Below are 68,205 nucleotides of genomic sequence, written 5' to 3'. Positions count from 1 at the left end.
GCATCCAGGTAAAATACCTTAATTCAAGGAAGGTCGGTGGGTCAGAAACACATCTGTCAGCTGGGTCGCCACATGGCTGACATCTGCTGGCCCCTTGCTCCTGGGCTCTGCTGCTTTCAGCCTCTGTTCCTGTGGGGTTCCTCACGTTGCTTCTGCAAGGCTGGCTTTCATCTCTTGGCTTCCCTCGGCTCCTCTGTCACGTGGCAAGGCACATGTTCTGGCTTACTTAGCATCTCATGAAAAGGCACAAGGCACATAGTGACGTCTGCTGGGATCTGCCTGTGTCTAGGCATCTGCTCTCTCTGTCGGCACTCCAAGCGTCTCTAAACATCCGTGTCTCTGTCAGCTCTGAAGAAACTGTTCCCCAAGCATCTGCCTCTGAGATTTCTCCAAAATGTTTTCCCTTTTAAAGGAGTCTAGTAAACGAATCAAGACCCACCTGGAAAGGGTGGAGTCACATCTCCATCTAAGCAAAAGGCCACACCCACAATTGGGCATGTCACACCTCTATGAAAACAATCCAATCAAAGTTTAAACCCTAAACGATAGGTCTGGCCCCTCAAGATTGGATCAGGATTAAAACATGGCTTTTCTGGGGTACATAATAGTTTCAAACCCGGCACACACCTTGACTGAAGTAGTCTCATCAAAAGGTCCTACTTACAAACAGTTCACACCCACTGGAATGGATTAACTTTTACAAACGTGCTTTTCCAGGGTGCCTACAGCTCCAACCCACCACAAATCCACACAAATGGAAAACTAAAGAGGGAGGGAGAAAGAGGAAGAGAGAGGCAAGGGAAGGAGAGGAAGGGAAGGAAGGATGGTTGAATAACCCAGTCTCTGAACTTATTTTGGAGAATCTCCAAATTGAGCAGGACCTACAGAAAAATGCACCCCCAATTTGGGCAAGCTCCTAATTCGTCCATTCCACAACAGACTGGCCATGTGGTCAGGGACAGTGCCCAGAGCAGAAGCTGGGAAGCCTCCCTGGGACTCGTGCTCCAGCAGATGCCGTGAGGCGGCTGCTCCCCAAAGATCCGCCATCGATTTCCTGCTGCTCCCCCATCACAAAGCGGGGTCCATTCCTCCCTCTTGGAGCTGGGGGGCGGAGCTGTGGCCACTCGGTCCCACAGAATGCAGCGGTCGTGAAGTCGTGGGAGTCCCAGGCCCAGCTCCAGCGCTAGCATTTGGAGTCCAACAGCCATGCCATGAGGTTCCCTGGACTGCTCCTGGCAGGCAGCCAAGGGGCTGGGGTGTCCAGTCCACGGAGCAGCCCAGACGCAGAGGCGTGAGGTTGCATGCCTGTGAGCTTGGGCCGGTTAAGGATCTGGCTCCTGGGTGAACAGGGTCTCGCACACGCCTTTCGGGGGTGGGGGCTGGGGGTCCTGCATCCATGTCATGGGCCTCTACAGAGGGGGCTCTACAGAAGGGCGTTGCACTTCTAGCCTCTGAAACCGCGAGACCATAGAGGCTGGGGGTTTGAGCCCCCCGTGTGGCATGTGTCACTGCAGCTGGCAAGCTGAGATGCACAGATGTCAGCTTCACCAGCCATGCTGTCGGGCACAGCGAGTCCAGGCAAGACAGCGGGGTCCACCCCCAGCTCCCAGCCTCTCCTTCATCTGCCAGGGGTGCCTGCTCTGCCCTTCATGCTCCTCCCTAACCATCACCGCCTCCGAGAAGCCCTCCAGACCAGCTACCTAATTTTGGCCTTGCTCGTGTTTCTAACTAAATCTATGGCGTGTTTTGTCTGTGCCATGGCATTTGCATGACCTGCTGTGTATTGGAATTTCTCACTGAGGCCAAATACACATAAAATGAACTGTTTTAAAGTGAACGACTCAGGGCACTTAGGACATTCATGACGCGAATGTAAAAGCCACCGCCTTTATCGAGTTCCAGGACTGTCTCATCCCCGGAGAGCACCCCCATACCTGTTAGCAGCACCCCCTCCCCATCCCCTGGCAACCCCTGACCTAACTTCCCGTCTCTGTGGCTTTGCCCCTTCTGGACACTGTAAGTGAAGGAACTCATCGGGTGTGTGGCCTTTGGGGTCTGGCCACTTTCACAGCGTCCTTCTTCGAGACCCCTGTACCTACTGCCTGTCCGGACCTCAGCCTTTTTTGTGGTTGCATAACATCCCTGTCTGCGGGTGGACCCATTGCTGTCCACGAGGCTCCCGCCTCCCGGCTGCGGTGGGCGAGTGTCTGAGCCGCCGCGTCCACGGGCATCTTCCGAGGGGTGGGTTGCACGTCGCATCATCAATGCACTTGGCGTCTTCCTACCCCATAGGCTTTGGGGCCCGGGCAGGCTCGCGCCCCTTCTGCCCGCGCAGGGCTGTGGTCCCGCGAAGGCGGCGGCGGGAAACCGCGGCGACCACCAGGTGTCGCTGCGCTCAAGGCGTGCAGCGTCCCTTCCTTGGGTCGGCCTGGTCCCCGCGCCAGGCGGAATCTTAGCTGCCCGCTAGGCTTCCCAGGCTGGCTCCAGGGGTGCCAAACCGGCACTCAATCAATGCCTGGCTGCCTCCCGGGATTGTGCCCCACTTGCAAAATCCAGGGGCCTTGGCCAGAAGAAGCAGGCCCTTCCTGAGCCTGAGTTAATCTTGACAGATGTACCCTTCCCTCACTCAGTAACTTGCTGTGGCTCCCACTCTCCCCAGAGGCCCGACACAGAAAGGCATCTTCCAGGCACCTTTCACTGCAATGCAAGGCTCGGAATTCGATGCCAACACATAAGGCAATGAGAAATTTCTCCCCTTTTCCTTTAATTCCTGTCCTAGCCACTTCAAAGCACCACTTGGTGCTAAGAGAAGTTTAACCTTCCCCAGCATTGCTTTGTCCTTTTGTACCAAGAGAGAACAGGCACCAGCCTGGAGCAGGCAATGAAATCTGGAATTTAATAAGCTTTTTCTGTTGTTGTTCTCAATGGAATGTTTTCACACCTTCTTTCTGGTTTGGGTTTGGGTTTGAAATAATTGCAAACTTCTAGAAAAAATGCAAGAATATTACTTAAAACTCCCAGGTACCATTTACCCAGACTTAACCACTAAACTTCTGCCATGCTGCTTTCTCGTTCTTTCTCTCTATTTTTTCCCTGAGCGTTTGAAGATAAGTGACAGGTCTCAATCCTTTCCCCCAAACAAGGGCATTCTCTTTCAAGTCATCATATGGCTCTAAGCGACCAGGTCAGGCAGTACTGACGCTGTACTTTGATTATTCAAAGCCACCCCTTGTTCAGAAATGTCCTTTGCAGCTGTTTTTGTTTCCTGCCATGGGAGCCTGCTCGGGTGCATGTGGGTTTTTTTTTGTTTGTTTAACTTTTTTATTGTATAATATAACATATATACAGAGCAAAGAAGGAAAAAAGCAACAGTTTTCAAAGCACTCTTCAACAAGTAGTTACAGGACAGATCCGAGTTTGTCACAGGCTACCATACCATCTTCTCAGATTTTTCCTTCTAATGCTCCGGAACATCGGAGGCTAGAAGGAATAAACATTTTTTTGTCATAACAATCGACTTTTCTTTTTCTTTTTGCAAAAAATAACATATATACAAGAAAGCAATAAATTTCAAACCACAGTGCAGCCATTAGTTGTAGAACAGATTTCAGAGCTTGGTTTGGGTTACAGTTCCACAATTTTAGGTTTTTCTTTCTAGCTGCTCTAAGATACTGGAGACTAAAAGAAATATCAATATGATAACTAAGCAGTCATACTCATTTTATGTAAAACTGTATAACTTCACCATCACCTCTTCTCTTCTCTGTATAATTCCACCATCACCTCTGATCTTTTTCTCACTCTTTAGGGGTATTTGGTCTATGCCCATTATAACTTTTCATGTTGGAAGGGGCTGTTGATAATATGGGATAGGGGGATGGAACTGGTTGATGTTCTGGAGAGGCTGGGCCCTCTGCATTTCAGGACTTATCTGGTCCAGGGACCCATCTGGAGTTTGCAGGTTTCTGGAAAGTTACCCTAGTGCATGGAACCCTTTTTACCCTGTAAGGTGTTGTACTCCCGAGTTCCAGGATTAGCATGGACATCTCTGGGAACTGTTATTCTGCCTTCCATGGCATCCATCCATGTTTGCAGCTTGCTTTGAGATAGCTTTAAAACGGAGAGCAAACCCCCTGGGTTGATCGCTCCTGCAAAAAGAGTATTTGCTGAGGACCAGCCCTGGTGGGAACAATGCGGAGAGGCCCATCCTCTGTCCAGCTTGGACCCGCTCTCTGCCCTGCTCCCTCGGACACCGAGGCCCCCACGGAAACAAGCTGAGAGGCTGGAGGTGGAGTCTGGGTGGGGAGCTGAGGGTGGGGGGCTGCCGGGTTCCACAGATGGATCCCAGAACCTCTACCGGGGTTTCCCGCACCCAGAATGGCAGAAAACTGCCCTTCAGTGAGGACAAATAACCCGGGAGGGGAGAAGGGGACATGGGGGTGGCAGGGGCTGAGGACAAGGCAAGCCCCGCCCCCAGGTGGGGGCAGGGAACAGACCCCGGAGCCAGGCGCTGCCCTGGCCCTGCCGGCATGGGATTTGGAATCTCCAGGCTCTAGAATGAAAGAACCTTCTTGTGTAGGCCCCAGAAACTCCAGTGCACCCCCACCCAGGCCCCCTGTGGGAGGAAGCCGGAAAATACGGGGTTCCCTGCAGCGCAGGGTGGGGGATCCGAGCTGAGCCCCGAGAGCCCATCAGAGCAGTATTTCCAATCCCAGCTCTGTCCACGCATGGCAAAAATTGTACGTCGTTATAATAATCAAAACTAATCTGCCCATCCATGTCATGCTTTTTGTGATGATGGGAAATTGTGCAATGGCCCCAATTCTTTTCTTTCTTTTTTTTCCTTAACATTTTATTTTGAAATAATTTCAAATTTCCAGGACTGTTGCAAAAATAATACAAAACCCATGCAGAGAACCCCAGGAAACCTCCCACCCAGATACCCAAACCCACCAGCTTTCCACATTTTGCGCCCTTTGCCTTTATCATTCTCTCCCCGCCTCCATCTATATATGTATCCGCCCGTTTTCTGAACACTCGAGTGTGTTTTGTGTACATATGCTCCGTGCACACGTCCCACTTCCCTGGCCCGGATACAGAGTGAAGAACTTGTCCCCTGGTGTCCCTTGGGGGCATTTCCTCTCCATTGCCCAGATTACGGCCTCTGCAGAGAGCCCTGGGGTGGCCCGCCCCCTCTCCTCGGGGCCCCCACCCCTTGTCTTCACCTGGAGCAGAATCTGTTCCCTGCCCCCAGGGTGCGATGCAACCAGGAGAACGGGGTGGGAGAGATGCCTCTGCACATGCTTTCCGGTGCCCCTGCCCAGAAGGCCTCTGCTGACGGGCACGCATGGGCATCGCTGCCCAATAGCTGGCTATGGGTGAGATGCGGGTTTCCTACGTGGACAGTGCCAAACGTCAGAGGGCATCTGGGACTTGGAGTTTCCTGGTGGTAGCAAAGACCAGAAGATTCGTGATGTGTTGAGGAGGCAGAGGAGGGGAAGGGGAGGTTCGTGCCACTCCCATGCGGCAATCTCGAAACTTTTCAGGTTCAAAAAGCGGTAAGGATGGCACAGCATGAGTTTTCACAACAGAGCATGACCATGTAACCAGCACCCAGGAGCCCCGGGACCCCTGCCAGCCCCCTCCCTCTCCAATCCCCACCTCCGCGAGTCCCCCTGCAAAAAGAAATGCCCGCTGTCCTGACTTCTGACAGCATAGATTAATTTTTTCTGCTTTTGAATTTCGTAGAAATGGGATTATCCAGGATATTTTCTCTCTGGCTTCTTGAGCTCAGAGTTAAATTTGTTAAGTCTCATCCACATTTGTCTTTACTTACTGCTGTCGAGAATCCTGCGGCGCGAACACGCCGTGATTCTTTAGTCTATTCTCCTGTTGGTGCAGATATGGGCCGCTCCCCGGCCTTGCCTGTGCCACACGTGTGCGGCACATCTGCTCCCATTCCGTTGGCTGCAGTTCGTCACCTGGCCAAGTGAGCTGCGAGGGAGCCTGGGAAGTGTCATCTTTGTTGGCAGGCATGCACCCACGTGAAAACTGGGGTTCTGTGTACCAGGGCCAGGAGGGGGCCATCAGTGAGACAACCACCACCTCCTCTGCAAATGCTTCCACCTGTGAGCAACCAAAACTCCTGACTCACATGAACTCAGATGATGAGGCATGTGTCCTTTCGTCCAAAAGGAGGCTCATCTCCTCTCTGCTCTGCTGCTCCATGACTCTCTTGGCAATGTACCCTCTTGCATTGGATTTGTCTTCAGATGGGCACCACCGTGGCTGCAGCGGCTCCGGACATTTCATCATAAAGCAGCACCCTCCACAGGCAGAAAGGGCCATCTTTTCTGAGCTTCTTTCTTAGGAGCGAGCGAGACTTCTGTGGTCAGCAGAATAGCAGCCCCCAAAGATGTCCACATTCTGACCCCCAGAACCTGAGAATTCGTTAGCTTACACAGCCAGGAAATGATTCTCCTAGATTATACAGCAGGAGCCAATGTAACCAGGGGGTTCCCTAAAAGTAAAAGTGGGAGCAAAAGAGAGAGCATCAGAGGGAATCAGGACTCAGCCCAGCACCACCCAAGGGGACTGAGACTGAGGCAAGCTGTAGCCTCCGAGCCTGGCAAAGGCAGGGAATCAGATCCTCCCTGGAGCCCCCAAAAGGGCCTGCCTGCTGATACCTTGATGAAGTTATCAAAGGTGTGCTGCTTTAAGCCTCCAGGTTTGTGGTTACCCATACAGCGGCAAATGGAAACCCTCCCACCTTGTAGAGGGGGCTCACCCCAAGGTCTCTCTCCCATCCCATGGGCCAAAACTGGGTCACGTGTCCACGCAGACCACCCCAACCAGGGTGGCTCCCCAAGGGACATGGAGGCACCCAAGAGGGATGGCTCCCCTGCCATTCCAGGTAGTGGGGGCGATGCTTGCCTTGGTAGCAGGGGCCAAGAGCCAAGTGGCATCAAAAAAGCAGACACCAGGGGCTCTGGGACCCCTCTGGTGTAGGCAGGGGAGTCCGGGGACTCCAGGAGGATCCTGCTGCCTCTGTTCGTTTCTGGAGTTCGCTGCCATTCTTGGTGTCCTTGGCTTGTGGACGCATCCACGGTCTCCGTCCCCACCACCCAGGGCCTCTCCTCCTGGGTCTGCCTATGCATCCAAATGTCCTCTTCTTATGGGGACTCTGTCGAGCTGGACAGCGCCCAGCCCCTCCACCTGGCCTCATCTTAAGACTCATATCTGCGAAGCCCTGTTCCCAAATGAGGCCCATTCACGGGGCCGAGTGAGTACTTGGGGGGCCACAACCCACCCCATAGCAGCCCGCAGACCATTATCTGGGGAGATAGAGCTGGAGAGGCCAAGGCCGCCCACCTGCATGGACAAAGGGTCTGTGGGCCGAGGGCCAGCTAGGGGCCACCCCCGGACAGAGCATCTCAGAGGGGGGCCAGGCACCCTCCTGCCTTGGCCGGCATCCAGCCCCACCTGCCCTGCTGGGCCTTGCTGCGTCAAGGGGTGTCCCCCAAAAGATGCTCGGTCCTCAGCCCACGATCATGAGGGCAACCCCACTTGGAAACAGGTCTTTGCAATCAAGTCGGGATGAGGTCATCCCGGATTAAATCCGATGACTGCGGTCCTTATAAGTAGGGGAGAGATGGACAGACAGACAGAGGAGAAGGTCAGGAGATGATGGAGGCAGAGATGGGGTGTCAGTCGCAAGCCCAGGAAGCCTGGAGTACCAGGAGCTGAAGAGGCAGGGAGGACCCCCGCTGGGCCACAGAGAGGGTACAGCCCAGCCCACACCTCAAGTCCAGACCCCAGGAGAGCCGGCGTGCGTTGTGTGTTCCCCGGCTTGTCCCCAGGACACTGACCCACAGCCCCAGGGACAGGCTGCTGGTCCCTGCCCAACGTGTCAAGGCGAGAAAGAGAAACTCGGAGCCTCCCAGTCCAGCTCGCCAACCCGACCACCCCACCCCCCACCCCCCAAGGAGAGGAAGGGTTTCTTACTATCTCCTCATGCAGGGATTTGTCCTCAAAGAGACGGAGAACAAACGGAAGAAGGTCAGAACTGATGTCCCGAGCAGGCCTGGCTTGTGGCCAGGCTGGGCAGTTCCACCCATCACATGGCCTTCCTTGTTTCTTGCAAGTTCTGCGAAAACACTTGGGTGTGACATCCCCCAAACTGCAACACGGGGGGGGGGGGGGGGGTAGGGTCTAAAGAGCCGTCCCTCCACCGAAGCAATGGGTAAGCTGGCAAAACTGTCAGAACCAAGTTTTCTGGAACTCGGGGTCCTCAAAAGGGCTTGTGACACCTGGGGAGCTCCGTGAAGAAAGAAGAGGAAACCTCGCTGGGAACTTCCCGCGGCTCAGCCAGAGGCAAGGGGGCTGCTCCCGGCCCACCCCCACCCCCACCCCAACCGGCTCTGGCACCCACTCTTCAGCCGACACATGCCTGGGTTTCCTGGGGGTATTTTGCAAACGTGGCCACCCCCCACCACGGGCAACTCTAGGGGCTTCCAGGCAGGCGACAGCCTTGAGAGCAAATACGAAGGGTTCCGGAGAAGAAGGAATTCTGCCTCTGGACAGCAGCACCGGCCCCTGCCTCGCCTCCAGCCTGCCCTGCAGATTCCCACCCACACCAGGTGAGCTGATCCCTCGGAATCATCCGCCCAGTATATGTGATATATACACATGTGTGTGCGTCTTCCTGCTTCCGTTTCCTGGAGAACTCTGCCTGGGTACGACAGGTAAAGTCGCCAGACAGCTGCCTGCAAACCACGCAAGCAGCAGCGGCAAGCCCTGGGGAGGGGGGGGGGGTCTGATTCCCAGATTTATTACGTGATAATATTCAAAGTGTCCAGTTTTCAGCAAAAGCTTGAGGCACGCACAGAAGCAGGAAAAGTGAGGCCCGTTCACAGCGGAGACAAAGAAACCACTGGAAACCACCCCCAGGGAGCCCAGGCTTGGATTTACGAGACACAGAATTTAAATGAGCATCTGAAACAATGCCCAAAGTCTCTAAAATCTGGAGAATGGGGCCTCACAGACAGAGACAGAGACGGCGGTGATAAGAGGTCGAGGTACAAGTTGTGGAGCTGGGACAGCGCTGTGGGGGAGGGCTGAGCAGCCAGCCACCCCGGCCCCACCCCAAGTCTGTTCAAGTCTGTTCGTTTCTGTGTTCATTTATTCAGGACCATGTCCTTGGCAGGCTCCGTTTTTCTTTACGATGCTCTTCACACCCCTAATTAAACACTAACGTGTGAACTGCTTGTTTCCTGACTGTTCTCTCCTCATATGCAACCCCCCCCACACACGGGTAGTTTGCAGCACCCAGAAGGATAAACAATGCGGATAAACGAATGAACAGATGACAGATGAATGAATGGCGAGTGAACGAATGAATGCATGGCGGGTGAATGAATGCATGGATGGCGGGTGAATGAAGGAATGAATGGATGGTTGGATGGATGGCGAATGAATGGAACCCCTCATTCTCCCAGAGACGGGGACCTGGCTGTCTCACACCCCCACCTCCAAGGCCTCGCCATGGCAGCCTGCCTCCCAAATTCCCCTGGTGGGAGGAGGGGGACAAGTGGAGGGCCCAGTCCCTCCCCTAAAATCAGAAAGAGGGGAGGGAGGCAGTGCCTGAGCTGGTGATGGGGCTGGGTGAGGGGTGCTTTACTTTCTCAGGCTGCGCAGGCAGATGCCATAGAGTGGGTCTGATGAAACAACAAGAATTATGGGCTCACAGTTCTGAGGCCAGGAGGAGCCCCAGTCACAGCGTCTTCAAGGCAAAGTCCCGCTGCCAGGGACCCACGGGCACCCCAGGGCGGCCTCCCCCCACCTCCTCCCTCAGGTGTCGTGAATTTCAACTTCTGGCTGCTCCCACTGGCGCGTTCTCTCTCACTCTCCCTCTGAATTTTCATTCTCGTGCAAAGGACTCCAGTAAAAGGATGAAGAGCCAGCCTGAACAAGGTAGGACGCTCTATTACTGCACAAAGGCAGTGGCTTCTCTGCCCGATGCACTCAAATTCCTGAGACGCCGGAGTTTCAAAGAGATTAAGAGTTTATTTACGAGGCGTCTTGGCCCAGAATCAGTCTCCCCAAACTACAGTTGTTCTGATGGGTTTATAGCAGCAAAAGATGGGCAGAGTTGAGGATAACGAGCACAGTGGCCCCGATGATGTAATTAGAGGTGCTCTGAGTATTGGGCATGCGCAGGTTGATTCCATGCTTAGTCACAGGACGTATGCAAGAAAACGGTGGAACGAGGGACAGCGGATTTGCAGGTTAAAAAGTCTCATGCCAGGCGGGTCCGCCTTAGTTGGTCCCATCTCAGTTATTAAGATAACATTGGACTTGGGGTGGGTTAGCTCTGGGCTGAAAAGACCCTTCTTTAATCAACATTAGAGGCTATCTTCAGTGATTACAAGACTCTAAAATTGAAAAACTGGATAACTAGGCAAATGAGGAGCCGTCACAAGGTTTTTCCAATCTCAGGCACCCAAGAGAAAGGCTGCGCAACCACTATCAGAGATGAGGGCAGCTGGATTACAGTTCAAAGATTCCAGAAATTTCCCTCTGCCAACTCCAAGACACCAGAAGGCAAAAAGGGATATCTACGTAATGATTCAGTAATCAAAATCATCCCTTAAATCCTGATTTCTCGGTTATAGCTCCTTGACTAAGTAAGCTCATCAGAAGTTCCCAATCCCGGTAGGTTTTCACCAGGAATGGATCAGGTTGAAGAGCCTGTTTTTCTGGGGTACACGTACCTCCAAACCAACACAGGGGGCCAATTTCCAGTGTAAAGGGCAGATCTGTGCGAAACAGGCCTGGGTGTGTGGTCTCTGGCTGGGGTGCCTGGGTTAGAGTCAGAGGAGACAACGGGGGCCCACAAGAATGGGGTCTTAAGTAGGGCCCCGAGAGTCCAGGAGACCTGAGTGGGGGGCTACCGTGGGATGGGGCAGGGACAGGGCTGGGGGCAGGAGTCCATGCCAGGTGTGCAGTTGCGAGTCCAGCAGGCCAGGCTGTCCCTTCCCAGCTCGTGCCTTCTCGCTGCCATGCGCCCACTGCCCGAGGTCCCCGTGCATCTCCCTGGACTCCCCACATCACCCCTCACCACTGTGTCCTGTGCCCTCTTTGCCTGTGGGTCTCTGTGTCTCTGTCTCTCTGTGCCCATCTGTCCATTTGTCTGCCTGACTGTCCAGCCTCTCTCTGCAGGTCTGCCGTAGCCTGGGGCTCCTGTGTCCCGTCTCTGCCCCCTACCCCTCGCTCTCCACAAGCAGGTTTCAGCTGGGGATTGGGGTCGGGGTCCAAGGAGGCTGGCAAGGTGACACCTAAAACTGAGTCCAAAACTGGGACCCCATGGACAAGGGAAGACCAAGGGTAGGGCGGAGGTAGGGCCTTGAGGCTCTGTTGAGGGGCTCGGGCAGTGGACGGAGTCCAGGCATGGTGTCCCCCACCCCGGAGCAGACCCCACGGGTCAATCATCCACCACTTTCCCAGAACCCTCTGGACCCTTGGCCCACAACCCCCCACCCCCAGCCCAGAGGCCCAGAAGGAGCCTCAATCACTGGGGTAACCAGAGGTCATCTGGGCTGACTTCCTTGGGGGCAGTGTTGTCCCCAATCTCCAGGTGACACATGGGCTCCTGGCACCAGCCCCCACATCTCTGGGACTGCCCCCTCCCCACTTCCTTGAACACACCTCTCCCCATCCCCACCCTCGGCCCTAACCCCTGCCGCTCCTCTCCCTCCCCACCCTTACCTCCCTGGGGCCTCCCCTCCCCCACCTCCCCAGGCCCTCCCCCGTCTGCTCACTCGCTCCCCCTCCACCCTGCCATCCCTGGCTCCTGGCAGGCTCCGAGCAGTTGCCTGCTGACCTGGCTGCCAGCATCTGTTGCCATGGCACTTGTTGGGTACCAAGGCCTGAGCCACGAGTCAGGGTTGGGGGGGGTCAAGGGGAGGCCCCCTTTGGCGCAGTCTTGAGATTTGAACCTGGGGTGTGATTAGATGCAGTGTGTGGGTCAATGTGGAATCTCGGAGCCTGACAACTACGCCTGCCATAAAAGAGTTTTTAAGAAAACCCAGGGTGATGTGTTTGAGGCGTCTGGAATGGCTCCTAAATGGCTGGATATGGGTAGTAGATGCAGGCGGAGATGACACGCCTGGAGCATGGCAGAGCAAAGCGGGACATGAACTCCTGGACTGACCTGGGCAGCATCTGCAGAGGTCCCAACTTGCGATGTTCCTGCAAGTTTGAAATTATATCAGAATTGAAAGTCATGAAAATGAACCCAAAATGCAGGGGCCTGGGCCCCCAGGCTCCCTGATGGGCTGATTCTGGGGGGGGGGGGGGGGGGGGGGGGGGGCAGGCATCAGCTTAGCCAGGCCTGGGACGGTGGCTGAGGACAGATGGGGGAGTGGGAGGGATGGAGGGGGTCTCGCTAAGTCCCCAAAAGATATTTTCAAGCCCTGGTCCCTGGGAAGGGGACCCTGTCTGGAAATAGGGTCTTTGCAGATGCAGTCAAGCAAAGGTGAGGTGGGGGGACCCCCAAGTCAGAGGCTGTCTTCATGAGACTTGGCCGTGGGAGTGGAAGGGGTGGAGAAGTGGGGGGCGGGGGGAGAGGCGGGGAGGCATGCGGGGGTCAGAACCTCCCTCAAGCCCTCGAGAAACCAGTGGTGCCCACTCCCATCTCCACTTCCTGGCGAGAGCTGTGCAGGGGACGCCCCTGCAGGGGCGGGTGGGGTGCTGCCCTCCCTCTCGAGGCACAGGTGGACCCACACGCTGCAGAAGGAGCCAGGCACGGGGCCGTTGGTTAAATCACTCAGACCTTAAACATGTATTGAGCACCTCCTGTGTACCCCACCCTGGCACAGCCGCTTGGGTGTGAGGCTGCTGGTGAGCAAGAGGCATGCTCGAGAAGGGGGAGTCCAGGGGGCCTACAGAGGGGCGTGGGGGGACTGCCGTGCAGACAGGGCTGTCAGCAGAACTGGACCAAACACTAGAGGGAGGGTTTGGGGGTGACGGGGGGTGGGGGTGATGGGCAGCTGGCCAAGGCCCAGAGAGGGGATGTGGGCGGAACCTGGAGTACGGTGGTCGGGAAAGGGGACAGCGGTCCCGCCGACCAAGTGGAGGCCCAGGGGGTCTCAGCCGTAGAGTGCCATGCGCCCCGGTAGCCCCATGTGTGCCCGCGCCCAGCCCCTGCTCGGGGAGCTTCCCTGTGGCTGGTGGGACACCTGGACCCGCTGCTCCCTGGGCTGTTGACTTTTAGTTGTGCCCTTGCCATTGTGCAATTAAAATGCCGGGGGCGACAATCACTGGTTAAAATCAGCCCTTCCCACGGGGAAGCAAGCGCGTGGCCATGTCCACGGGGCGATGTGGCCAGTGAATCCTTGTGGAGCCAAGCATGTTAGGAGCTGGGCAGTCCCCAGGAAGGAGAAGCGGGAAAGTAAGGAAAGGGGGGAGGGGCATCGGGGGGTGGCAGAGGCCTGCCTGAGGTCAGAGCGAAGCGCTATGGCTGCCTGACAGGGCCTATGCAAAGGCCCTGGGGCTGGCGGGTACCTGGGTGTGGGTGGAGCAGAGGGTTTGAGGGAGCAGGGGCAGGTGGGAGGGGCCGGGGCAGGTCATGCAGGGTCGTGGGAGCTAGGGAAGGCTGTGGGCAGAGGGGGGGACATGACAGGGACCAGGACACAGGGATGGCACTGGGCCAGGGGGCCCGATGGGGAGGGGCATCAGAGGGTCGGATTCTGGGAAATGATTCTCTGTAGCCTTTCTGTGGAAACGCAGCCTGTATACAGCAGGCCCAAGTCCTCGGGCACGGACTTCCCCAGCCACCACCACCTAGGAAGCAGCCCCAGGGACCCCATTGCTGCACCCCTGGGACTGCAACCCATCACCATCGACTCCTTTTGGCTGCTCTTGAACCTCTAAACGACCCACGCAGCAGATTTTGTACCCCCTGCTTCCTCCGACTACACTGTCTCCAGGTCCACCCGCGCTGGGCTGGGCCAGGGGTTCTGGAGTGTGTGAAAGGCAGAACCTGGGGTTTGCTGGTGGCCGGGATCAGCTCCAGGGTTTCTGGCCTGAGCCCCTGGGAGGAACGAGCTGCCTTAACGAGGTGGGAGGTGGTGGGCAGGGGGAGCCTGAGGAGCAACTCAGGCTGGGCAAGGGGCCAGAACGGGGCCCACCCCTTCTTCCAGTGTGAGCTCCTCACCCACACGCAGTTCCGTGCACCCCAGATGTGTCTTCCTTCTCTCCTCTGCCCATCCCCTGTGCCCCCGGCCTCTCTCCTCTGGATGCCCCAGAGACCTCCCTCCTCGGTTTTTGTGCAGTGCTGGGGGAATCTTTCTGGAATGTTCATCAAAGCCCACTGCCCCCTGACTCCACATTGCCCACATTCCCCACGGGTCCACACAGGCCCAGCACCCACCTGGACACACTGGCCTCTTCGATGTTCCCAAGGTGCCAAGTGCTTCCTGGCCTCCTGGCCTCATGTCTCCTCCTCCAGGAAGCCGCCCTGACTACCCTCTGAGATTTTTCCCACTTTCAGGCTATGGGAGCTCCTTCATTTAATATCTCTCTCCCTCCCCTCTGGCCTGTAAACTCCTGACAGTGTGGGGGTTTAGGTACTCAGACTGGTGACTCCCCCAAACCAGGTGCTGTGAAACCCCCATCTATGCCATTCCTAGATTCCATGGGCCAGAAAATCAGGCAGGCCTCTGATCCATGGGGTTGGGGATAGGAGCCATTTGGAGGCTGCTTACTCCATCTCTGGTGGTTGATGCTTCTGGAACCTTCTGGACTGCCAGCAGGCCCCTTCATGGCCCTTCTATGTGACCTAGGCCTCCTTGCCTCATGGTGGCTGTGTTCCCAGGGCAGGGGCGCAGGGGATCTGCCATCCAGATGCCTCCCTGATTTTGAGAAATAAGGATGGCTTTTCCTGCAGCTTGGCTGGGTGAGTCAAGAGGAGTGGAAGAATTGGTGGGCAGAGAGGGGATGCATATTGCATGGCAATGCATCGCTCCCCAAGGGGAGACCTTGGTGGGGGGTCTGCCTGGGAGTAAAGGGCCCAAACCCACGCTTGGCAGCCACCAGGACTGACTCCAGATCCCACCAGCACGCTGGGGAGGACGTAGGATACACGGAGGGGAAACTGAGTCACAAAGGTACATAACTTACGGGGATTGGAACCCAGCTAGTTCTGCACCACGTGTGGAGCCACAGGCAGCTGCGGGCTGAGGGGTCCCTAACCCCTTCCTGCAGTATTGGGGGAGGGGGCGAGTGAATCTTAGGGGGAGGAGGGGCCTGCATGGGGGAGCCCCGTCCCAGGTGGCGCGAGGTTAAGACTTAGGGTCTGCACCAACCCCATCCTGCCACATACCAGGTTGTGCCTCGGTTTCCCCATCTGCAAATGGGGTTGTCAAAGTCTCTGGGTAGAGTCCACCGGCTGTAATGCCCGGCTCCAAAGAGGGGTGCACTGCCCAGAGTATCTCACCTAATTGGAGGGGAGAACCTCTACCATACACATTGAACAAGGGGGTAAACTGAGGCTCCAAGAGCAGACCACCGGCACGCTGTATGGCACGTGGCCAGAGTTGGGAAGGCGGGGGGGGGGGGGGCCCGCCTGGCTCTGCTCCCTTCGGTCCTTTTTTTTTTCAGTTCCTCTTTATTGAAGTCGTTTTTCTTCCTGTCTGCCAAGCCCAAGCCCAGCAGTGATGCCGAGAAGAAAACAAAAGCTTAATTGAATCCCACACTTGGGGGTGGCGGGAGCTCCAGCTAGGGGGGGCAGGTGCAGGAGGGGAGGCCTCAGGGGGGCCTAAGGGTAGCCTACAATTATCCTCCTAACAGGATTACTCTAATTATCACCGCTATACCACATCCATCTGTCCCCGCAGTCGCAGTCCAGTCGGTGAACTCTTCTGGCCTTCTAGATGGTTCCAGATGGGAAGCCAGAGACACAGAGAGGCCAGCTCCCCTGCAGCATGTCGGGGGCTCCGGCTGGGGTGGGAGGAGAGGGGCTAGAGGTCATGGGTCAGGGCTGACTGCAGGGGGCCCTTCCCTCTACCCCATGGGTTTTCCTGCAGCCCCGAAGCCCCTTCTCATCCTCATTTCACCCAGCCGAGGTCTATCCCTGTTTCAGATTTTGCTTCTTCTGCAAAGCCCTCCTCGATCAGTCCCCTGGTGGGAGGTCCACTCCCACACTCCAGCGTCTCCCTCCCCAGCTCTCCTTCCCATATCAGCCCAGAACACCCCAAAGAGCACTGTCCGTGCACCCCACCTTGACCTGGAAACTCACTGTGCTGGCACTCTTTTAGTTGCAAAAGAAAAAAACAAACTGGCCTAAGGAAAGAAGGGCCTTTACTGGTCCTCTGAAATGGTGTGGTTGTGGACTTCAGGCACAGCTGGATCCAGGAGACCACAATGCCACTGAGCATCTGAGTCCCCATCTCCGGGCCCCGGGATTGGCCCCACCCCAAGAAAGGGGCATGAAGGTGCTGTGCCAATTGGCCGGTGGTGACCTTTAAGGCCACAGCCCTCTGTGGGCAGGAAGTCTGAGGTGGCAGCTGCAAAGCTGGGCACTCTGGGGTGCAGAGGTAATGGCCTCGTTCTGGTCGGATCCTTATTACAAGGTAGCACACAGCGCTGGGAGGAACATATCTGCCCTAGTCTTGGTGGTGGGGGTGGGGTGTGCTGCTCACAGAGGGCTGAGACCTGGAGGTGCAGTGAGCGGAAGCACAGAGGACATGGTGGGCGGAGGGGGCTCCGCGAGGTAGCTGGCGCCTGTTCCAGCTTCTGAGCTGTACCCTGAGGGCCCTGGGCAGCTGCAGAAGGGGCTTCGAGCTGGGAGCCACAGCCCATTTGTACTTGCAAAGGATCCATCACTGCCCGAGGAGGCACCCCTGGCCCGTACACCCGGGCTGCTTGCACACGTATGGGCACACTCTCATACATGCATGCACAAATGTACACTCACAATTACTTACATATATGGGCAGTTACACACGTATGGTTGCACTACACACAGTTACACACTTGTGTGCACACGGCTACATATGCACACACACAGTGTTACACATTTGTGTGCACACGGTTACACACACGTGCACGTGGAGTTGAACACATGCACACAATACACACGCACATTTTCACACACGGCTGCATCTGCACACGCAAGATGGTCCAGCGCCCAGCAGCTGCCGGGGGAAGAGGCGAGAAGGCGCCCGTTGCCCTGGCAACACATCCTGGGCCCCACCGGCCTCCTTAGCGGCTCATCTGCCAGGGCTGTTGGTGGTGAGAGTTACCCTGGACTCAAGTCCACACAAGGGGCCTGGGGGGCTTCAGGACAGCCTGACACTGGGCACGTGGGGATGAGGGAAAGAGAACATCCTTGGCCTGGGGCTTCCTGAGAGGGTAAGGTCTGCCCTGCCCTGGAGGTTGGATGGGGACGACAGGGACCTGCCCGGGGAGACAGGAGGGGTCAGGGCTGCCCTCGGGAGTCTCCGAGGATCCCAGCCCACTTTGGGAGTCTGCGAGGGGCTCCTAGCCCCAGCCTGAACCCTTCGTGGCGTGCCTGTCCTCAGGCAGACAGTTTCACATCCAGCTCCGACAGTCTCCCATGGGCCCCTGGATCTCTCTGCACCCAAAGCACGTAATCCAGGTCATCACAATTTCCCAAACCAGGGAACAACCTCGGATGCGTTGGGGCCACAGCAAGATGCCCCGGCTCTCAGTTTCCTCCTGTGACATGAGGCTTCCTTGATGGGCTTGGCAAACAGCAGGAGCTCAATAAATGCTCACTGGCTCAGACATGCTAACCCTCCCACAGTCCAACCAGCCTGGCAGGGTCTCCTAGCCTTGCCATCTCCACCACAACCAGTGCAGCTTGTGGCTGGGAAAGGTGGCCAAGTTGATGGGGTACCCAACAGGGGCTCTGAGCAGGTGTGAGAGGGGCTCAGCTGGACATACTGGTCAATTCTTGGTGCCAGCCCAGTGACTGGGTTTCGTACCTGGGGGAGCCCCTGTGAGGGTAATGGGGCCTGTAGCCTGAGCACCCCTGACCTGCTCTCCGCCCTAACACCTCCTCCCCTGTTCCGCATTGACAGCGACTCCCCTCCCTCAGGCTCACCCTGCAATCTCACTTCCATGCCTTTGCTCGCTGCCTAGAGCCTGACCAACTTCTACGCATCTGCCAGGCCCCAGCACCGCTGCCCCCTCCTTCCCAACTGTACCTCCAGACTGGATGAAAAGAGTCTGTCCTTGTTCCCCAACCCCCTGCGCCCCCTTCCCAGGGACCAGACTTGGTGGCTATGGCCTGGGAATGTGTCTGCCTGCCAGGCTTTGCCGTGTTCATCTCATCCCCGAGAGCTGCCACTGAGAAATAAGTCAGTGAACACACAACTCGATTCAATTCTCGGCCTCAGTCTCTCCTTCTGCAAGTGGAACTGGCTGCCGTGAACAGACCCCAGGCGGCTCGAGCTCCACCCTCCCCAGGGCTGAGATGTCCTGCGCTGCCACCCCCAGATTCTGCTTCTGTCCTTACAGCACCCCCTGCTCTGACCCTCCCCCATCCCCATGACACCATGCTCATTGCACCTTCAGGGGACCGGGTTTCCACTCCCCGGGGACACAGGAAAGGGAGGGCAGGAAACCTACGCTAAAAATAGCGGCCAAAATAGTGGCAATTTTTCCTAAGAGGGAAGCAAGGGGGTGGGATGGAGGGGTGCTGGGTCCCACCCCCCATGGCAGGCTTCCCTGTTCTTCGGTAACCCCACAAGACCCAGAGGTGGGGGCAGCCGTGGTCTCCATTTACTCGCCCACCCCCAGCCCAGCCCTGCCAACGGGTGCCCAGCACAGCGCTGACCAGAACAAACCGGCCCCTCCCTGGGGGAAGGGGGAGACACGGTGGAAACTGAGACAGGGGAATGGGGTACATAGAAAAGCAGAAGGGTCTGCGGGGGGGCGGGCATCTGGAGAAGGTACCAAAGCCTGAAAGCCGAGGAGAAGGGAGCGGGTGGGGGGGTGGCATTCCAGGCACAGGGAACAGCTTTTGTCGCCCCCCCCACCCCTCTGACCCCAGCCCCAGCCAGGCACACAGGTGGTTCAGATTCCTGTGTAATGGAAGGGGCGGGGCCAAGCAGACGGATACGGTGGGTAGGTCAGGGGTCCAGCTTCGACAACTGAGGGGTCACGTCACCCAGACAGCACTGCCTTGGAGGGGCAGAGCCAGGCAGCTCTTGCAAGGTGGGCGTAGGTTCAAATCCCGGCCCCCATGCTGGGTTGCCTTGGGCTGTTCCCCGTAAAGTGGGTACATTAGCCGGCACCACTCCCGCAGACCTGCTGAGTGAGATTCTAGCAGGGCCCAGGGGTCCCTCAAGGTGACAGCCAATTGGTGTCTCCTGCAGGGACCCTGCCTGCTCCCCACCCCCACCCCCTGCCAGCACAAGGCGGGTGAACGCGGAGTCTCTGAGAGGGGTGGGTAAGGACACCTCTGATTGCAAGGGCCCCCCAATCCTCCCTGGGATTCAAGTGAATTTCCTTTTGTTATTAAACAGCAAAGCAAGCTCATGTCCACCCCCGCATTCCCGAAACACCTTTATTGCACAGAAAAAAAAAACTGCATTTATAAACAAACACACTTGGCAGGGGGATTCTTAAAGATTTATCCACAGTAAACTTCAAACACAAAGATATCAAACGGTGAAGGGGCATATAAAATGGGGAACAGCCCTGCCCCCCAACTCCAGGAGAGAAAACGGGGTTGGGAGAGGTGAAGGTCAGAGAGAACAGGGATGGGGAGGGGGTGGCGAGCTCCATTGCAGGGCCCTTCTATCCGCTTCCCCAGCCCACTGAGACTCGGTCCTGGATGGCCCCCTACCAGATTCCAGAGGGGAGGGGGACACCAAGAGCAGGAAGTCAGAATGGAAACTGGAAGGGGGAGGGGCGTGGAGAGGGCACCCCTCAATCTAAATCTCAAAGGGGCACAAATGAGCCCTCACATCTGATGTACTTGGGAATACATGTGCTCCTCAAATGTTGGGGCATCCCTCCCTGTTCAACTGTCACCTCTGTCCCCCTGAGCCTAGCTTTCCAAATCCCACCAGGGGAGAGGGGGAGGGAGCTGATCTCCCCCAGGGAGAAACCGAGGCAAGAGCTCCCAGCATCCCCAGGGACATGAGCATGGGCCCTGCTCCCCCATGTCCAGTGGGCAGCTCTTGGGAGGCTCAAGGCCAGGTTAGCCCCTGACTCGAGCCGGTATCTTTGTTTTGTTCTGAGCTGGAAAAAACCCACAAAAATCATTCAAGAACCCACATAACTGACCATGCAACTGCCCGGCAGAATTCTCCAGAAGCTACGACCAGGGACCCCAGCCCCGGCCCCGCCCCTGCACGACACCCCCAAACCACCACAACCGAAGCCTATTTACGCGTGCGGAGGAAATGCTGCCACCTGTCACTGGGGGGTCAGCAGCTGAGCACAGCTGCCGCGGCTGTGACAACCCCGGCCAGGGAGAGACAGGAAGGACAGGTTGGGGGCCAGGCAGGAAGCTGTGCTCTGCACTGGGGCATCCTGCATGCAGGCTCCCAAAGGAAGGGTGGCCAGCAGAGAAGGCTCTGCGGGGTTCGCAAGCTGTCCACCCTGTGGGTGTAGCCACGCTCACTTGTCATTTTCGGGCCCTGCTCGGCCTCTCTCTGTCAGCAGCTAGCCCTGTCCTCTACAGGACTCTCACCTCCGGGGCCCAGGGCCCAGGGCACTTGCCCAGAGCCTGCCTGAAGGGAGGGGCGAGCCTCCTGCAGCCCCAGGGTGGGGGGTGGGGTCCAGGCTGGCAGAGTCTGTGCCTGGAGTCCAAAAGTCTGGCCAAACCTGGGGGCAGCACTAGGGCTCTGGGGTTAGGGCCCCAGCCATGAAGCGAGAGATTCAGCTCAGCCAGTTCCTTGCAGAGAGACCTGGCTACCTGCGAACCTTCTAGAACTCCACTGGTGAGGGCAGGGCACTGCCCGGGGTGGGGGCAAAGCTCAACCCTGCAGACCAGCCCCTACCCCTCTGGGTTCACCAGAAGCCACATTCGGCCACCACGGGCCAAGCCGGTGTCCAGGCAGCCCACTTCCCCCAGCCCTCGGGACCCAGCAGGGAAGGGGGCGGGGTGGGGTGGGGGGGTTGTGACGCTTACAGGAGGGGCACCAGGGAGGTCAGGGGCAGCTCCTTCTCCCCCAGCAGCGTGTCCCGCTTGAGGCTGCCCTTGTTAACCACCTTGATCCGGAGGGCGAGTTTGCGGGCGCTGGCGGGGGCCAGGCCGACGAAGAAGAAGTCCTCGTTGAAGACGGGGCGGCGGCTGTGCTTGATGACGGTGCTGCGCTGCTTCTGCAACTTGCCGGGCACCAGGCACAGGCCCACGCAGCAGTTGATGCTGCGGGCGTCCCACAGCCGGTCGTAGAGGCCCTCGGCGGCCAGCAGCCGCACGCGCAGGCGGGCCTGGGCCGCCTCGTACTCAGCCAGCAGCCGCACGCTGCCCCGCGGGCCCACGCCCACCGCGTGCTCTGCACGGGACGGGCCCGACTCTGGGCCCGGCTCTGGGGTGGCCCTGCGGGCCAGGCGGCGCCGGGCGCCGGGGCTGGTGTCCGGCGTGCTGTCGTCGGCAGACAGGGAGCCGTGGCGACCCACCGAGTGCCGGAGCTGGCTCACCTTGGCCTGGCCGTCCTGGGCGAAGCCCTTGAGCAGCGACACGGAGCGGGACAGCAGCGGCGACCCGAACGGGGACGACTCGGCCGACGACCCCGTGTCGCTCTCGCCGCCGCTGAAGCCGCGGCCGGGGCTCATGAGGGTGCCCCCGTCGCCCCCGTTGGCCTTGGCGCGCGCCCGCCGCCGCCCCGCGCCCGGGGAGCCCACCTGCGCCAGCGCGCCGTGCTCGCTGTGGAACAGGGACTCCTTGCGCCGCGTGTGCGGGCTCTCGGCCAGCGTGGCGAAGCCGTAGGACGTCTGGGCCTTGGGCACCGACGGCAGGGCCATGGCGCCTTGGGCCTGGGGGTCGGCGAGGGTGGCCGCCTCGTCGGCCGGCCAGTCCTCGGCGCTCTCAATCTGAATCACGTGGCGCGTGGCCGCCTTCAGCAGGCTCCGGCTCTCGGCCGCCAGCTTGGCTGGCAGCCGGGGGCTGCGGGGCGCGCGGCGCGGGGGCGAGGCCGGGGGCTGCTCCGACGCGGACGCGCCCGGCTCGGCCGGCCCCTCGGCCTCGGGGGCGCCCGCGGGCAGCTTGGGCGGGATGAAGAAGTCGGGGATTTTGTCCGGCGTGAGCACGTTGCTGTACAGGGGCCCCTTGGAGGCCTTGTCCCCGGCCTCGCCCCCCGCACCCCGGGCGCCGCCATTCTCCCCCGAGCCCCGGAGCCGCTCCAGGAACCACATGTTGGTTTTTCTCATGGGGGCGGCGGGCAGCAGGCCAGGAACCGGGAGCCGCGTCTGGGAAGAGAAGGAGAGGTCGGGGGCTTGCAGGGCGCGGAGTGCGGGTCACTCTGGGGGTGGCCGCCGGCCCGAACGCGCCCCTCCCCTCCCCAGGGGGATCTCGCTGAACTTCTGAGCAGCGGAGCCAGGGAGGGGGGCGGGGGCGGCGCTGCGGCTCGGGAAGCTGGAGGCAGCGGGGGGCAGACTCTCTCCCACCCCCACCCCACCACCTTACGGATCTCCAAGCGCTTTCTAAGGGGCTCTGCGCTCCGTCCCGAGGGAAGACACCCCAAGGTGTGGGTGGGCCCCGAGGTGTCCCAGCTCCTCTCCCCGCCCCCAAGCTCCCACCTGTGGCTTCTCCCTGGGTTGGGGGATCCTGGCATTTGGGGCTGGTAGAAAGGGGAGGCGCCGAGTCTGGGGCCGACAGCGCAGCGAACAGACCCGACTCCACCGCCGGGTCCCCCAGGACTGAGCCGGGCTGGGGGGGTGCGGTCCTGGCAGCCCAGCAGATCGTGGGGGGCTTCCTGAGCTCACCTGCGGGGGCCGGGGGGGGCGCAGCTGGAGGCGCTCCCGCAGGCGCGCAAGGGTCTCGGCGCAGGGGTTCGCCGGGCTGGCGCGGGGGCTAGCGGCCGGAGCTTCGGGGCGGGCGGCGGCGGCGGCGCAGTCCGACTCATTCAGCGCCGCGGCGGGAAACCGCCCAGCCAGCCCCGCCGCCGCCGTATTTCTTCTAGTACCGCCGCCCCTCCCGCCCCCCAGCAGGGGGCGGGGCCGTCTCCCTCCGCAGGTCCCCGTTCCCCCGGCCGGGTCGCTGGAAAGAGCCGCACCGGGATTCCTGCGGCTGGTGGGGGCATATAGGAGGAAGGCAGGGGGTCGCGGCTCGCTGCGGATCCCACGAACCCGGGGAGTCCGGACCTTCACCCCATCCCTGCCAGAAACCCCAGGCCCGCACCTAAGTTCATGGGAGAAAGGGGCGCTGGCCCACACTTGCCGCCGCCGCTGCTCGGCTGAGCAGTTTTCCCGGCTAAAGATGCTAAAGAAAATAATAAATAATCATCGCAGCTGAATCTATTGAGCGCTTTTTCTGGGCCAGGCTCCAAACGACCTTCTCTGATTTAGTCTGATCCCCCTATTTGTAGATGGGGTAGGGGGTGGGGTTCCTTCTAGAAATAAGGTGCAGGCAGCTTCCCGGGAAGCCAGTAAGGGATTGCACTTGGTCTCTTGCAAATGTTTGCTTAGCATCTACTTGGGGCCCCAGTGTTGAGGATGGCGGCTCCCTGCCTTCCTGGTCCTGGTGGGAGGGTCAGCTGATCAACAGGTCCACAGGTGGATGAAATAACCGCAGGTGCCAGGCTCCCGTGGGGAAAGTGGGGGGGCTGGGGCGCTGGAGAAGCCCCAGGAGGCTTCTCCAGCCTCTCGGAAGCTCCTGAGGCCACAGGGTCCCCCAGAGTCCCCGCCAGCACCCTGCTTGTAGCTCTGACATCCGCTGCTTCCTCATTCCTCCCCCTCCTCCCAGCCTCAGTTTACCCTCTGGCACCCAAGCTGCACCCTTCTCCAGTCACAGTTTGTGAGGGTCCAGAGAGATACTGAATCATCGGGCCAGCCTGGAGCCTGCTGCGCTGCTGCTTTATTAAATTTGGATTGTCTGGGAGCCTCCCGTGTTCCGGGAACGTCCCGGCGTCTGGACGGAGCTGGCTGGGGGCTGGTCTGGTGTGGGGCTGATTTAACACAGAGGAGAGGGTGCAGGGAGGCCGGTGGGGGCCGGCCAGGCCCCAGCCTTATAACCACCTCATAAAAAGAAATGATAGAGTTACCATGGCTACAGGATTTACAATGAAGCCAGGAGGTCATTCCGGAGATATCACAAACTGCCCAAGTAGGTAAAAACGCCAAGTACTTGTGCCCTCACATCCCTAAGGACATCTGGAAATAAACCAAATCTGGGGATAGAGAACTCAGCTATCTAACTGCAGTGTCAATTAGAGCACCGCAAATATCCACCCAGCACAACTTGTCTAATTTTCTTTTCCTTTAAAAACCCTTGCCTGGAAATGCCAAGACGGATATGATTTGGGTTGCCACCTGAATCTGTGCTAAACAAATTGCAATTCTAAGACCCCACGTAAATGCCTCTGTTGCCTGAGGCTCAGTGTGTGATTTCTCGGTTGATGTCTCTCTCTCTAGCAGACCTCATCTCAGTCCCAACAACAGAGCAAGGCACAGTTTGGAGTGAAGCTCCAAGAAGCCCATCCTTGCTTTGTTCACCCAATAAAAGTTGACGGTCCCCCACTTTGGTCCCGCACCCAGACGGAAGAGGTGGACACAGTGAATGCTTTGCTTGGCCACCACCTCCGGGAAACCAGCCTGGATCTGCAGCATCACTGACTGACAGTGCCCCAGAACCCCAAGTCTGACTGTCATGAAGACTCTCCTAGCGCAATTACTTGGTTGATGTTCTTTGCTTTTAGCTGGCCACAGAGCTACTGGGGAGAAAGGCCAAAATGGGTCTCATTCCTTCTATGTCCCCAAAGCCCAGGCCTGGCTTCTGGAATCTTCCACAAACATCTGCCAGACAGATGGACGCTAAGTGTTCAGTAGGAGTGACCACTCCTAGAGCAGAGCCCTTAACTGCGGCAGGCGTCTAAGGCAAGTCACTTTATTCCATGGCCCCGGCGGAGACAGCAAGGCCGAGGGAGGGACTGTGGCTGGGTCCGTGAGAGGGTGCAGCGTCAGGTTCCCAACCTTGTATTGGGCTGGCAGGAGGAGATTGTGAGGTTTTGCCGTGAATTGGTTTGGCCAGTTTGGACATACATTTGGAACCAGCAGGTCACGGGTTCAAATCCTGATGCCGCCACTTCCCGGCTGTGTGGCTTCGGGCAGGTGTCTGAACCTCTCTGAACCCATCTCCTTGGTGGTCCACAATGATGAAAGCCATCCCTGCATTGCAGGGTCTTGGTGAAGATTCAGCAGCTTCACACTTGCCAAGTGCCCAGAGCAGGGCCTGGGATACCTGCAGTATAAGAGCTGTTTGTTAAGATTTTGTGGACTGCACAGGTGAGGAGAGGAGCACAGAGAGGGGTCGGAGTTGCCTGGCCATGACCGGGGGGGGGGGGGGGGGGGGGGCCAGAGTCCCTCCCCTCCCCCACCCCAGCCTAGCTCAGTGGAAGCCCCACCCCCATCCCGTCCCATCATGCTTGGAGGCTGGGAAACCGAGGCCCAGAGGAGAAAAAGAATACCTGTCCCACAGCTCTCCTGGCCACTGCGGACCCTGCCCTGGCCCAAAGCTGCCCTTCCAGCTGGTTAGCTCTGTGCCATCAGTTGGTAAATATGTGCTGCTCCTGGTCAACAAAGCCTTCTGGCTTCCCTCTTCAGCAGCCCTGGTGACAGGTGGGTGTGGCAACCCACTCACCCCAAGATCGGAGGCCGGAGGCTGTGGCCCAAGCTGGGTATGGGGTCCGGGTGGCATTGTGCTCTGACCCCAAATCCCTGGCATGGGTGCAGCAGGAGCTACAGAGAGGGCAGAGGGGGTGCTTCCCAAACGCCAGGCTCAGCCCTGATTCCCGCCCCCCACCTATGGGAAACTGAGGCTTGCAGGGGGAGGGGCCTGGACTCCCCTATCCTCTCCCCCCACCCAGCCCCCAGTTCTCAGCTGGGAAGTAGGCTTGGGGGAAGGAGGGTGGTTTAAAGAGGAAAATGCCACCAACCGAGCCCCACTTCTGAGCACCTTGTACCAGGGCAGGTCAGCCTCTGTGGCCCCCTAAAACCCGAGGGGGGTGAGGAGAAGGATTTGAGGAAACTTGAAAGCTCCCAGGAGGGACCCAAGCCCAGTTCATGAGGTCACAGGGAACTCGGTGGGTTGGGGGGAGTGTCAGGACCCCCACATTTCAGAGAAGGAAACTGAGGCATGGTGGGGGCACCCAACTCCACGGCAACAGGTGCAGCTTGCTTACCTCCTGCAGGGCAGGTGCTCAGTAATTATCAGCTGACATGAACACCATTGTCACTAACCCTTTTCAGGCCCAAGCTGGGCCACATTCTCTTCCACTTCAGGGAAGGAAGTCATTTGCCCAAGGACACACAGCCACGAGGGGAAGGGAGCTGAACTTGAACAAGGGTCTCTCATGACTGCTCCCCACCCCAGGTATCCCAAGGGCAAGACTGGATCAAGGAGTGTTTGTTGAGTGAATAACTGAGGGTAGAATGGGGCAGGCATCATGTGGGGGGGGGGGACCCATCTGTTTCCAGCCCCCCAGCTCCCATCCCTGCAGGGGCACCACAGACTTCGGCTTCCCTGGCTCAGGGAACAGGATAGAGACCAAGTTGCCATGCAAATTCCCTCCCAGCTGTGTGGCCTCGCCTCTCTGCACCTCCACCTCCTCCTCTGTAAAGTGGAAAAGAATCAAGGACCCTGAGTTCATATAGTTCTCAGCACACACCCCAGTGTTGCAAAAGACAGAGATGCAAGGAGGCCTGGGGTTGGAGGGGAGCACTGAGGGACCCAGAGCTATAAATGATTGAAGTGCATTGAGACCCCCTTTTCCCTGGGCCAGGTCCCACCACCCCCTCCCCACCCTCACCCTCATTCTGCTTCTGCCATAGGAGTTTATTACCCTCTGGGGATCTTCTTAGCCTGAATGCAATCCTCCCATCCCTGTTCTTAAGAGTCCCCCAGCAGCACCCCCGACATGACTCTCAGGGGCCCCATCTTCTGGCCCCTGCTGCCCCCTCTGACCGCACCCCAGCCACGTGACTGCCCTCTGCCCCCGGATGTGCTGCGGGAGCCACCCCTCTGCTCTCCTAGCCTTACTTGGACCCCAGCCCCTGGCTTATTCCCTCAAGGCAACCCTCCTGGATTTCCTGGGGCTCCTCAGCATCAGGACTGTTTTTCCCAATTGTCATCACGTTTAGTGGTGTGACCACTGGCTAATGCCACTTGCCCTTGAGCTCCATGAGGGCAGGGATGGCATGGTCACTGTTGCATGTCCATGCCTGCCAGAGGCCCTGGCAGAGGAGGGGCTTGTTTAAGAGCCTTAGGCTGGGCCGGTGGGTGGGTGGATGGTTGTTGGATGAATGGATGGGGTGGGTGGATGGTGGATGGTGGGTGGACAGAAGGATGGTGGGTGGACAGAAGGACAGGTGAGTGGATGGTAGGTGAATGGACAGAAGGATGGGTGGGTAAACTGGAGGATGGGTGGGGGATAACAGGTAGATGGTGGATGGGTGGCGGCTCTTGGCCTCCACATCTCTGAAACTGGAGACCAGGCCTCCAATCTCCTCTTGCGGTGCCCCAAGATGGTTTTATCCCCAGTTACTGGCAGTGCAAAGCAGCTTTGACTCCCTGGCCTCACCAGTGAGGTGTCCCGAGGACAGGGCGGGGACTGCCAGCTGCAGAGAGGACACAGCCCCTTCTCGGAGATCTAGATGCCCAGACAACCTGTGTCCTCGGCCTTCAAGATGTCACAACTCCAGCAGGGATGTGGTGGGGGCCAGAAGAAGGGGCCCCCGAAGGAATGAGGTGCGTCTGCGAGAGAGTGGGTGATGTCTCCAGAAAATGGAGCTATCTCCCTGAGCTTAGCGGAGCTGGGGTCCTGTGCTGCCCCCTTAACTTTCCACCTGTGAAACTCACCCCCCCCACCCTACCCCACAAAGGCCCCTCAATGTGCAGATGGGCTGATGCTTCTCGTGGTCATTCCCAGGTTTAATTACAAACAGATTTCCAAGGTCCAGTTCAGGTCCACAGAGAGAAGAATGGACAGGCTGGTGGCACAGCCACAATCCCTTCTCCCTGGTTCCCGAGGTGGGGCAGGGGCTGTACAATTGCCCGCATGTCGGTAGCCTTGGAGCAGGTCTGGATGCTCCCCATCATCCCAGGTGAACCCCAAGGCTGCGCCCCCACCCACTTCAACATCAGTCCCCAACCTGAGAACCCCAAAGCACCTTAATTCTCCCGCCCTCAAAGGGACAAATGTGCACCCAATTTTTCAGATGGAGAAACTGAGGCCAGCCAGGAAAGGAATCCATCTCCACGGCAAGGAATTGGGGACCGTCACTCTCTAGGGAGATAAACCAAAGCCCAGCCGGGAGGAAGACAATGGAGCCTCCTTGGTCCCTTCCAGGGAACATCCAGGCTGGTCTGGCATGAAAAGCCCCAGAGAGAGGGCTTTGTAATAGATGTTGTTTTCAAGGCAAGAAAAGTTTCCGTCTTTGGTATGTGCACCCTCCCTCAAAGCCAACGGGGGAGGCAGGCAGGGGGCTCCAGCAGGAGAAAGGGTTGGGTCCCAGTCTCCTGGCCCAACTGACCCTGCCCATGAGGGCCGGCTGGAGGAAGGAAGGTTCCAGAGGCTCATGCGGAAGGAAGGAGTGACGGCAGCAATTCGGGCCTGGCCAAGGTCCAAGAGAGCGCCGAGAGCTCGTAAGGCCACAGTGGGGGTGTCGGGGAGCAGGGAGGTGCCAGGGGAGACTCATCACCTGGGGAGAGAAAGCACAGCACAGGTCAAGGGTCCACTGACCAGCAGCCAGGAGACCTGAGTTCAAGTACCGATTCAGACTATGCTGGTGCTCTGTGCAGGCCACACTCCACACCTCTGCCTCGATGGAGTTCCGGGAGCCCTAAATCCCAGGGACCCAGCAGCAAAGGCTGTGCATGCTACAGTGACCCAGCAAGAGTCCTCTCAGGCTGGTGGCCCGGCTGTGAGTCCAGGCTCCTCAGCTTTCTTGCTATGTAACCCAGAGCAATGCCTTAACCTCTCTGTGCCACTTCCTCTTCTGCAAAACGAGGTGGCTAACCACAGCATCTGTCTCTAGTTGTGAAAGAGAGCGCGGGGAACAGGCCTGGGTGCTGCCCCTGGGGCTCTGCTTGTCAGCTGTGTGTTATTTCTTGGGTCATAATTGCTCTGGAGATGGAGCAGAAGCAGGGACCACTGACACAGCTGGTTTCAGGTATCACCCAGGACTTGCCCCAACCCCACCCCAAAGCCTGCCCCCCAGAACCGGGACCCCTCTCTGCCTGTAGCCTAGAGGCAGGCTAGGGACAGGGGGAGTCCAGCGGCAGTGTGGAAGGGTAATGCCGGCAGGCAGGAGAGGCCGTTGTCATGGGGACTGGCGATGGAGAGAACCTGGCCAGAAGCTCCTCTCCTGGCTCAGTGGTTGGGGAAATTCCACAGCCAACTCCCACCCCACCCCACCCCACATCCCCATCCTTTTCTCCTTCTCCAAGGAGTGCCCCCACCCTGGCTTCCCCTCATCACCGCCCCCCCCCCCCCCCCCCCCCCCCCCCCCGCCAATGTCTGCCCATGCAGCCTCCTCTCCCCAGAGAGGCCCTGGCAACCCCCAGACCGGCCTGACCCTCCCCTGCTGTGGCTCCCTAGCATCAGAAACAGAAGATTCCTCTGCCATGCAATCCCACCTGGCCTCACTCACTCACCTGGCCTCGCTTGCCCACCCGGCTGCACTCCCCACCTAGCCTCCCTCACCTGCCTGGACTTGTAGCCCCCCACCTGGCCTCTGCCACCTCTGCCGAGCTCCATCCCTCTTCTCCCCTCCATTTCCCAGCTAACCCCAGTTCTTCAAAGGGTTAAACACAGTGACCCACGACCCAGCCACTCCACTGCTGCCCCCAAAACGTGTACACGCACGGTTCACCACTGCCAAAGAGCGGAAGCCATCCAAACGTCCGTCCCTGACAGTCAGAGACAGATGCGAGTGCATCTCTGATGGGCGAGCATTCGGTCATAAAGGGGAAGGGGGCTGCCACATGCTGCAGCACGGCCGGACCTTGAGGACACAGCGCTCAGGGAAAGAAGCCAGACACAAAGGACAGATGATGTCTGGTCCCATTTGTAGGAAAGGTCCGGAAAAGGCAGACCCTCGGGGGATCAGGCAGGAGATTCAGGGCGCGGGGCAGGGGGTGATGGCTTCACGGGTGTACGAATGTTCTGGAACTGGGGTAATGGCCGCACACCCCTGGGAAGCACGGAAACCTGCGAATGCACGTCAAATGCGGACCGCACGCGGGCGGTACCTCGACCTGGGGGGAAGCGGGAGGCGGCGGGCAAGGGTTCCCACCTGCTCACGGCTCCCGCTTGACAGCGCCGCGCAGGTGCAGCTCGCTCTCGGCCGCCACGATGGGCTGCCCGTTGCGCAGGTGGTGCTCGATGAGGTGGCTGATGCTCTCGAACAATACATCCTTGGTCCGCACCTGTGGGCGGCAGCGTCAACGGCAGCCAGGGCGCGGTGCGGGGGTGTCCGCCGCACCTGCGCGGGTGTCCGCCGCACCTGCGCTTAGCAGCCCCGGATGTGCCCCGCCCCTGCACCTGCGCTGCGCGCGGGAGCCCGGGGCAGGACCGGCGAAACTTGCCTACAGCACCCCCCACCCCCGCCCCACGCCCCCCAAGTCCGAGAACTCTGGAATCTCAACCACAGAACCAGCCTTGGGATTCCAGGCCCGGGGGACGCGGCTCCTGAACCCCGGTAGGATTCCAGGGTGCATCCCTAGTAGGGAGCTGAGTCCCAGAACCCGTGAGTGGAACCTTACTTGGAAAGGGGGCACGAGCAGGTGGCACGATATAGAGGCCTCGAGGTGAGGAGACGCTCCTGGATCTCCAGGCCTTGGGGCCACCAGGGACTGGAACAGGAGGGAAAGCTCCCCTTCCTGGCTTCAGAGGAAAGGTGACCTGCCCCGCCCAGCGGACACCTCCAGTTCAGGCTTCCCGCTCCAGACCAGGAGAGTATAAATCTGTCGTTTTAAAGCATCCAGTCGATGGCACTTTAGTACAGCAGGCCTAGGACGTGAATGCACTCCTGGAATCTTGGCGACTCCCACCGGATAATTAGAATCCGGACTCTGAAAACCGTTTGCCTCTTAGAATGAGGAAATCTGAGCATCGGGGAGCGTTGGAACCAGAGCTGTGGCTTCCAAGCCTTTCCTGGATGAAGTTGGGCACCGAGACGGTAGCCCTGGGAACAGCCAAAATGCATATTCCTGGGCCCCGGAACAGATCAGCTATTTCCATAATGCTGCGGGCCAGGCCTGGGAATCTGCATTTTAGCAAACTACCTGAGCAAATTCTGAACCTTCCCAGGTTTAGGGGCACCGACCTAATCCTAGGAATCTACAAGAGAAGGGAAGGATAACCACACCAGGCCAGAGGTTTTGGTGTGAGCTGGGAGGGGGAAACACCGGGCAGCCAGGGCAGAGAATGAGCTGGGACCCCAACTGTCCCCAGGTGGATCACCTGAGCCAAGGTGCAACCTTCCTTCTGCCCAGGTATTCTCTTCCACGGAAAAAAGACAGGAAACATCTATGATGCTCATAAAATCACTGTGGGAACTGAAGCCCCTAACCCCCAAGCACCTTCTCATCTGGGGAAAAAACCTATCAGCCTAAGGCCCTCAGATTCTGGAAAGGGCTCTGTAAGCCCTAAAACTCCTTGTAAGTTGGAAAATACTCTGTAAATAGAAAGCATCTCTTAGGTTGGAAAATGCTCTGTGAGCCCTAAAATGCTTCAGAAGCTGGAGAATACTAAAAGTCATTGGCTCAAAGACATTAGTAACTGTAAGAGACACCATTATTTTATGTACCATGAGGAAAGCAGGAACAAAATACTTCTAATTAAATGATGCAATTCTAAGATGCAATGGATGGTTTAAAAGGAAAAAATATATATCCAGATTTCAAAGATGCCAAAATGAAGAGAAAAAATTCTCTGGCTTCGAAATGAGCAATTCAGTAACTTGTAACCCTGATAACTCCTTATAAGTTGCAACATGTTTTTAAATCCTAAAATACACTAAAAACTGAAAATGCCATACTTGTCACTCAAAGACAGCACTGATTGTGAGAGGCGTTAGTGATGGTAAAATGTGAAAAAAAAATATGCCTCCGAGAATTGATGAAATACAGTGCTTTGTGAACCCCGAACTGCCTTGAAATTGGAAATGGTTCTGCAAACCCCCAAATGCGTCACAGACAAGGAGATCCTTTGTAAAGCCTGGGCAGAGAACAAGCTGGGGCCCCAGCTGTCCCCAGGTGGGTCACCTGAGCCAAGCTGCAAACTTCCTTCCACCCAGGTATTCTCTTCCGTGGAAAAGAGACAAGAAAACATCCATGATGCTCATAAAATCACTGTGGGAACTGAAGCCCCTAACCCCCAAGCACCTTCTTACCTGGGGAAAAAAACCTATAAGCCTAAGGCCCTCAGATTCTGGAAAGGACTCTGTTTTTTAAGTTGGAAAATACCCTGTGATTCTAAAGTGTCTGATGAGGACAAATAGAATCTGCAAACACAAAGGGCTTTGAGGTGGAAGATCCTTTGTGCAATCCAAGATGCTGAGAAGAGCATGCACCCTACATCCCCGAGGTCCCCCATGCCGCCCCGCCCCTCATCTGCTCAGCAGCCCCCTCCCCAGGTGCCGCAGCCTGAACTCTGCCCAGGGCCCCCTCGGCCTGCCTTACCACACCCTCGGGGTCTACAAGCAGGAGGTGCTTGGGCTGGCCGGCGTGCATGCCGGTCAGCACGTACTGCCCAGGGTTGGTGCTGCTGTCCCGCACGAGGAAGTCCCCATCGGCCCGCAGCAGCCTCTCCGCTGCGCGGCGGCTCATCCGGCCGTGGTACCAGGGCTCCTGCAGCAACTGTTCCTCCGTGGGGGCAATGGGAGCCCGGCGGGTGGGGGGACTGGGCCAGCGGTCCTCCAGGGGAAGCGTCTCAGGGCCCACCGCCACGGGGCACTCGTGCAGCTTCAGGGCATCCTCGAACGGTCCTGCAGGCAGAGAGGGACAGGCGTTGGGGGCAACTGCGGCCCTGAGGCTGGGGAAAGAGGGCTATGCAAAGTGTAGAGCCCTGGGCTGGGAGGAACGAGCCCCCTGGGGGAGCCTTGATATCTGCTCAGCCAGCACTGATTGAGCACCTACTGTGGTCACCTAACTGAATTCAGCTGTGGTGCCTGCTGTATGCACAACGTGTGCCCGCTGACCCGGCACCCGGTCACCTCACTTCACTGTCTTGGTTCGATTATTCAGTACATTCTATTGGGTGTTACAAATAGATGATCACATCACCTGCAAATAATGACAGCCTTCCTTTCCCTCCCACGTTTCTACGTATTTCTTTTTCGTGTCTTATTGCACTGGCTACCTTTCTGATGTTCACGTCTCTTGTTTTGTTTTCTTGTCTTAGTGTATTGGCAGAACCTCCAATACAAAATGCTGCATTCTTGTGTTGGCAGCAGCCATCCCTTTCTTGCTCCTGACTTTTTAACAGAAATGCATTTACTATTTTTCCATTAATATTATGTTTTGGGGGGGTTGCAAACACTAACAAGCCATGTTCCCTCTGAGCCACAGGCCCCTTGTTTGTGAAGTGGGGACAGGGGCAGCAGATTTGCTGGAAGCAGACACCCTGGGGAGATACAGAAATACAGCCCCAGCCTGTGCTGCCAGTATATGTAAATTAGGTGGCCCCAGCATTCCTTCAAGCTTGGGATTCCTTCCTCCCTGAATCTGGGTCCCCAGGCCTGGCCAATCAGCATATCCATCTCATCTTCCCGGCCAACAGCTGGCCTCAGGATGAGCACGGGACCCAGACTGGACAGATCAGAGGCGACCCCCCAGTTTTTAATGACCCCACCGGCAAGAAGCCATTTTCCCTCCACTGGGTTTGCTCAACTGGGGCTGTGAGGTCATCCTGTCACCCAGTCTCCCAGAGGGAGGAAGATTGCCCCAAAGAAAGTGTGCCCCTGAGCCTCTCCACCCCCATCTGAGGCATGGGGGGCTCCTCCTTCTTTACAGGACTGGGGTGAGGAAGAGCTGGGCTGGCCCAGCCGTTCCAATGCCCAACGTATGCCTCATGTCACTGTGCTAGCCACGTGCCATTGGTGACCACACATGGAATGCCACGGCGGTGTTGGCTCATAACATTATTGCAACAAAAAGAGGACATCCTCCTGAATTATGTGAAGGAGGAATCCCCAGCTTCCTTGGGGAGGGGTCCTGGGGAGGAGCAGGAGCCAATTTCCCCGCAATGTTTGTGGAAGAGGAAGGGATTGCTGTAGTGGGAAATAAGGAGGGTATTATGGGCTCTTCAGGAGAGAAGGGGCAAGCCTTCTCCATTAGACTGAGCCTTCCCTCAGCCCTGGGCAGCCCATGGGGAAGGAAGGAATGGGGTCCGTCCTCAGATGAATCACTGTCAAAATGTGGACCAAGCCTCCCCCATCAGACTGGGGGGGGGGGGGCCTCAGGGAGCAGAGTCTGCCTCCCCCATCAAACTGCCCAGTCCTTCCAGGTAGGTTTCAAGGCTCCCCCATCAGAGGAAGGGGTCTCGAGGTTTCAAGGCTCCCCCATCAGAGGAAGGGGTCTCAAAGTTTCAAGGCTCCCCCATCAGACTGAAGGGTCCCACGTGGATGAGACAAAGCCTCCCCTCTCAGACTATGAAATCTCACAGGGAGTGGATTTGTCTCCCCCATTGCCTGGAGAGCTGTAGATAGAAAAGGGAGCCTCCCCCATCAGAGTGGGGAGGGAAGGCTGAGCCTCTTCCCTCAGACTTGCTACCCTTCCAAGGAAGAGTCCAGTGCATCCCCATCAACCTGAAATCCCCAAGGGGAGAAGGTTGAGCCTCCCCATCAGACCACAGAGTTGGGAAGGTGCCTCCCACCCCCAGCACGGGCCTCCCCCTTCAGGCTGGCCTGTCCCCACATACGCATGTCAAACAGGTCCTTCTTGGGGCTGTCCTCAGGCTCGGGGGCATCCAGCCCCTGGGTGTTGACGTACAGGTGCTCCTCGTAGTCGTGGGGACCCCGGGCATCCGCCTGCATGTAGCCGTCCCCAGGTGGGGCTGGGGGGGACAGAGGGTTGGCGTGTGAGCCGGGGCCGGACAAGAGCCGCCCACCTGCGGGCTCAGCACCTCCGAGCCCCCGCGGTTCCCCACGGGCCAGATCTTTTCATGTTTTGGAAAAAAAAAAAAAGCTAGAAATCCATGATTTTTAGGTGAAATCTCTACACTTAAAAAATAATTTGCAGAAAAAGAAATTAACAATTTGCAGATTGTTCAGTAAAAGAAGCCAGCCCGAAAAAGTCACGTATTGTATGATTCCAGACAGCCGGCATTCTGGAAGAGACAAAACTACAGAGGCCCGGGGTTGGAGGGAGGCAGAGTGTGGGGCATTTTAAGGTGGTGCCGCTATTCTATGTGACACGGTGACAGTGGGTGGGGGCGGGGCATTTGTCAAACCCACGGAACTGTTCCTGGGAGAGGGAACCCTTGTGGGAACTGGGTGCTTTAGTTAGTAACAATGTAGCACACTAGTTGATCACTTGTAACAGGACGTTCTAATCGGGGGGCTGTGCCAGGGAAAGAGGGTATCAGGGAACCCTCTGTACTTTCTGCACAATTTTTCTGCAGCCCTAAAACTGCTCTAAAAATAAAGCCAATTAAAATAATAATGATAATAATGGCAATAACTCTTTTCCCTCTGATTATGTTTCTACAGGCTACACAGGTAATTTACTTCTGTTCGTTTTCTAGTTTACCGGTTGCTTTCTTTTCTTTTTTTACATTTTATCTTCGACAGTGGGGAGCATTCACATGGGTCAAAATCTGCATCTACGTTAAAAGCTGGACTCAGAGGAGAGGCTCCGCCAGTCTATTCCACAGCCCCATTGCATTCTGCTTGGGGGGGGCGGGGCCCCTGTCTCCACTCAGCTGTGCCCACAGGGTATACACTACAACTGTCAGGGTTTTGCCGACATGAGGTGAGAAATTACATCCTGGGTTAATTTAATTTCCGTTTCTCTCATTTTGAGCAAGGCTGAGCATCTTTTCCTAGATCCAAAGGGCATTTGTCCATATCTTTCTCTGAACCATCTGTTCATATCTAAACATCTCTGCTTTTAAACTTTGGCAGGTAGGTGGTGAATTTAATACACCGCGTGGCGCAGTTCAGCCCGAGGGGCTGCTGTCTGCCTTCTCTGCTTCTCGTCTCTTACATCATTAACCCTGGCAGGTTCCTGCCAGGGCCCCCATCTCAGCTCTGCTCTGAGGGCATGGGCGAGTTCATGACCTCTCTTTCCACAGCACCTCCCTCTGTAAAATGGGGAGACAAGAGTAACTGCTTCATAAAATCGGGGTGAGGATTAAAACCTTAGCACAGGATCTGGCAACCTTAAGATTCAATATGATGCCAGTGCTGGGCCAGCCCCAGATGGCTGATGAGGGCCAGTGGCAGCACAGCCTCCTCAGAGGGGCACAGATTCTCCCAGCTTCATATGGGCAGGGCTGGGCTAGAGGGAAGAAATCGGGGTTAGGAGAATCCAGAGTGGAAGAGAAGGGCGGGCCACGGTGCCTCAGCAGGCAAGAATGCTCGCCTGCCATGCCAGAAGACCTGGGTTCGTTTCCCGGTACCTGCCTATGTTAAAAAAAAAAAAACAAAAAAAAAAACAGAGTGGAAGAGAAGATGTTGCACGGGGGCACTTGGGCGGTCGGTAGAAGTGCTCCTGGATATTAGAGCTGGGGCACTGACATATTAGTAGGAGTTCTTGCCCAGAGAAGTGGAAAAGGCACACTAAGAAGCAACAGCAGCCTGTGCAAAGGCACCAGGACTGGAAATGCTAGCGAGCCCCGGCACTCGGGGCTGCCTACAGTGCCAGACATAAAGCGAACCAGGGCTGATTATCAGCCACTCTGCCCACGGCTTGAACCTGATGGCTTCTCCTGCCAAGAGTTTCCTTTCATTTAACCCCCCAGCACCGGAAGCCAGTGAGCAGTGAAACACTCAGATTATTTGGGAAGATCTAAAAAAAGCCCTCACAGATGTTAGCCAGGCTGTGGGGAGAGGCAGCGCAGGCAGGGGCTGGTGGGCGAGCAGTGGGCACGGCGGCTTCCAAGAGCGGCCAGCTGCCACCAGCGATGCGGCTCGTTCGCTCCACAGCTCAGCCACCATGGGGGCGTCTGCCGAGCCCGCCATAGGGGCGTCTGCGACAGGGACAGAGCCCAAAGCTGATGGAGCAGGGCGCGGGTGGGTCAGACGCCCACAGCACAGCAGCTCCTTGCAGCTCCCATCTGTAAAAAAAAAAAATCTGCAAGGAGACACAGAAGGTTCAGAGGGAGCAGCTGCGTGAAACTGGGCCCCCCCACCACAAAGCACGCTCCTAACTGGCCCTGGGAACATGGCCTTATTTGGAAACAGCGTCCTTGAAGAGGCAATTAGCTCTGGTGAGGCCACCAGTCTGGGTGGCCGCTGACCCAGTGTGACCAGTGGCCTCAGGAGAAGGGCAGCTGTGAGCCCAGGCACTGACCCCAGAAGCCGAAAATGTGAGGAGGGGTTCGGAGGGGGCAGACCCGGGGACCCCAGCCTCCAGCCTGCAGAGCTCAGAGACCACACATTTCTGCAGTTTTAAGCCTCTCAGTCTGAACTTTGTTTCAGCAGCCACCACAAGCTCATAAGGAACCAAAAGGGATTTCAGCCTTCTCTGTCACTTTTAACTCTGCATAACATGATGCATGAATGCTATTAAAAATCAGTTGGGGGCGGTGCGACGGTGGCTCAGTGGCAGAATTCTCGCCTGCCATGCCAAAGACCCGGGTTTGATTCCCGGTGACTGCCCGTGCAAAAAAAAAAAGAAAAAAAATCACTTATGGGTGCACGGGTGGTTCCATGGTAGAATGCTTGCCTTCCATGTGGGAGACCCCGGTTCGATTCCCGGACTATGCACCCAAATACTACTAATAATAATAATAATCAGTTAGGTTAAAGTAAAAACTCTCAGCACCTGGAGGGAAAGGAATATGGCCGGGCCCTGGGAGACTGCTACCGAATCTGGGCAGCAATACTCTCCTGGGGGTGCAGGCCCAGCATACACGCTGCGGGCACACACCACTGGGCCCTGGTGCCGCACTGCCCATCACAGGAGATGCCTGGGACAGCCCAGTGTCCGTGCGTGGGGGCAGATGAGGGAATCGGGGCTCCCCAGGGCAGAGAGCTACACCACCAGAGAAGTCACGAGGGATCTGTTGGGACCAGGTGGGGAGACAAGCAAGGTGGATCATTACACGAAGAGAGCACAGAAATGGCAGGAGAGGGACATGTATTTGCCTCGGCTGGAACATATGGGACAGTCAGGTCGAGATCTGAGAAGACACCGTGTGGTTAGGGAAAAAAGAAACGGTGGATGCTGTGGAAGCTTCTGACTGCAAGGAGGAACTTGGCGTGGTTTGTGAGAGAGGAAGAAGCCAGAAGGGAGAGCCAGCAGGGTGGAAGGGGACGGCAGGGGGGTCTGTGCGAGGGGCTGCAAAAGGGGGTGCGGTCTGGAAAATCCTGGGGTGTACCCCCTCCCGGCCCCCAGGCCTTCCTACCTGACCCTGAGGGTCCCAGGTCCCACTGCAAGCCGCGGGCATCTCGGTGAGCAGGAGATGTTCCCTGAAAAAGAGCAGCATGGGCAAAGGACCTCAGCACTCTGGGGTGTCGCATCCCCTCTTTCCAAGCCCAGTACCCCCAACCTCCCCACCCCAGCCCTCCTGAATGGCTGTAGTACTTTTTGCATTTCTATTATTTTCTTCTGTGTACTCTATCAGGCTGGGTTCCCTGGAGTGTGAGTCCTTTGTTCCCCCCACCCCGGGCCCCCATTCATTATTACAACATTGTTCAACATTGAGGAATGGGTGGCTCTAAGCCAGGCAAGACCTAGTCCTGGAGACACGGAGACTGATGGGAAGCTCAGCCTTAAACGCTACCAGCTCCTGGGGTGTCTGACTGCCCACCCTGCCCACAGACCCAGCCTAAGTGGCCCCTGCCTACTTCTCCACCCTGGAAGGAGGGCAGTCCACTCCCTCCTGCCAATTTGCACATGCTGTTCTCTCAGCCTGGATGCCCTTCCTTGCACTCTTCTCCTGGGCAACTCCTATTTACCCGTTGGGGCCCAGCCCAAACGCTGCTTCCTCAGAGAAGCCCTCCTGACCACCCGGCAAGGTTGGTGTCCCTGCCATACAACCTTGTCACCTTCCTTGATGGCATTCGCCACGGCCCAGTTAAATCATGAATGAGTAACTGTCTATTCCATGTCCCAGGGAGGGGCTCACATCTAAGTGACTGGAAAGGGCAATGCAGATGGCCAGCCGGCCTGGGGCCTTTGTGAATGAATGAATGAATGAGCACTGCGGGAGGGGGCATGAGAGACCCTTTCTCTAGAGGAAGAGGATAAGGCCCCGAGACCACAGCCTGGGGACATCCCTTCTGCCGTCCACCCCAAGGACGCTGGAGGCTGACCTGGCCGAGGGATCCCAGCGCGAAGGGCTGGTTGAGGGTGAGCCGTGAGTCCACCAGCCCGCCCGGGGGTGGCGCCTTCCCGGGGACGCTGTTGTAGTAGCTGTGCTGGGCCTCCTCCTCATCCCCCCAGGCTGACTCCTCCAGCCCGGTCAGTCTAGGGGACAGACAGCAACGAGATGAGCCCAGGGAGGGCCCCCGGCTTGGGGTGGGGGGGAAGGAGGAAGACAACGGCCTCACAAGAGAGCACCAGGTGTGGCAGCTCGAGCTTCAGATGGTGGGCCGGAGGCCCGGGACGGCCATAGGTTTGCAGGTCAGCCCCACCCGGCCGCTCGGAGTCTCTGGGGGCAAAGACCAGGCACCTCTGCTCCCACTGGGAATGCTCGTCGAGTGAGTGATGGGGCCCTTCCTTTCCTTGTCTGTAAAACGGGGCTACTGCATGCTTTCCAGGGCTATGGCACACACTGTCAGCAGGTCCTTGGCAAAAACTGGTTCTGTTCCTTACTGCCCACCCCTGACTCTGCCAGGCAGCTGTTGGTTTGATTCCAACTTTTTTTCCTAGATATGGGGCATCATTGGGCAGTATTTAAAACACCTCAGCCTCCAGCTCCGTGATTGCACTTGTAGAAATGTATCTTACAGGTACTTGTGCAGGAAGGCGTGGTTCTAAGGGTGAAACAGCAGAAGCAGCCTGTCTGCCCATTGAACGGGGAGAGGACAAATAAATTACTCTCCAGCTATGCAGAGGAGCACTACTCAGCCAGTAAAAAGCAGAGGTCGCTCCAGATGCAAATACAGGGCAACTGCCCCAGACGGTGAGTGAAAAGCAATGTACGTGGCTAACATGTGTACCTACTGTTTGCCATTAACTGCGCAAAAGAGGAACAAATCTATTTCTAATAGATGCAACCACAAGCTGGGGCGAGACTGCAGGAAAAGGAGCTCGCGTCTCGCTGGAGGGGGTGCGGATATTCCGAATGCACTTTGGATTTGCTATCGTGAACATATCTTGTATTTTAAATGAGCAAATGAATAGGCATTTATTCCCCCTCTCTACGTGGGACATGACTCCCAGGGGTGTGGACCTTCCTGGCAACATGGAACAGAAATCCTAGAATGAGCTGGGACTCAGCATCAAGGGATTGAGAAAACCTTCTCAACCAAAAGGGGGAAGAGTGAAATGAGACAAAGTGTCAATGGCTGAGAGATTCCAAACAGAGTCGAGAGGTTATCCTGGAGGTTATTCTTATGCATTAAATAGATATCACCTTTTTAGTTAAGGTGTAACAGAGAGGCTGGAGGGAAATGCCTGAAAATGTAGAGCTGTGTTCCAGTAGCCATGTGTCTTGAAGATGATTGTATAATGATATAGCTTTCTCAATGTGACTGTGTGATTGTGAAAATCTTGTGTCTGATGCTCCTTTCCTCTAACTTACAAACAGATGAGTAAAACATATGGATTAAAAATAAATAAATAACGGGGGGACAAATGTTAAAATAAATTTGGTAGATTGAAATACTAGTGATCAATGAAAGGCAGGGGTAAGGGGTATGGCATGTATGAGTTTTTTTCTGTTTTCTTTTTATTTCTTTTTCTGAATTGATGCTGATGTTCTAAGAAATGATCATGATGAAGAATATACAAGTATGTGATGAAAAAACCAGAATGTTCATATTGTATGTTGATTGGTTTTATTAATAAAATTAAAAAAAAATTAATAGGCATTTAAACAGCTGCCTCCTCTTTCTCTAGAACAGGAGTCAGCAAACGACAGCCCATGGGCCAAGTCCGCCCACTGCCTGGGTTTGTATAGTCTGGGAGCTCAGAATGGTTTTTACACTTGAGCCATAAAACTTTTAAGTGTTGAGAAAAACATCAAACGAACACTATTTTGCTATGCGTGACAAGGAAACGAAATTCAAATGTCAGCTCTGTGACCCGGCATTCCTGGCAAGTAGCCATGCCCATTTGGAGACGTCCACAGAGGTTTCACACTAAAACGGCAGAGCTGAGTGACCGCGAGAGACTGTGGGGCCCCTACAACAGAAAACTTCGACGCCTGGCCCCTGGTAGGACCCTCTGCTGACCCCGGGGGGCTGGGCAGAGCGGTTATAAGGGAAGCCACCCCATCCATACTGACCCGTTCGGCCTCATGCCAGCTCTGGGAGGAGGGGTTACTGTGATCCCGGTTTTACAAGAGAGGAAACGGGGACCCTCAAGATTGAGGGGGTGATGTCCCAGGGGCCCGGAGGAAGGGAGATTTCCAAGGCAGGCATGGAGAGGGTGCGAGCTGGGCAGGGTGCCCGGAGCTCCTGATTTGCTCACCTCTCTGGGCCGGGCGCCTTGGGGGGACTGTGCAGGGACTGCTTGAAGCGCAGCTCAAAGGCCTGGCCCACGGTGCTGATGACGCTCTGTGCGAGGCCCTCACAGCACTCCAGGATGTGGCAGGCTGTGGTGTTTGTTATGCGGCATCAGCGTGGCGTGGCTGGCTGATGCACTTCCAGCCCCCAGCCCGCCTGGTGTCCCGGGCAGGCTCACCTCTCTGGTTGATGGGGTCCTTGGCCACATAGGCCACGTAATCCGTCATGTCCTGGGGAGAGGGAAGGGCATGAGAGACCAGAGGGAACCTCCCCAGGCCCTCCCCCCCCATCTAGGATCACGGGTCATCCACTCCTGCCACTCAGAGGGATCGGGGCAACGGGTGTGGGCAGGGGGTGCTGTGGTTGGGGTCTGAGGAAGGGTAGGAGGTTCTCGGGGATGGAGGGGCACCTGCCACGGCCCCCGTCTTACCGTGTCCCCGCCCGAAGCGAAGGAGATGGATTGCATGTGGTGGTTGGCAATGACCTGTGGCCAGCAGAGAGGGGCAGTCACAGGGCTGCCCTGGGGGGCCCCAGGGAGGTGAGAGGTTGGGGAGGGGCTCCAGGGAGAGGAGCAGAGGGGCAAGGTGGGGGAGCCTTCTCTCTTGACTGGGCACTGACCACAATAGGGTCCTGAGCCCTCCAAAATGACCGAGAGGCCAGCTGCCCTATGGAGCCCCCCAGCCTGTGCTCCCAGTGAGGGTCGGGCCTCAGAGGCCCAAGGAGGCACTGGCCTTGCTCAAGGTCACACAGCCACTGTTCAAGGAGCGAGCCGCAACTTGCACATGCACACACACAGCCACAAAAAGACAGACACATGGACACTCACGCACACACACTCAGACAGAAACTCACAGACAGGCACACAGATGCAAGCAGCCATGGGGTGACAGGAAGCTGTGCATGGGACGTTCTGCTGTGCCTTCACCTGTGAAGGCAGGGCTGAGGCCATCGCTTTCCCTCCCGGCTTCAGTGTCCCCGCCTGTAAGAAGGGGCGGTCACTGCTCACTCCAAGTGGCTGTGGTAGGCCTCGCCCGAGGCCTCGCCCTGCGTTTGCCCCCATGGCAGCCACCAGAGCTGCCCTTTAGCTCTCTTCTCGCTTCTCTGCTTAGAGCTCCTGCAGACGCCCAGCACTCGCTGGATAAAACCCAAACTGCTCCCCATGGTCCCTGCCAATCCCCCAGCTTCATTGCCCCGTCTGCCTGCTGCTCTCAGCCTCCCTTTCCTCTGGCCTCCCTCAGCACGGATCACTGCCTCCGGGAAGCCCTCCATGATGCCCCCTCCATGTCACGGTGCTCTGTACACGTTCACAACTCTTGTCTGACCTCACAGCGCTGCCCGGGCTTTGAAAAGTTCTCACCTCATTGCTGCAATTAGGTTTTTATCACGGGTTCCCACCCCAAACTCAAAGAAAGGCTGTCCCTATTGGCACAGCTGATGTTTGGGACCTGATCATCCTGTGGGGGCATTTTGGGGTACTGAGCAACATCCTTGGGCTCCCTTCACCAGAGGCCGGGAGCACCCCAGCTGTGACAACATCAAATGCCTCCAGACATCACCAAATGTCCAGCAAGCAGAATCACCCCAATGGGGAACCCCTGGGCTGGAGGAGTCCACTGGCCCCAGAGACTCTGCATCCCAGAATCATCCCACCTGCTGACATTCTAGGAACCTACACTCATTTAAATTCGGGGGGGGGGGAGGTAGGTGAACCCCAGAAGCTGGAAGTTGCCCTGGTTTATACTGTCTCACCCATGGGGAATTTATTCTCGGGTATGCGGTGAGCAGGGATCAAACCTAATTGTTCTCCCAATAATTAACGCAGGGTCTTCCCTTCTATCCCGGTCTTTGGATGGAAGAGTCCCTGCCATGGGGGGTTGGGGGGGTTGGCAGCGTCCCTGGATTCCACCTACCAGCACCGCCCACTCCAGACAACCAAAATGTCTCCAGATGGTGCCAAGCACCCTGGGGTGCAGCTAGTCCCCGCCCCCCACCGTGGGGGCCGTCGTGGGAGCCAGTCCTGGGTGGGGGCAGCAGCTCTCCATCCCTTCCCCAGCTCCTGGCTCACATTTTTGGATAAACAGTCACACTGACATCCACGCGTCAAGGGCCCTCCCTTGTCTGGTCTTCCCTGCTTCGCCCCAGGCAGTTGCTAGGGCGTCTAGGGGGTTCTCCGGAAGAGGCCGGGGAACCGGGGCTGCGGAGGCGCGGCCAGCCCAGAGTGCAGAGCTGCAGCGAGTGAGGACAGTGATGGGGGAGGGCCGGTGAGAGAGGCAGAGGGGGAGAGGGGGAGAGGGGGAGCAAGGAACAGAGCCCGCGCGCAGGAGCCGCAGGAGGTTGCCTAGGGAAGGGCGGGGCGGGGCCGGGGGCGGGGCCTAGGAGGCAGGGCGGGGCGGGGCCGAGGGGGAGGACGACTGGGAGAGGAGCCGAGCCGAGGAGGAGGCGGAACCGAGAAGGGATGGGCAGGGCCGGGAGCGTGCTGGGGTGGGGCCGAGGGGGAGGATGGGGCCGGAGCGAGGAGGAGGCGGGGCCGAGGCGGGCGGCCTGGGGCGGGGCGGCGCGCGGGGCGGGCTCACCTGGCGTGTGGCGGGCACCGACAGGTTGAGGCCGTCGATGGAGATGGTGACCGCGATGCTTCGGCCGGCGAAGCGCAGGTTGCTCTTGCCCAGGATGGAGGCCAGCGCCTTGCTGGACGCCTGGGGGGCGGGGCAGAGGGCAGCGCGGGGGCCGGCGGCGCGGGGAGGGCCGTGCGCCCTGGGGAGGGGGCGGGGCAGGGGTCCAAGGAGGGGTCCCCCTCATCCCTGCGACGGCGCCCAGCAGCCCCACTCGGGGGCCTCGAACCCCTCACCCACCTTCTTCTTCCAGGAGCCCCGGACGCCAGGCACGGCCTCATGCAGGCGGCTGATGGCCTCCCTGCGGGCAGGGGGCGGTTAGAGAGAGGGGAGGGCCGGGGTCAGGGGGGAGGGGGGCTGAGAGAGGTGGGGCCCCCGAGGAGCGGGCGCCAGAAAGATGAGAATTTACAGAGGAAGGGGTTTCGCGGAGAGGGCCACAGGGATGGGATAGGAGCTCAGAGAAGGAGTGTGGCGGGGAGGGGGGGAGCAAGAAAGGGGTGGGGGCCAGAGAGGGGATCCTGAGAGGGGGAGGGGGCTCAGAGGCCAGCTGGCAGCCAGGAAGCAGCGCTAGGTGCTCCTGAGGACCTCTGGGTGCTTCTGGGGATGCAAGGGAATGTCACCCTCTCCCTGCACAGACCCTTGCTGGTGGCAACTCTGTGACCCATTCTGGGCAGCTCGGGCTGCCCCAAGGTTATGTCCCTTCTCTACACCAACAGCTAAGCAGGGGCACTGGCCTTTTCGTCCCCACCGAACCTACCCCAGTCCCCTGCCAGCCCCAACCCATGAGCCAGACCCCCTGGGTGCGTCTTACAAACGCCCCTCTACTGGGGAGTGGGACGCAATGGGTGGAGGCAGAGCTGGGACACAGACAAGGTCCACCACCCCATCCTCTTCAACACCTCATCACCCCCCAAATCAGGGCACGGAGTGGGGGACACTCTGCAGCTGCTACCCTCAGTCCCATCACAGTTGATCTAGTTCCCAATAGGCCTCCCTGCACCCCCTTCATAGAGGGCAGACCAGACCCAACCCCCAGTAGACCCTGTGGCCTCCCTGTTACGCCTCAGTAGCCCCCCAGTGGCCCTTCATGTGGCTCACTAGGTGACCTGTGTGTGAGTGGGCACCTGCCAGGCCTCTACAGTCCCCAGCCGTACCCCAGCCCCCCTGGCCCTTGTCAGCCCCCCAGCCATACCCGGGTCCCCAGTAGCAACCTGGCAGCCCTCCCCCTGGCCCCCGGAAGCCACCCCTGGCCCCCTGGTAGCCTCCCAGCTGCACCCCAGGTTCCTGACAGCCACCCCAGGCCCCCACGGCTCCCCACCCCTCCCCCATTTCCCCCCAGAGGCTCACCAGGTGACCCGTGTGTGAGTGGACCCCCAGCCACCACCCCCAATCCCGAGCAGCCCTCCCCAGAACCCCAGGTACTCTCCCGGCCTCAGGTAGCCCCTACGCCCCTGCCCAAGCGGGTCCCCCTCCCGCCCCCGCGCCCCCCAGAGGCTCACCTGGTGACCTGGGTGCGCGTGGTGAAGTCCAGGGAGCGCATGGAGCGGAGGACCTCGATGCAGCCCATGTACTGGGGGCGGGGAGAGATGCGGCAGTCAGCGCGGGGCCCTATGGGGAACCGCAGCCCTCACCCCTCCCGCCCCGACTCGTTCCGGTTGCTGCCCCGGGGCCTCCGCCCTCGCGGCCCTGCCCCGCCGGCAGGTGGGCTTCTCTTCCCGGGGCTCCTGCTGGCCCCCCAGACGCTTCCCCAAGTGTTTCATTTAACGGCCCGCCTGGGTCCCGGCTTTGGTCTCTCTGCTCCACGGTAGTGTCAGCCACGAGACGGGGTGGCGGCAAACGTGCTCATTTCGGGGCCCCCGGCTCCCAGCGCAGACCCGGCGCGGGCCAGGGCTCCATCAACGCTCCCGAAACGGCAAAACTTTGGAAATCCTTTGCTCCAGACCCACGCTGACCGATGCAAGTGACCAGAAGTGGCAATTAGTTTTTTTTTTTCCCACGGGCAGGTACCAGCAAACGAAGCTGGGTCTCCGGCATGGCAGGCGAGACCTCTACTTGCTGAGCCACCGTGGCCCGCCCCAATTAAATTTAGTCACTGGAGGTCCCAGTGGCTGCATGGAGCCGGGCTGATGCTGACTTCCCTGGAGGGTCTCCTCCCCCGCACCGTCTGCAGCGGGACGGGCACCTGTTTTTCAGAATAAAGTTTTACCTGCACAGGGCCAGGCCCATCTGCCGCCACGTGGTCGGGCCCTTGGCAGCATGCACCTTCCCCTAGACCCCTCAGCCCCCACCCCGGGAGCTGCGCTGCAAGGGGGAGCGGGTGGGAGCCGAAGCCATGGGCACCCCAACCCAGGTCTTTGCTTGGGAGCCGAGAGGACAGCTCCTAGGAGGAAGGCTGGCAGCCCCCGTCCTGATTCCCTTCACAGGTAACTTCTGGAACAGGCACATCCACCAACGCAGGGAGCAGACGGGTGCCCGCCATGGGCCAGGACGTGCTGTGGGCATGGGGTTCCTTTTGGGGTGATGGAAATGCCTTGGAGCTCAATGTTGTGGATGCCCCAAGGCCATTGAACTGTTCATCTCAAAGTAGGTAATGGCCGAGTTTGCATATGGGAATAATATGCCTCTATAAAAAAAAAGAAAAAGGCTTGCAGGCTTGCACCGGCACCTCCGGGTCTGGGAGTTTATCCCAGATACAGATGGCCAGGTGGGCACAGGCCAGAGCCCCGAGGGAGGTGCTTCCTGCCCCTGGCCCCTTGCTCCTCCCCACCCCCCAGCAGCTTCTCCTCAGGTGGCCCACACCCCATCAGGTCCTGTTCGCCATTTTCCATTGTGCCTTGGCCTGCCCAGCCCTCACCGTCTCTGGCCAGCTGCTCCCCAAGAGGCCAGCTGTGCCCAAGTGGGACCCTCTTCCGGACTGTGGGGCTGGAGAGATCCAAGGCTGTGGGGCCCGATGCAGGATGCCTGGCAAAGCTGGATTTCTGATGAACACTTAGTTATGAATATGTTCCAAATTGTGCTTGGGATATACTTTTTAAAAAAAAATATGGGCAGGCACCGGGAATCGAACCCAGGTCTCCAGTATGGCAGGCGAGAACTCTGCCTCTGATCCACCGTGGCCCGCCCAAGATATACTTTTACTAAAAACTATTTGCACTTATCAGGAATCCAAATTTAACTGGGGCCCTGTGGCTTTGTTTGCTAAATCGTAACAAACCATGGGATTTGAAACGGAAGGTCAAGCCACATGAAAAGAAGCAAGAGCGTCTCTCTAATGCATTACTGTGAAGTTTTCTCCCAGTACCCTGCATTCAGTAACAGAGGTCTGCTGTCTGACGCCTGCCCAGCTCAGGGCAGAGGGGCAGGGAAGGGTATGTGCTCGTGTGTACTATAATACCTGTGCTTTTGCACGCAGGTAGATCAAGGTGTCTATGGGATTTTGGTGGCTGCCTCAGGGGAGAGGAGGGGACACTAGCAGACTGTGAAATGGGTACTGATGTGCCCTCCTCTGTATGTGCCTTGGATCAGCTGCGTGGGCTCATTCTCAGGAGGCAGGCCAACGCAGCACCACAGAGGCTTAAAAAGGGCTCATGCATGGAAGCGTGCTCTCCTGCTGTCCCAGGGACCCTGCAGCCGCACCACGCCAGCTGACGTCCACCAACCGCGGCCGCCCTGCCCTGACCCCTCAGCTCCAGCCCACCCACAGTTGCGAGAAGTAGATGTTTGTCGCTTCAGCCCACTGAAGTGTGGATGGTTTGTTACGCAGCAGTGTAACCGAGGCAGTGAGAAGAGGACAAGAAGGAGCTGGCCACGTGGAGACCGAGGCTAAGGGAACAGACTGAGAGAGCACCCCCCCCCCCCGCCCCCGCCCCGTGGCTGAAACAGGCAGAGGCAGGAGCAAAGAGAGGCGAGAGGATTTGGCGAAGCTCCGGAAGCTGCAGGACCCTGGGGCTGTGGGGAGGGGCTGGCAGGGGATATTATCTGTGTCTCCTTCTGTTGGATAGATGGATACACGGACCGACAGATGGGAGGATGGGTAGATGAATGGATGGTGGGTGGATGGACGAAGAGGTGGGCAGATGGGCAGACTGACAGAAAAATGGAGGGACGGATGGCAGGAAGGATGGACAGGCAGACAGATGATGAACAGATGGATAGCTGGACAGGTGGACGGACAGACAGATGGATGAACAGGTGCATGGACAGAGGGATGAATGGGCGGACAGATGGATGAATGGATGGACAAGCAGACGAACAGGTGAGTGGATGGACAGACAGATGGATGGATGGCTGGGGAGACAGGCAGTCTGGTGGAAGGACAGACAGGGGATGTATGGGTGGACATGGGCTGATGCAAGGAGCCAGTCCTAGTCACTGGGGTTCTCCCAGTGGGTATGCAGTGGCACCCGCAGCTGCTTAGGGGCCCTTCTCTCTGGAGATGGCATGTCTCTGGGGGCCTCTGGTGTCAGTCACAGAGTGAAGGGTTCTCTCTGCTCGCCCTTAATGAAGGCACAGCCCCTGCAGATGTGCAGCCAAGACCTTCACCTGTGCTCCTGGCCTCTCCTGGGTCCCCCTTAAATGCTCGGGTTTACGAAAGGGGGAAGAGAGAAATGAGACAAAGTGTCAGTGGCTGAGAGATTTCAAACAGTCGAGAGGTTATCCTGGAGGTTATTCTTACTCATTATATACATATCCCCTTTTTAGTTTAAGGTGTATTGGAGAGGCTGGAGGGAACTGCCTGAAACTGTAGAGCTGTGTTCCAGTAGCCACGTGTCTTGAAGATGCTTGTATAATGATATAGCTTTCGCCATGTGACTGTGATTGTGAAAACCTTGTGTCTGATGCTCCTTTTATCTACAGTATGGACAGAGGAATAAAAAAGATGGATTGAACATAAATAAATAATAGGGGAACAAATGTTAAAATTTAAAAATATATATATAGGGTAGATGGAAATACTGGTGGTCAATGAGAGGGAGGGGTAAGGGGAAGGTCTGTATGAGTTGTTTTTTTTCCTTATTACTACTTTTTCTGGAGTGATGCAAATGTTCTAAAAAATGATCATGGTGATGAATACACAACTATATGATGATGTTGTGAGCCATTGATCATACACCGTGTATGGAATGTTTGTATATTAAGAATGTATGTGCTTGTTCGTTGTTTTATCAACAAAGATTAAAAATAAATAAAATGCTCAGGTTTAACCCTACCTGGCCCACAGCTGAACCATAGGGAATGGTGGGGTCTGCGGCAAACTGGAGGGTGTATTGCCAGACTGTCTGACTTTTTTTTTTTCCCAGAAGAAACCAGAAATCAAGGGATTGTGTGTGAAATCCCCCAAGCTGTAATTGTTGGCAACCAAGTGAATGTTTATTTTTAAATAGAAGGCAAGGAAAAAAAAGTCAGACGTCAGATTCAGCCTGGGCCTGCCAGCAAATGGGAGCTGTGACCAAGAATGACAAATGCCTCAAACACCAGTGGGCTGAACAGTGAACCCCCAAACAAACATCCAGGGCCTGAACCCCAGAACCCATGAGTGGGGCCTTACTTGGAAAAGGGGTCTTTGTCTTGAGATGGGGTTACCCTGGATTTCCCAGGTGGGTCCTCAATCCAACGACTGGGTCCTCATGGCAGACAAAGAGAAGGGACGGTGCAAAGGGGGGTGGCAGAGAGGGGACGCTGAGGCCAGGGACACGGAACCAGCTCTGCAGACCATAGCTCCTGCCCCCCGGGACAGGGAGAGAATCCCTTGTTGAGCAAAACACCCAGCAGTGCTGACTTCCCGCAAACACAGGACAGCAGGACATGGTGAGGCCACCTCCCCAGGCAGCTGCAGAGGCTGAGTCACGGAGACACAGCTGGAGGAGATTAAAGAGCCCAGTATAACAGGGCTCCTGGGCAGGAAATGGGACCAAAAACCAGACACGAGCGCTGCGTGTCAATGCAAAATATCCGGCCCCTGACCACAGCATTGCAGAGACACAAGAGAAAGTCCTTGTGGTGCCACCTTCCAGAGGCTTCCGTGACCAACCACCACAAACCGGGGGGCCGAGAGAACGAGCTTGAGCTGGGCACACCCCCTCAGAGGCCCCGGGGGGTAGGGGTCCCTGGCCGGCGGTGGCCGTACCCCCCCATCTCTGCTCCGTCCCCCATGCAGCCGCCCCTCTGCATCCATGTTTCCCTCCCCTTAGAAGATCCAGGGCGCCCAGATCCGGCGTGGCCTCTTCTTAACTGGTCACTTCGACAAAGCCACGACTCCCAAAACGGTCACCTCCCGGGGTTCCGGGGGACGTGCATTTGGGGGGGCGCACAGGGGACACGGGGCACCGTCTCAGCGGCTTGTCCTCAAATGGCCGTCGATTTGGACAGCAGCCATGGTGGTCATTCACTCACAGACGCGCCCATGCCCTGGAGGGGTGACGACAGCGTGGACGTGGCCAGATGTTAACACTCGGTGCTAACGTCTAGCCAGGGGAGGACGGCGGGGAGGCCGCGTAGGAGTCTTCTAGTGGTAACTTTTTATTGTGATAGAATTGCAAACTTACAGAAACGGTATGTGCTATTCTTATTCGTTTTCTCTACGTTTGAAATCCTTTCCAAAAAAAATTTGACACCTCATGCTTACTCAGCCACCAGCCCCAGCTCATCAGGGGAAACCAGATGGTCTTGTCTACGGGTGCTTTGGAAGTGGGGGGAACTGCTGGTTGCTGTGGGGATGGGGGGAGTCTCATAGGGGGCCAAAATGCCCCATGTCCCCAAGGACTTCAGTACATCCTGGAGGTCACTTGCGTCCTTTTTCTAATCATCCCAGCCCCTTAATCTCACTCCATTTCACAACACAGGTACTGGGAGGGAGGGGCTAGCACAGGTGCAGATGCATTTGGAATTTCATAAAACTGGCGTGCACGCTGACGGAGTTTATTATCTTGGTGACGTCACCAAGAGCTGTTCATGATTCTAGAAAACGACACAGCAACTCCAGCGGCGGTTTTTGAAGTGCAGCTTTTGAAGGTGTCCCACAAACAATGACCCCTTCCCGGGGTCTTCTAGAAGGGGGAATCCTGCACATTCACTTGTTAAAATACAGATGAAGTTATCAGGTGTTGCTGTCATTTCATCTCTCGTTTTTTATTACATTGAGGCATCATATTACTCAGGGGAGAATGAGTGTGTAGGCAGGTCTATATATATCTGAGCGTCATTTCAGTAGTTCAAGGTTACAGAATACTTGTAAATAAGGGATGGCAAGTCCCACACATTACAAGCTATTGGTCTAAGCTGGGGGTTTTCACACTCAAGCATGCATCAGAGACCACTGGAAGGCTTGTAAAACAGAGGACCAGGCCCCAGACCAGAGATTGCCTGAGAATTTGCATCTCTAATAAGTTTCCAGAAGATGCTGGAGATCACACTTTGCAAACTGCTAGTTTGACCCAATCTGGGAGCCCCTTTCTCCAGCAGGAATGGAGTTGGCCACATCAGGCCTATGGAATGCAGAGAGAAGAATGTTCGGGGCTGTGCTGGTTCAAAGCTATTATGTACCCCCAGGAAAACCATGTCCTTTAATCCTCATTTAATATTGCTGAGTGCGATCTTTTTGTTTCCATGGAGATGTGACCCACCCAATTGTGGGTGGTACCTTTTGATTAGGTGGTTTCCATGGAGATGTGTCTCCACCCATCCAAGGTGAGGTTGCTTACTGGATCATTCTGAGATGGAACCATTTTGGAAAAAGCTTTAGAGCTACCAGAATCAACAGAGCCAACAGAACAGACAGAGACCTGGGGAAGCCATTGAAGATTCCTAGAGAGAAAGCTAGCAGACGTCGCCATGTGCCTTTCCAGCTGAGAGAGAAACCCTGAACATCATCAGCCTCCCTGAACCAAGGTATCTTTCCCGGACGCCTTAATTTGCCCATTTCATTGCCTTAATATGGACATTTTCACAGCCTTAAACTTGCAACTTAATAAAGTCCCCCTTTTTAAAAGCCGTTCCGTTTCTGGTATACTGCATTCTGGCAGCATGCAAACTAGAACAGGGGCCTCCAAGGAAGGTTCCCTCTCTCTTAAAAGGAAGGAATGGACTTCTCGTCTTCCAGTGGATGTTGTGGGTCCACATGAGATGCCCGGTGATGTGGCTGCCCTTTTGTAACCATGAGGGGAGCCGAGTCAACGTGCTGAGAATGGCAGTACAGAAAGGCAGGAAGATTCCACGTCTTTAGGGAGATTTTAAGTCATTGAACTAACCCACCCTGGGGTCACCCTGCCTCATTCTCATCTTCAAGGGAAATGCTGCACTATAGCAGACAACGTAACTCAGTTAACCTCCCACTGTACCCTACACACAGCCAGCATATGAGGACCAAACTTCAGGAAAGAGTGAGGGGCCTGGCCCTGTCATTGTACAGCAGCGTGTGCAGATTTGAGCTGTGTTCCCCAACCAGTTGTACCTCTCCTGGGCAGGGCCGGCACACATTTAAAGAAAACAGCCATCTTCTCTGCACAGATGCTATGAGTGAGGGCCCCTGGAATGCAGAAGATTCTTATCCATGGAATTTTTGCTAAGGTGAGATCCCGGGGGCGGGGCTGGGGGCAGAAGGGGCCCAGGACTGGATGCCCAGGGATCTGGGTTCAAATGCCGGCTTCTCCATGGCACGTGTTCCACCTCTTTTGTCCACAGTGCCCCATTTTGCCCAGAAATGTGCCCCTCCAGAGAGAGGGATAAATACCAGCCTAGAGCTGAGCTGCCCAGCCCAGCAGCTGCTTGCCTCCTGAAGCCATGACATATCATTTCACATGAAGCAAAATTACAAGTTGGGTTTCTCAATCATGCCAGCACACCGGTGGCGCGTGGCCAGCATTTTGGACTGCGCAGGTCTAGAACATTCCATCACTGCAGGTAAAGCCACTGGACGGCATGGCTTGGACCACTCAGGGCCCCGGTTTTGGGAAAGCTGTGCGACACAGCTCTGGGCAAGGAGATGTGAGGAGGACTGTGGGAGCTCGGGGAAAGTTTTCCTGGCCTGTAGAAGGAGGCTCTGCTGGCAGCTGGGTGTGTATGTGCCCAGGATGACTGAACCCCTGCCACCATCGGGACAGGAGCGAAGGGAAGACAGAACTGGGGACCTGGAGCGACAGGTGCCTCCAGCAGTGACCACTGTACCAAACCCCTGAACTGACCATCCCTAGAGTGTCTGGGGCGGGGCCTGGGGAGTGTGGCCTGGGGAGGAAGCTGGGTGGGGGCGGGGAGGCCTGGGGGATGAAAGCTTGGGCTGGGCAGGAGGTCTGGGGGCTGGGGTGAGGCCAGGTGGGGCTACCTGGGCACCTGGGGGGATGGGAGTCCTCCAGCAGTCCCCGCACACGTCCCCCTCCCCCGCTGTGCCTGTGGCAAGTTCCCCCAGCTGGGGAGTTAGCCAGTGTCACTGCACACCTGCCCTCCCGCCTGGCTTCCCCCTGGGCAGTGAGTCTAGGCACCCAATAAACCTCTGGCGGCCGCCCCTGCCCAGTGTAGGGGCCATGCGTTCAGCCTCCCCCAGAACCAGGGCGAAAGCAGGCGATGTCAGCACCGCCATGTGGGGCTCTCCTCCACGAGCTGCTCACGTCCCTTTTGCTTTGGTCTCTTCCAGCCGGGCTTTTGGGCCCTGGGGACCAGAGGCACCCCAGTGGCTGCAAGCTCTGACCAGCAGCAGATTCTCAGGCAAGTTCCCTGCCTCACTGTCCTAAAAACACGTAGAAAAGAGGGTCGTGGGAACCTCACAACTAGACCTACGTAAAGATCTGTTCTCTGATCCTCTTTTCTCATCTGTAACATCGGGATCGTACAGGGTTCCGGGAAGTTCTGGGAGGTTCTGTGAGATCCTGGTAGAAGCTGGGAGGTCCCTTGAGATCCCAGGAGGTCCCAGGAGGTTCTGGGCGGTTCCGGGGTGAGGACTGATGCGTGTTCTCCTCTGGCTGCAGCAGCAACCACCACAACCTCTGCAGCTTAAAGCATCATGGATTTCTCTGGCAGTTCTGCAGGTGAAAAGTCCTCAAATTGAGGCCTGCAGGGCTGACTCCAAGGGAGACCCTGCTTTCCACCTTTTCCAGCTCCTGGACCCGGATCCCCCTCTGTCCTGTGAAGCTACCAGCGAGTATCTTCTCTGGCCCTGGCCCTCTAACCCCTCCTCTAAGGACCCTGAGACGGTGCCCAACGGTCCGGGGGCAGCTCTCCTCCTCCATCCCTCTTAAGACAGCACATCCAGGGTCCCAGCATCCTGAGCATACTGTGGGGTGCTCTCCAGCCAACAGTGCTCACTGAGGCTGCTTCCAGGTGCTGGTCCTGGATTCTCACTGTGCAACCTCTGGCATGGGCCTGCCACTCTGTACCTCAGTTTTCCCCACCTGTGAAATGGGGGCAGCATTCCCTCCCTGAAGACCTGGTTCCCAGCATGGAAGAGGCTGCCCGGCCCTGCTGCTCCACACGTCTCACCTTCTGTGTGACCTGGGTCTCAGGCCCCACAAGCCTCTGGAAACGACTCTCATGGTGCCAGGACACGGCGGCTCCCAGGGGGACAGAGCTGGGATTTGAGGCTGGTCTGAACCCCAGGGACCCTCCTTCTCTAGCCAGAGGGCTCTGGGCCCCCACCCTCAGCCTCCCAATCCCGTGGGCTCCGTCTCCACCCAAACCCCACTCCACAGGCCAGACCATCACCTCCCCTGGCCTGCAACACCCCAGCCTCCTGTGGCCTCTGCTGCCCACAGTGCCCCACTGGTCCCATCTCCACAGGGCCCCCAGGGAGGTCCCTTCAGGGGACCCCTCACCTTGGGACCAGATACCACATGGCGAGGAAGCCCCATGGACAGGATAGGATGGGACACAGTGACAGTCCGGCTGACAGCTGGCACCACGTGCGCAAGCCCCTCCCTGAGTCCCCCCAGCCTCGGCTGTCCCTGCTGAGTCTGCCCAGGGGCAGAGCTGTGAGCAAAACACAAAAACCAACGCCCTCTCATTTCTCTCCCACTTTTCTTTCGGTAGGCTGCAACCACACAGGACCCCTCAATGTCCTGCAAACACTTTGTGCCGATGTGAAAATATTAGGTACCCCAGAAAAACTATGTTTTATCCTGATCCAATCTTGTGGGGCCAGACCACAAGGGTGGAGAACCTTGACTGGATTATTTCCATGGCGATGTGACACCCCCAGCTGTGGTTAGATGGAGATGAAACTTTAAACATTTAAGGTGTATCTTGATTATCACTGGAGTCTTTATGAAGGGAAATATTTTGGAGAAATCTCAGAAGTGACAGAGCCGACAGAGACCTTTGGAGATGCAGAAAGAAAAACTTCTCCAGGGAAGCTGCTTGAAACCAGAAGCCAAAAGGCCAGCAGATGCCAGCCATGTGCCTTCCCAGCTGAAGGGAGTTTTCTGGACCCATCAGCTTTTCTTGAATCAAGGTAGTTTTCCCTGGATGCCTTAGTCCGGACAGTTTGATGGCCTTAGAGCTGTAAACTCGCAGCTTAATATATCCCCTTGATAGAAGCCATTCCATTTCTGGTATATTGCATTGCAGCAGCTTTAGCGAACTAAAAGTGTCCAAACTCATTCACTGCCCCAGGGCCCTTGCACTTGCTATGCCCCTGCTGAGAATGCTCTTCCTCCAATCATTTTCACACCTGGGGCCTCCATGGTTCCGGTCTCACCTTAAATGTCACCTCCCGAAGGTCGCCTCCCCGCACCTTGGCATAACCAAAGCTCTTGTCAGCCTGCTCACTTGGCTATAATTTTTGCAAACACTCACTAGTAGCGGCTGTTCTGCTCATTTTTTTTACCCACTGTCTCCCAGGGCTGCCTAACAAAGCCCCAGAGGCCAGAAGTCACTCTCTGAGACCTACAGGGGTGGGTCCTCCTGCCTCCTCCAGCTCCCAGAGGCTCCAGCCATCTTGGCTTCCTCGGCTTGTAGACGCATCCCTCTGACCTCCGTGTCTGCCATGACAGGGCTGTTCCCCTGTGTGTCTGTCTCTTCTCCTCTTCTTGTAAGGACACTGGCATTGGATTTTGGGCCACTCTGCTCCAGTGTGTCCTAAAGACCCTATTTCCAAACAAAGGCAGATCCACAGGCCGGGGGTGGGGTGCCAGCACGTCTTTTGGGGTGAGCCACCATCCACCAGGACGTCACCCCCCAGGCAAGGCAGGCTCATGTGAAACATTCACCGCATTGAGGAAAAACATCATGATTATTGGGAAAACCCAGCATCCTGAACCCCAATACCACACAATGCACCCACTGCCTGGCAGCCAGACATCGGGGCCTCAGGGTAAATGCTCTCACTGAGGATGTTTAGTGGAATCCAGTCAAGCCTGCAGACCAAACTTCCAGCTCAGAGAAAAGAGGGACAAAGGGGGCAGCAAACAGCCACCCAGGAAAGCAGACAGACAAATCCAGAGTAGGGGGCATCTACAGTGGCACACTCAAACTTCAGTGCACGTGGGGCCTGGGATTCTGCATTTCTATCACACTGCCAGGGGACCACCCAGGGAAGTGCGGATTCTGGACCACCCCAGGGGGGGTCCTGACACTCAACTGAGCAGGCTGTGGGATGGGCATCCAGGTGAGGGGCTGTTCTAGAAAGACCACCAAGTCAAACCAGTAATGGGCCAACGGCAAGACCCGGGCACTGGACCCTGTTCTGCAGCTCACACAGTTGGGTTGTGAAAAAATCTAGCAAGGCGGCGCAGGGGTCCCTTCCTCCAACTTTTCTGCGTGTGCTAAGAGGCGCATGATACAAAACTGGAAAATGGAAAAAAAAAAAAAAAAAAAAAAGGACGGCTCCCTTCTGCCCCCACCCCAGGCCTGCCTGGGCACCCACTATTTACAAATCCCCTTTCCCGCGCCCCACCCCAGCCGGTGGTCTCTACCGGAGCTTTTCCTGGGGAGTCCGGGAAGCCCCAGGGAGGTCCGTCCCCCACTCCCAGGACGCGCCCCCCCCACCCCCGCAAACGGAACCGGGGAGCGTGCTGAAGCTGCGCATGCGTGTCCCCCTCCCACCTGCCGCCCTCTCCCGGGGACGCTGTGGGAACCTGGACCCCAGATTCTCTCCCAGTGGGGGCGACCGCTGGGCGCCGGCTGGAGGTGTGGGTCCGGGGAGGTGGGCAGAGGCTGGAGGATGGAAAGGGGAGCCCCGGCCTCGGAGTCCGAGGGATGCCAAAGAAAGGAGATGGGGGAGGGGCGCCCCAGGTTGCGGTGCGTCCGGAGAGGGGCGTGGAGAGGGCGGGATCGGGGGTGGGGGTTGGGGTGGGGGGGCGTCCTGGGCGCCGCACTCACCCGCACGATGTAGGAGACCCCAGGCCCCAGGACCCTGGCGTCGGGGTGCAGCCAGCCGTGCGCCGGCTTGTGGATGAAGCTGCCCTTGCGGATCCACTCATCCTCGGCGGCTGCGTCCGGGGGCCCCGCCGCCCCCCGCGCGCCCCGCTGCCCCCGCGGCCCCGCGGCCCGGCAGCGGCTGAGCGCAGGCAGGGGACAGGGCGCGGCGCAGCGCGGCTCGCAGGCGCTCAGGACCGCGGCCGCCAGGGCCGGGACGCCCGCCGGGCCCGCCGGTTCGGGCTGGGGGTCGACGCCCCCCTCGGCCCCCGCGCCCCCCGCCGGCCCCCGCGCCGCCGCCGGCCCACGGCCCAGGAAGCCGGCGGGAGCCGCGAACTTCCACTGCGGCATGCGCGGCAGCAGCGCGCAGAAGGTGGTGGGCGCCTCCGGCTCGGGGGCCGCGGGGGGCGCGGGGGGCGCGCGCCCGCCCGGACCCTGCGTCATGGCCGCGGCCGCTGACCGAGCCCGACCCGGCGCTGCGCCCGGCGCGAGGCCGCCCTCCCGCTCGCGCCGGCTCCCTCCCCGCCCTCTCCCCCACCCCGGCCCGGTGATGTCATCCGCCCAGCCCAGAGCGCAGCCGCGGGGGGCTGCGCCCCAGGGACCCCGTCGGTCCGCACCGCGGTGGCTGAGGAAACTGAGGCCCGCGGGCGGCACAGGCTCCAGCCGGGATCCGGCAGCCGGGAAGGGAGCGAGGGCTCCAGTCCAAGACCCCGTCAGCCGGGACCCCCAGCCCGCCGCCCAGGGTCCCCGAAGGACAGGGTAGAGAGGCTTGGGAATCCCCTCCCTTCCTCCCCGTTTGGCTGCTGGAGAAACTGAGGCCTGGGGAGGGACGGAGGTGCGAATCAGGGAAGGAGAAAGCGGAAACCTCGCCTCAGCCCCTCACCTCCCCAATCTTGAAGTCTGAGGTCCCAAGAAAGCAAATTACATATCCTCAAGGAGAAACTGAGGTCCGGAGGGTAGGGACGGGGCGTGCCAGAGTCCACTCGACTGAGGCTTGGCCCAGGAGTGCGGGGCAGGCTGGTCGGGTTGGAGAGGGGCTCAGCGCTGAACTGGGACCCTCTCTGCCGCCCCTCCCTGAGCCTCAGTTTCCCCGGCTGTAACCAGAGGTATGGGTCGGGAGCGGTCCCCCGCCCCTTCTCGCTCCGTTTCGGAGAACTCCACTTCTTTGAACCCTTGGGCCTCAACCTCCCGGGCGCCGACCCTAGGCCCTCCCCCACCTAGGTCTCAAGTCACCCCAGGTCCCAGCCTCCTGCCCTCTGCCTTAGCCGGCCACCCCCGCCCCCTCCAGGCCAGGCCGACTGCCGGGAAACAAAGGGAGGGGGTCGGGGGCGCTGGCAGGTGGGGCGCGAGGGCCGCGGCCGCCAGGAGGGAGATCGATAAATCAGAGAAATGAGATCAGAGCCCGGCGGCCGCCCGCGGGCCCAGGAAAGGAGGGGACGCTCGGAGGGCGGGGGAGGGAGAGAAGGGAGGGGCGGGCCTCCGTGATTGGCGGCGGAGGGGGCGGGGCGGGGGCGCCAGGGATGCGGCTCTGCCCAGGGCGTGTCCTTTGTGTGAGGGTGCGGCCCCTGGGGGTGCCAGGAAAGGTCCGGACTCACCTCAAGGGAGGTGGTGTTGTGAAATGTGGACACGTGGGCACGTGTGTCCAGGTGTGTGTGTGTGTGTGTGTTATGTGGAAGTGCATGTAGGGGTCCAGGGTATGTTGCGTGCCCGTGTGTAGTGGGTCCAAGTGTGAGTGTGTGTGTCTGCGTGTGCACGTGAGTCTGCCAGCCGGCCTGGGAGCTCACAGGGGTGGACCCATATGCCTTCTTCTCCCTGGCACACAGGAGGCTCAGGGACAGGCCACCAGCCTGCACATCTCCTTCTTGTCCCTTGACAAGGACAGTATAATGTGGTTAGGGAAAATGTGTAGGCATCTATCTGGCAGCCAAGCTTCCCATCCTAGTCAGACTGACATGGGGGTCGAGTCCCAAGGTAGTCACCTCCCAATGTGCCCTCAGACGAGTGTCCAATCTCTCAGAAGCTGTTTCCTCTCTGTAAACATCACGCACCTTTCTTTGCCAACATCTTGCCTGTATTAGGTACCTACTTAGGATAGCTATTAGACTATATCAAACTCCTATACATCCTTCAAAACCCAGCTTCAGTATTCCCTCTTCCAGCAGGTCTACCAAGCTTCCTTCCCTCTGGGTGCCTCCTCTGGCCCTTTCCAGACCCCCCAGGGCTGGAGATTCAGGGCCTGTGGTTCTTGAGAGCAGTGTTCTGCTCTCCTTCCTATGAACAGACACAGTTGAATGAATGAGCGTGTGCGGTGCTTTTGGTGCCAAGGAGCGATTTATTGTGAGGCAAGTCTAGAAGGTACATTGCAGAGGGCAAGGGCTTTGGAGCTGTGGCCAGCGGGCAGCTGCATCTCTGCAAGAAGCAGAGAAGAGCCCAAGTTTGGCAGAAACCGGAGCCGGGTCAAACACCCAGGCCCTAGCATGGCCGGATGCTGAGTTCTAGGACACAGGAAGCTCCATCCCCTGCCAGCCTGGGAGGGCCTCGCAGTGTCCCTTTCCTCTCTTTGACTGACCTGGCCTGGTCTGGCCTGGAGTGACCGGTTAGAAGAAACTGGGGCGCAGGAAGGAGGCTTGGTCTGCACCCTGCATGGAGTCACGAGGTCACTGCCCCCAGGGACTGGAAGGGAGCAGGTGGCCTAGAAGGACCTTAAGTAGCTCAGAAAACAGGGACTGAAGGAGGCGCTTTTGTCTGGTCCCCCCACTGGAGCTTCTCAGTCCCCTCCGGCCAAAGCCAGACCCCAGGCAGGAGAGGCTGCTTCCCAGGGGGAGAAAGAGGCAGGCCTTCAGGGGTCCGCAGACGCGGTGGCAGCCCGTCTTGAGTGGCGGAGACCCATGTTGTAGACTGGCGCCCTGGTCTTGTTCACGGGAGGCACCTCGGGGCTGTGGGCCCAGGGCCCGGGCATCCCATCGAGGGGGTGCAGTGGGCGAGGCCGCCCCAGCATGGAGAAGGCGGGCTGGCGCTGTCGGTAGGCGTTGGGGTCTGGGCTCTCGTACTGGCCGGGCCCGGGTGTCTCAGCGGGGTCCTGCGGGGGGCGGGCGGGGGGCAGGCGGCCCAGTGCCGTGTAGCTGGGGCTGCTGGGCTTGATGAAGACCTGGGAGCCCCAGAGGGACGGCAGTGTGTAGGTGTTGGGTGCCGGTGCCGAGGTGTCCGGGAGCTGCGGGCGGAGGCGGGAGCCCAGGGTGAAAGCCGGGGCGGTTCGCTGGCGCACAGGGGGCACCTTCTCCGGGCTATAGGCCCCAGGCCCGGGCGTCACCTCCAGATCTGTGGTGTGGGCAGGGGGCATGAGCGTCATCCTGGGCAGTCCCCACCAGCTCAGAGACCCTTCATAGCTCCCCAGTACCCCCGGGCACCCAGGCACACAGCTTTCTCAGCTCCCCCACCCCCAGCCCCGGCCCTTGCCTTCCTTTCTCACTCTCCCTCCAAAGCCCCTCCAACAGCTCCTTCTCCCTGCTGCTTTTCCCACACCCTCCTCTGAGGTAAAGCCATCACCTCCACTCCCGGGATCCCCCAGCCCTGGGTTTCCCCTCCTCCAAACACGACCACACAGAGGCCGAGTGGGTAGTCTCTGGGTCTGATGCCACCGCCAGTTGGGACCTCCCGAAAAGCAAGGACAAGTCTAATTCAACTGCCCAGTGGTTCATTTCTGTGTTTGAGTAAGATGGGTGAGGAGAGAATAGAAGGAAGGAAGGAAGAACGGAGTGGGGGAAGGGAGGGAGGATTCATGGGTTGAAGGGTGGATGGGTGGATGGATGGATGGGTGGATGGGTGGATGGGTGGATGGGTGGATGGGTGGATGGGTGGATGGATGGGTGGGTGGATGGATGGATGCATGGATGCACGGATGGATGGGTGGATGGATGAACGGAAGGAAGAAAGGGAGGATGGATGGACTTGTGATGGATGGATGGAAGGATGGATGGATGGATTTGTGGACGGATGGATGGATTCATGGATTTGTGGATAGATGGATGGATGGGTGATAGATGAGTAGATGAAAAATAGGGCAAAAGAGTTGTGGGTGGGTGGGTGGGAGGCTGGGGTTGGGTCATTAAATCAAGTACGCTGGGTGAGAGTGAGCTATCTGGAGCCTGTGAGGGGACTTCTGCATTTGCCGCAGGCCCTGCTGAGCCCTGCTGCTCCCTGCACCGAGGATGTGGCACCACAGGTACACTGGGTCATTCCCCCCTGCCCCACTTTGTGCATTCGGTTTCTTTCCAGACCCTCATGGGCATTTGAGTATGTGGCCCCTCATCTGAGTTCCTGGGTTTGCTCATTCCAAAGACACTGAAATTCTAAGATCTCTGGGGATGGGCAGGAAAGGGGCAGGCCAGGCCAGGTACTTACCCCGGGTCTTGCCCCGGCCCTGTATGGAGTAGGCAGGGGTGCAGCTGCGGCCGAAGCGGGTGACCTTCGGGTCCAGGAAGTAAATGGGCCCCGGGCTGGCGTCCTGAGGAGGTGCTGAGAAAAGGGTCTGAGGTCTGGAGGGCGCCAAGCCCACCCACCCAGGCCTCAGTGCCCCCAGTGAGCCCCGAGGCACCTCCACGGGTCCAAACGCAGTGCCGGCCCCCATCTGGGACAGCAGCGGCCTCAGTGGTGCTTTGTTTTTATCTCGGGGGGTGGGGTGGGGGGAGGGCTTTCTGTCTGCCTGAAATCAAAGCGGTGCCATTTTGCTGCTGCCCATTTAAGGTGGTCTCAGCTCTCCGTTGCAGGCTGTAGATCCAGCTCACGAGTTTGCCAGAATTGCACATAAAGCAAGAGTGGCTGGTCCCGAGTAAATGTTAAGCCAGCCGAGCTTGGCCCTGCACAGCTGGGGTGGGCTGGCCTCAAATCCCCATCAGTGGGGTGAGAATAAAACGTGAGGCTGCCTGCGGAAGGGGTGGCCGCCATTATCACTGTGTTTCAGTGCATTCAGGTGTGTAAGGCTTTATGCAGTCGGCTGGAGGAGCGCCCCATGTATACACCCTGTGAGTGCCTGCAAGCACGAGCGCCCTGTGTATACACCTGGCAGCAGAGAAAACTTCCCAGGGAAGTTCAATCAAGGCTAGTTCAGGGTCACTGCTTCCTTGCCCAGCGACTTCGCTGGACCCAACTAAGACACAGGCTAGGGAGTGTGGACGGCAACCCAGGCCCCAGGACCCTCCACCCACACAGGGAGAACCCGATGGGGGCAGTTGGCAGAGGCTTCAGAGGCTCGACACACACTCAAAGGCCACCTACTGAGTCCCCAGCACCGTTTCAGCTTCTTTACTGGCATTTAGTCCTCGCTTCCCAAATGTCTCCCGGCCACCCTGTAAGGAGGGGGCTGTCATCATGACCAGGGTACAGATGGGGAACCAAGGCTCAGAGCAGCCAAGCAACATGCCTGAGGTCACACAGCAAGGAGTTTACAGGGCCCAGGCATCAGACACGGGTCTGCACCACCCCTGCCACTGCTTCTCCTCTCAGTCTCTGTATTGATAAGGAAACGGAGGCTCAGAGAGGGACAGCAGCTTCCCGAGGCCACACAGCAAGGAGGGGTGCTGCAGCCTGAGTCCAGCCCTGCCCACCACCCACCTGCCCACCGGCCTTACCCTCACTCGGTCTTCGGAGGAGGGAGTAGGCAGGGCCGGCCACCCTGGTGCGGTCATGGTTGACGTAGCCGACGGTGGGTGGCAGAATGTACAAGCCCGGCCCGGAACCTGTGACCAAGGCCCTCAGGTCACGCCCCAGGGCCAGAGGCCCTGAGCTACGGGAGGAAGGGGCCCTGAGCCCAGCTCCTTGGTCCCAGCCCCGGCTCCCGCCTGCCCTCTATGGCCTTTAGCCCGCCAGGGGACAAAGCAAGTGACACATGCATTATGAGCCAAGCATGAATCACAGAGAAGGAAAGGACTGGGGGTAATAGCCCCACCCCTTTGGGCACAGGTGGGAAACTGAGGCCAAGGAAACACTGTCATAGATGGGGAAACTGAGGCCGGACACAAAGGGACACGCTGTCACAGGTGGGGAAACTGAGACCAGACACACAGAAGCACGCTGTCACAGATAGGGAAATTGAGGCCAGACACAAACACATATACTGTCACAGGTGGGGAAACTGAGGCCAGACACACAAGGACTCATTGTCATAAATGGGGAAACTGAGGCCAGACACACAGAAACACACTGTTACAGACAGGGAAATTGAGGACAGACACACACACACACACATGCTGTCACAGGTAGGGAAACTGAGGCCAGACACACAAGGACTCATTGTCACAAATGGGGAAACTGAGGCCAGACACACAGGGACAGCTGTCACGGGCGGGGAAACTGAGGCCAGACACACAGACACACAGAAACACTGTCACAGGTAGGGAAACTGAGGCCAGACACACAGGGACATGCTGTCACAGGCAGGGAAGCTGAGACCTGCGATGTCACAGAGAAATTGAAGCCCAGGCTGTCACAGATGGGGAAACTGAGGCCCCTGCTGTCACTGACGGACAATTAGAGGTCTCTAAAGGAATGTCGGTGGCAAAGGGCCAGGAGAGGCCATAGATGGGGCCACAGATGGGAAGACTGAGGGACGGGTAGGGTCCCTGACTGAGCCCCCCCACCCCAGGCAGTGATTATCTACATGGACACTCAGTAGTACCCCATCCCCTTGCTGCATCCCTCTGATGACTTCTCTCCCAGGGGCTGCCACCACGTGCATTGCACACCCTCCCCGCTGCTTTGCCTTTTTCCTCTCCCCCCGGGGCCCTTGGGCCCTGCCCCTGCTGCCTGCAGCACACAGAGTACTGCCAGACCCCCACCTCCTTGGCCACTTCCTGCAGGGACGATGGCACCAGCAAGGTCTGGCAGAGACCCTGCGCTCATTCTCATCCTGCAGGCAAAGCCGAGGTTTCGGGAAAACACAGGGCAGGGACATGGCCAGGACTCCCAGAACATTCCAGAAGACCCAGCTTGCGGGGGACGTGGAGAGGGCAGAAGCCTCGCAGGGCAGGGAGCCAGCAAGACCCACTGCCCGTGGCTGCCCCTGCCCCCTGCTCTGTGGGTGCCCCCTGCCTTATAGCTGCCCTTGTCCTGTGGGTGCCCTCTGCCCCGTGGCCACCCCCTGCCCCATGTCCATACCTGCCTTCTGGCCCCTGCTCCGTGGGTCACCCCTGACCCTGGCCACCCCTGCCCCACGACCACCCCCACCCCCACCCATGGCCACCCTTGGCCCGTGGCCAACCCCCCGCCTCCTGCCGTGTGACCACCCCATGGGTCACCCCTGGCCCTGGCTGCCCTTGCCCGGTGGCCACCCACCTCCACCCCTATCCTGTGGCCGCCCCTGCCCCATGGCCACCCCCCACCCCCGGCCCCATGGCTGCCCATACCGCGCTCCAAGGCGGCTGCCCCACAGGTCTTCCGCAGGCCGGTCTCGGGAAGCAGACACTCGGTCCCCGGCCGGCCCAGGGACGCTGCGGTCAGCCGGGGAGCGGCGTCGCAATTCAGGGTGCCCATGTGTACCACCAGGCGTGGGATGGCAGGCGCACAGGCTCAGCGCTGGCTGATGGGTGCTGTCCTCGCCGTGGCAGCTGTGGCAGCTGCAGGTCTGATGCTGTCCCCGGCCCTGCAGCCTCCACCTGCGATGGCCGAGCCCTGGCCTCCCCATGCCCTCCCGCGGCCCACACAGAAGGCCCCTTGTCCCCGGGCAGGGAGTCTTGGCACCCTGGCCCGAGCCGGGCTGGCCGGCCGGACGTTGGCCTGGAAGTGGGAGCAGGATCGTGTGTCACCAGGTGGCGGGACATCCAGGAAGGGATCCAGTGTCAGCAAAACAGGTCCCTCGGAGGCAGCCCCCTGGGCGGCCAGGCCCTGAGCTGGCTGGCCCCAGGGAGCTGACCGCGGAGCCCCGTTTTGTGGCCAGGGGAACTGAGGCATGGGATGGTGGAGCCCATGGCCGCACAGCAAGGTCACCTTCCTGGGAGCCAGGCCAAAAAGTGCTCATTCATTCGTTCATCCAGCAAGCTCTTCTAGAGCACCTACTGTATACCGGGCTCCATTTGGGATTGTGGAGACATGGCAGGGAACAAAAGGACAAGGAGCTGACGGTCCCAGGAGGGGAGGCAGAAGCAATGAACTTTGCAAATGGAATATTCTACTGGAAGTGGGAGGCGAGAATGGGGCGCGGTCCAGGGCGGCTGAGTATCAGGGCAGATTCGAACCAAGAGGTGAGTCTTGAACGAAGACCCAGTGAGAGAGGGAGCTGTGTGGACGTTTGGGAGACGAGTGTTCCAAGAGGAGGGAATGGGACTGTGCAAAGGTCCTGGGGCAGGAGCCAGAATAGCGAGAATTGTTGTGGCCCTCCAGGCAAAGGCACTGCCTCCCAGCAGCCCGCAGGGATTTATCAACTGCATCTCTGCACCCAACAAAAGCTACCACTGCCTCGGGGCCCGGGAAGGGGGTCAGAAAATATTGCTGGATGAAACTGAAAGTCCTGTCTCTTCTGGAGTTTCTCTGTTAGAGCCCTTGGCAGTATAATTTTTCATTAGGGCCCGTTGCGTATATTCTATAACTTATTTCACTTGCCAACATGAATGCTGAAGTGTCTTCTCTCTCCTGAGCTGCTCGGCCTGTCACCCCAGCTTTCCACCTGCAGCCCCCAGGGCACCTTCTCAGAAGCCAGTGTCCAAGCCCCACTCGGGGCCTGGAGCACTCACACCTGTCACCAGAGGGGCCCGAAGCCCACCCCCACCCCCACCCCCCACCCCCACCCGCCATGCACAGAGCAGGGACTCATCCCCACAAAGCGGGAGGCTGAGGCCCGGCGCCCACCCACAAAGTCTTAGCCTGCACTGGGGAGCCGGGCAGCCTCCAGAACCCCCAGGTGGCCTGCCCGCTTTCTTTCTTTATCTTTTTTTAAAAATATTTTTGTTGACGCATCTTCACACACATACATTCCATACATGGTGTACGATTAGTGGCTCACAATAGCATCACATAGTTGTGTATTCATCACCAGGATCATTTTTAAGAACATTCGCACCACTCCAGAAAAAGAAATAACAAAAAAAAAAAAAGCAAAAACTCATACATACCACATTCCTTACCCCCCTCATTGACAACTACCTAACTTATTTTATCCCTTATCCCCCCTATTATTTATTTATTCTTTTTATCCTTTTTTTTTTTTTTATGCATCTGTCCATGCACTGGATTAAAGGAACGTCAGACACAAAGGTTTTCCAATCACACGGTCACATTGTTAAAGTTATATCTTTATAAAATCGTCTTCAAGAATCAAGGCTACTGGAACACAGCTCAACAGTTTCAGGTACTTCCCTCCAGCCTCTCCACTACACCATAAACTGAAAGGGGACATCTATAGAATGCTTAGGAAAAATCTCCAGGATAACCTCTCGACTCTGTCTGAAATCTCTCAGCCACTGAGACTTTATTTTGTCTCATTTCTCTCTTCCCCTTTTTGGTCAAGAAGGTTTTCTAGATCTCATCATGCCAGGCCTCAGCTCCTCCCATATTCTAGTTTGCAAGCTGCCGGAATGCGATGGGACGGCTTTTAAAAGAGGGGAATTTCTTGCATTGCAAGTTTACAGTTCTAAGGCCGTGAAAATGTCCAAATTCAAGCAAGTCTATAAACATGTCCAAATTAAGGCACCAATAAGTGGTTACCTTCACTCAGGAAAGGCCGATGAAGTTCAGGGTTTCTCTCTCAACTGCAAAGGCACATGGTAAACCTTACAACGTCTGCTAGCTTTCTCTCCAGGCTTCTTGCTTCATGATTCTCCCCCAGGGGCGTTTCCTCTTTCACCGCCAAAGGTCTCTGGCTGCGTGGGCTCTCGTGGCTCTTATGGCTCTGCGCCCTCAAGATTTTCCAAAATGTTTTCTCTTTTTAAAGATTCCAGTAAATTAATCAAGACTCCCCTGGAATGGGTGGAGTCACATCTCCCTCTAATCAAAGCTTAATATCCACAATTGGCGAAGTTACATCTCTATGGAGATAATCTAATCAGGCTACCAATTATAGTGCTGAATAGGAATTAAAAGATGGATCAGGATTAAAGCATAGCTTTTCTTGAGTACATAATCCTTTCAAACTGGCACATCCCTGGAGTCCTGCCCCACACTGCCAGGGAGATTTACACCCCTGGGGTGCTCACTTACTTGAGCTGCAATTTTTAAACAGCCTTCTTGAGCT

General features: G+C 57.7%; 3 protein-coding genes across 4 annotated transcripts; all 3 read right to left on the bottom strand.

Moving 5' to 3' along the window:
* Positions 1-19,580: 19,580 nt before the first annotated feature.
* Positions 19,581-22,432, bottom strand: C2CD4C (C2 calcium dependent domain containing 4C). Its single transcript, XM_077119555.1, has one exon. It carries the CDS (start codon positions 22,408-22,410, stop codon positions 21,166-21,168), a length of 1,245 nt encoding a protein of 414 aa, XP_076975670.1. The 5' UTR covers positions 22,411-22,432; the 3' UTR covers positions 19,581-21,165.
* A 1,342-nt stretch (positions 22,433-23,774) lies between these two features.
* On the bottom strand, positions 23,775-58,430 carry SHC2 (SHC adaptor protein 2). Of its 2 annotated transcripts, XR_013159590.1 has the most exons (14): positions 57,951-58,430; positions 46,148-46,218; positions 44,889-44,949; positions 44,613-44,732; positions 42,470-42,523; positions 42,218-42,269; positions 42,005-42,128; positions 39,682-39,835; positions 38,772-38,835; positions 35,121-35,255; positions 33,042-33,186; positions 30,493-30,625; positions 25,665-28,896; positions 23,775-25,438 (listed from the first exon to the last, which is right to left on the bottom strand). XR_013159590.1 is itself a non-coding variant. In XM_077121438.1 (13 exons), exons 1-12 carry the CDS (start codon positions 58,428-58,430, stop codon positions 30,497-30,499), a joined length of 1,749 nt encoding a protein of 582 aa, XP_076977553.1. In that variant the 3' UTR covers positions 28,764-28,896; positions 30,493-30,496. The 2 variants fall into 2 exon arrangements, 1 of the variants encoding a protein (XP_076977553.1); XM_077121438.1 differs by lacking the exon at positions 23,775-25,438 and having other exon boundaries at positions 28,764-28,896; positions 32,882-33,186.
* A 1,871-nt stretch (positions 58,431-60,301) lies between these two features.
* Positions 60,302-65,513, bottom strand: CIMAP1D (CIMAP1 family member D). Its single transcript, XM_077119374.1, has 4 exons — positions 65,387-65,513; positions 63,614-63,823; positions 62,388-62,501; positions 60,302-61,304 (listed from the first exon to the last, which is right to left on the bottom strand). Exons 1-4 carry the CDS (start codon positions 65,511-65,513, stop codon positions 60,826-60,828), a joined length of 930 nt encoding a protein of 309 aa, XP_076975489.1. The 3' UTR covers positions 60,302-60,825.
* Between the last annotated feature and the right edge of the window lie 2,692 nt (positions 65,514-68,205).

Source organism: Tamandua tetradactyla, chromosome 11 (assembly GCF_023851605.1).
Source record: "Tamandua tetradactyla isolate mTamTet1 chromosome 11, mTamTet1.pri, whole genome shotgun sequence".
Taxonomy (NCBI): Eukaryota; Metazoa; Chordata; class Mammalia; order Pilosa; family Myrmecophagidae; genus Tamandua; species Tamandua tetradactyla.
Note: the sequence above shows the minus strand (reverse complement) of the source record. Positions and strands in the feature narration are given on the sequence as shown.

Coding starts and splice junctions, on each gene's coding strand:
- C2CD4C (XM_077119555.1), bottom strand. CDS start 22,410: ATGAGAAAAACCAACATGTGGTTCCTGGAGCGGCTCCGGGGCTCGGGG.
- SHC2 (XM_077121438.1), bottom strand. CDS start 58,430: ATGACGCAGGGTCCGGGCGGGCGCGCGCCCCCCGCGCCCCCCGCGGCC. Junction 42,270..42,469: donor TCGCTTCGGGCGGGGACACG/GTAAGACGGGGG, acceptor CCCTCTCCCCAG/GACATGACGGATTACGTGGC. Junction 42,129..42,217: donor GGACCCCATCAACCAGAGAG/GTGAGCCTGCCC, acceptor CAAACACCACAG/CCTGCCACATCCTGGAGTGC.
- CIMAP1D (XM_077119374.1), bottom strand. CDS start 65,513: ATGGGCACCCTGAATTGCGACGCCGCTCCCCGGCTGACCGCAGCGTCC. Junction 63,824..65,386: donor GGCAGCCGCCTTGGAGCGCG/GTATGGGCAGCC, acceptor CATAGAGGGCAG/GCGGGAGCCGGGGCTGGGAC. Junction 62,502..63,613: donor CCTCCGAAGACCGAGTGAGG/GTAAGGCCGGTG, acceptor CCCTTTTCTCAG/CACCTCCTCAGGACGCCAGC.